Source organism: Camelus ferus, chromosome 9, assembly GCF_009834535.1.
Source record: "Camelus ferus isolate YT-003-E chromosome 9, BCGSAC_Cfer_1.0, whole genome shotgun sequence".
In the NCBI taxonomy this organism is placed as follows: Eukaryota; Metazoa; Chordata; class Mammalia; order Artiodactyla; family Camelidae; genus Camelus; species Camelus ferus.
The window spans coordinates 61359047-61418613 of record NC_045704.1 but is presented as its reverse complement, the minus strand read 5'-3'; the positions used below and the strand labels follow the sequence as shown (position 1 = coordinate 61418613).

General features: G+C 42.7%; 1 long non-coding RNA gene and 1 other non-coding gene across 2 annotated transcripts; both read right to left on the bottom strand.

Annotated features, from left to right (window-relative positions):
- Positions 1 to 8196: 8196 nt before the first annotated feature.
- Positions 8197 to 8303, bottom strand: LOC116666174. Its single transcript, XR_004323018.1, has one exon. It is a non-coding gene; the product is annotated as a U6 spliceosomal RNA (small nuclear RNA).
- An 18779-nt stretch (positions 8304 to 27082) lies between these two features.
- On the bottom strand, positions 27083 to 46446 carry LOC116665861. The gene is made up of 3 exons (XR_004322608.1): positions 46437 to 46446; positions 40662 to 40665; positions 27083 to 27382 (listed from the first exon to the last, which is right to left on the bottom strand). It is a non-coding gene; the product is annotated as an uncharacterized LOC116665861 (long non-coding RNA).
- Between the last annotated feature and the right edge of the window lie 13121 nt (positions 46447 to 59567).

Below are 59567 nucleotides of genomic sequence, written 5' to 3'. Positions count from 1 at the left end.
TATTAAGAAATTTTCTTGCAGTCTGTGTTTTGCTTTTCATTTTCTTAATAGTATCTTTTGATGAGTAAAAGTTTAAAATCTTGCTAAAATTCATTTACTGATTTTTTACTTTTATGGTTACTGCTTTCTGGGCACTAAGAAACTTTTATCTACCCAAAGATTGTAAAATTTTTCTCCTATGTTATCCTCCAAAAGCTTCATAGTTTTAGCTTTATACTTAGGTAAATGATCCATCTATAAATGATTTTTATGCATGAATTGAGGTTTCTTTCAGACATGGATTGGCAGCTTTTCCAGAATCAAAAAAAAAAAAAAAAAAAAAAAAAAAAAAAAAAGAAAGAAAGAAAGAAAGAAAGAAAAAGATTTTCCTTTCCCCATTCATTTGCTTTGACACCTTGGTAAAATATTAATTAATCATATAATATGGGTCTGTTTTGGGACTCTTTATTCCATTGATCTGTTTGTCTATCTTTATGCCACTACCACATTGTTTTGATTAAAGTAGCTTTATAATAAGTCTTGAAAACAGTTACAGTCAGTTGTTCTTTTTAAAGAATGTTTTTGCTATTTATGTTTCCATATAAATTTTAGAACCAGCTTGTCAATTTCTACAAAAAGGTCTTCAAGAATTTTGATTGGATTGTGTTGAATATATAGATCAACTTGAGAAAAACTGACAATTTGAAAATATCGAGTCTTCACAACCACGAACATGGTATATCTCTCTGCTTATTTAGATATTTATTACTTTCTTTCAGCAATGTATAATCATGTTTCATGTGGAACTCTTCCACATATGTCTTCAGATTTATCCCGGAGTATATGTTTTTTGATGCTATTGTAAATAGTATTTTAAAATTTCATTTTCCATTTGTTTTCGTGCAATATAGAAGTAAAACGTATTTTTATATATTGACTTTATTTATTAGTTTTTCATCATTATGTAACAAACTACCACCAAACTTAGCAACTTAAAAGAACAAGCATTTTATAATCTCACTGTTTCTGAGGGTTCAGAGTGATTTAGCTGGGTGATTCTGGCTGAGTCTCTCATGAGTTGTGTTCAACTATTGGTCAAGGCTGTAGTCATCCAAAGGTTCAAGCGGGGATAGATGATCTTCTTCCAAGGTCACTCATGTGGCTGTTGGCAGAAGGCTTCAGTTTCTTACTATGCAGACCTCTCTATAAGGTTGTGCAAGATGTGGCAGCTGGGTTTCCCCTGAGTAAATGATCAGAGAGACAGAGAGAGAGAGAGACAGCAAGAGAGAGTACCCAATGCAGAAGTTACAGTATAACCTAATCTCAGAAGTGATTTACTATCCCACCTGCAATATGCTGTCGATAAAACAGACAAATCTTTGCACAGTGTGGAAGCCACAGGATGTGAACACCAGGAAGTGCGAATCATTCAGGACCATCTTGGAGTATGGCTACCACAGTCTGTCTTCTAACGCTCAGTAATTCATAGGCCCTGCATATATAAAATAAACTCATACCCTTCTAAGGTCCACAAAAGTTTCATCCCATTACAGCATCAGATCCAATTTCAGAATCTCATCTTCTAAAGCAAATCTAGGTTCTCAAAGTGTAGTTCTTTAAATACAGCTCCATGAGTACAGTTCCTCTTAATTTGTAGACCTATGAACTAAGAACAAGTTGTCTGTCCCCTGCCCATCCAACATACAATGGTGGCACACCAGAGGATAACTAATATAGACATTCTTCCGCAAAAGGGGGAAAACTGAGGCATCAAGGAGTCACTGGTTCATAACAAGTATGAAATCCAACCAGCAAAATGTTGTAAGTTCCTTGATTTGGATTCAGTCCTACTCTGCCTGGAAGTGACTTTCCATAGTTCTTGGCTCTGTTCTCCAGGTTCTTGGTCCACCTTTTGAGTCATCCTTCCTTATTCATGAAAGGCATCTTGTATTTGCAGCTGAGTTGTTTTACTCCGCCTGTTTCCTGCTTGTAGAAGTTTGGGAGTTCAAAAGACTCTTTTCATTTGATACTGTGTCTGTCACTCTCAGTCCAAGCTAGCAGTATTTCTTGTCTCAAAACCTCTGTGGTCCTCTTGTGAAACTCACTAGGGTTTGCTCCATTAGACACCTGTAAATCTCTTTGAGATAAATCCCCTTTACACGGGCTTCTACTGAGGTGGCTGAGTGACGATGCCCTTAGGCTTCTTAGGACCTTGATGACTTTATTTACATTTAGATGTGAGGCAAACCTTTAAACTCTAGAGGGCCTTTTGTCTGACTAAATGTACTCTGAGGAACTACCTTTTAACTTTTTGAGATCTTAACAAAGGATTTTACAGTTATACTCTTGGCTTCAACTTTAGAACATTGTTTTCTGAGAGTGTTCTGGATTTGGTCTTTACTTGGGTGCAGTTTCTTATTTTCAGTACTGTTTGCCATCTGAGGAGCCCCAGAATCTTCAGAACCAACAACCAGTAGTCTTTTGATTTGACAGTGCTTCCTTTGGCTTGTCTCTCTCCTCTAACATTTTATTATAAACAGCAACAGGAAACCAGGGAGCACCTTCAATACTTGGGCTAGAAGACTTCTTAGCTGAATTATCCAGTACACTAGGTACCTTCACTACCTTTCCCATTACTGCAGGAGAGAGTGTTAATAAACTTTCTGCCAGAACAATACAAGGATCCTTTCTCTTCAAGTTTCCAACAAGATACCCCTTACTTTCTTTTAAGACCTTACCAGTGACCTCCTCAAAGTCTGATTCTGACAGTCTGTTCTAGGCAATTTAGGCTTTAACTAATGGTCTTATTAAAGTCCAGGGAGAGAGGAGCTAATAATTAACACATATGAAAGGATCTAAGTCTAGGTCAGTGCTAAATGTTTAAGAAAATAAACACAAACACAGAGGGAGAAAATCTAAACTGATCTCATTTTACAGATGAGGAAGCTGTGATACAGAAGGGTACAGTGACTTGCCCAAGGTCACATGTCCACTTAGTGGTGAAGAAGGAACTAAGACCAGTTCTTCTAACTCTTTATCCAGTGAAGTTTCCAGGTACCATATGGCCTCAGGTTCCCATCATGTTCCATGAGTCTAAGAAAACAATGCCTACCTGAGCATTCTCAGTGGCCTTGTGTCAGAAAACAAAGGGGAAAATGTTAGGATTTTCTGCCAGAATATTCATTGTTTAAATGCTTTGCAGTAAGTCAGCAAACTAATGCTTAGATAGCTAATGCTGCTCATAGGAACCTTTCCACTGGGATTCTGAAGATATGAGAACTTGACAGCGAGATTTTCAGAAATCAAAGAGTGAAGGATTACTCTGGCTCTTCCTCTTATCTTTGATTTTTTAAAAAATTAGTTAATGTTTTTCCCCCAGCTTTATTGAGATATAATTGACCAATAAAATTGTCTTTGCTTTTGTTTTAAGAGTGATGAGGCAGGGAATCTTTGAAGACAGTTTTCATTTTCTTGGTTACTTTTTCTTTGGAAATAAAGTTTACAGCACATGTTCAAAAAACTAGATTTTTAAATAATTTGGTTCACCTGCCTTTATGAGTGATTATGAGTAAAGATCAGCCAGTAAACTCTTCTGAGGTCCTAATGCGTATTTCCAGTTGTCTACTGGACTTCAGGATGGTGGCCCACAGATACTTGCAACTCAGCATGTTCCCATCTCAACTCATTACCTTTCTCCACCTGCTCAACCTCTTGTATTTTTTAAAAAGTTAGAGACTTTGTAAGTCACTCAATATAGAAACCTTAGATTTTTCAATTTTATTCAGTTGAAATTCTTTAGAATCTAGTTCAGAATTATTTTTTGAATATGCCTTTTTCTCTACATCCCCACTGCTACTATCCTACTGTAAGTCCCCATTCATTCATTCACCTATGAAGGGCGTTTGCTGTGTGCTTGCACTGTGTCAGCCATTCTGTTCTGTGCTGGAATACAAAGGTGAACAAGACATGGTACTTGTCCACAAGGAACTTACCTGTGGGGTGGGGGGTGTCGGGAAGGAAACAAAAACAAAGAATGACAATAACATGTGATGTATTTTACATGTATCATTCCTCTCCTAGCCGTTACAAAAGATCTTGACCTCTCTCTGCCTTTCTTCTCTCCCTCCTGGATCCACTCTCTTCACTGCTGTCCGCATTACCTTTCTAAAGTACAGATTTTGATCACGATCTTGATCACAATCATTTGTCTCCCTGTTGCCATAGTCCTCAGTATGCTATTTGTTCACAAGCTTTCAAAAGCTGGCCCCATAACTACTTCCCCACTTCTCTGTCCCTTTGTTCTTGAGCTTTGAACCCTATACTTTAGCCACATTACCTCCACATTAGGCCCCTAGTAGATCTCTAAATATGCCACATGTAATCTCACATTTCTGTGTCTTTGTTTTCTCCTGTTTCTTTTGCCTTGAGTATCTTTCAAACATCATTCATCACCTGGCTAGCTCTTACTCATCTTCACTCTCTTAGTCATCATTTACTTCCCTCAACTTCCCTACCCTTGGGAATTATATTGTCCTTTTAATATACCTCTCTTGTTATACAATTGATTTTTTTGCATTACAGTTAATTCATAACTTAGATGTTGAGTTTCCTCCCAGCACCTAGCATAGTGCTCAATACGTATTTTTTGAGTGATTGGGAAAAATGTATAAAATATTTAAAATATACAGTGTGCCACTGTAAAGGGCATTTTTATTTTTACTGGTACTGTATTGTGAAAATGTAAGCAGAGTGTCTAAGTGCCCAGACAGGGTAATCAAAATTCCTGCATTTGGAAATCAAAAGACTCTCATGCCTATTTTTCATCCCCTCTCTTTCATGTAAAGTTTGGGGATATGAGTTGGGACATTTCTGGTAGGTTATCCTGAGTTTCCAAAATGTAAGATGGGATTAAATGACCTTAGGAGTTCCCATCAGAGAAGTGGTGGTGAGAGAGAGTATTCCTTGGGGATGTTGGAGGTCAGGAGAAAGTCCTACTTTCACTTCACTGATGTGACTGAAGCTCTTTCCCAATCTGTCTCATGGTTCTGGTAGTGAGGTATATGTGGATGTGAATGTGGCAATACTTGGAGATAGTTTAAAACCTTAGACATGAGATGACCTAGACATGATTCACCCGTGCTGTCAGCGCATCTTCCCTAAAAACTTTGTGAGTAAGTGGCAAGATATCTGGGCCTAAGTGCTTTTTCCTACCAAGCCCTGCCTTGAGAATGCAAGCGTGATGCTTTAGAAAAGAATCTGCCCCACATCCAATTGGATAAAGATTTCTCATACATTTGGGGAAAATCACTCTGAAAATTTTCATCCTTTATTGCAGATTAATCCCCAGAATTTCATTTCATGGAATGTCCACTATTTCAAAACATTTCCCACAGGGAATTCTATCAATGGATAAGAAGTCTGCAGAAGGTTACAGATAAGGGCTGGAATTCTTTCCTTCCTTTTTTGAAGCTCAGTTTCCAAGAACTAAACCATATGATCCCTAGACCTGGTTTAGGGTTGCATGCCTTCAGGCCCTTAGAATGTTGGAGCTGGAAGGGACATGAGGGACCATCTGGCTCAGCTCCCTCACTTTACAGATGATGTCAGGGAGGTTAATGGCTTTTTAAGGCTGCATAGCTAGTTGAGGTGGAGCTGGGATGAGGACCCAGATCTCCTAACTCTCAGCTCAGGGATCCTTCCTCTACACCAAGTTAGACACAAACAAATTCCTGTATGAGATGAATGGAGCAGTTTCAAAGTTTAAATATAGGGCTTTAATCATTTCAGATATGGCCATGTTCCCCTGCTTTCCTGGGACCTGATCTTCACTGTGGGCCAGCTCTCAGAGGCAGCCCTGTAGGAGGCTTATGCTGTCAGTCCTTATCTTAGACCTGCTGTTAAAGGAGCCATAGATAATGGTGTTAATGGTGATCAATATTTAACTTAGATTTGAGGGGCTGGCTAATTCAATCAACTTATCTGGTATCTGCTTGTCCCCGCATTGCTGTCAGGAATCTCTAGTCCATCCTCAATCTTTGGCTTCCTTGGGAACTACTTCCTACCCCTATGACAGACCTGCCCCTTCTCTTCCTACCCAGTTCAGCCCCTCCAACACAGGATACCTTTGCTTCCCCTCAATGGGACTCTTCCACGGAGCCAAATAGAACTCTTGTTCTACTAAGAATAAACTCTTCCTTCACCTTTCCCCAAAGCCTCTCTTCTGCCTCCTTATCTGCCTTTGCCCTGAATCCTGTCCCTGCAACTTTCTCCAACAGAGGCTTCCCTTCTCCCTCTCCCAATGGCTCACAGATTGGGGAGGCTGAGGAGTGTGAGCGCCTTCATTTTTCTCCAAATTATGCTCATTAGTCATCCTCTGGCCCTCTCAATCTTTTTATAATTATTTAAAAAATTCTTAGTGACTCACCAAAGCGTCCTCAATTTCTTCCAAATCCTTTCTTCTCTTTAAACCTTGAATGATAGTTCCATGTCCTCAGGCTTCATAGATGGCTCCATGTTCTTCCTTCAGAGATGACTGAGGCTTTTCCTTCTTTTTAGCTCAAAATTTGTGTGTATCTTTCCCCATATTTTTGTTCTTCCCTGCTGTTTGAGAGAAAGGAGTCAAAACTTCAAGGCCCACTTCCTCATGATTCCTGGATTCTGGCCCATCTGCCTGCTCTGGGGCATCAGGACCCACATCTCTGAGTTGTGTTTCTTGGTATTTCCTTCTCACTGGATGAACCTTTCCTCCTCTTCTGCGTCAGAATTACCTGAGGTATTTCAAAAGTGTTGTTCTTGGGTCCTTTCCCAAAGAGTGCTATCCAGTTAGTGTTGTATCTCCAGTGCTTAAATGAAAATCTTCAGATCTGGTGCCTAGAATGTGCATTTTGTCTTAAGATTAAAAAAAAAATTGAAACTAGAATCATGTGTAGGCTTCCCTTATTAAAAAAATTACCATCCTGTGTTGGCTACCTGTTGCTGTGTAACAAATTATCCCCAAATTTGGTGGCTTAAAACAGCATTTCTTATCTCACTGTTTTCTGTGGGTCAGGCATGAGGACATGGCTTAGCCCAGTCCTCTGCTTCGGGGTCTCTCAGACTGCAGTGTTGGCTGGAGCTGCTGTCCTCAGTGAGGCTCAGCCAGGGAAGGATCTGCTTCCAGGTGCATTCATGTGATTGTTCGCAGCCCTTGGTTCCTCATGGGCTGTTGGTTTGAGGGCCTTAGTTCCTTGCTGGCTGTTGGCTGGAGGCCACCCTCAGTTCCTTGCCGAGTGGGCTTCTCTGTAGGGCAGCTCATAACATGGCAGCTTGCTTCAGCAGAGTAAGCAAACTGAGAAAACCCAGAGCAAGACAGAATGTAAGTAAGACAAAATCACAGTCTTTCATAACCTAATCTCAGACATGACATCCCATTGCCTTTGCAGTCTTCTGTTGTCAGAAGTAAATCTCCAGTCCAGCCTACACACAAGGGAAGGGGATTAAACTGTGGATATCGGGGGGGGGGGGCGTGGATTATCAGGAACCTTTTAGAAACTCACTCCCATACACCCCAACCCCAAAGCCCTTTTCTCAAACTTGCTGCTGCCCATTTAAGGTGTCAACTTATTTTTCTCCTTATATTTACCACTCAGCTTCTCAAGAGAGGAGCTAAATTGGTGGCCTTCATTTTCTGGCCACATCTTCACTCTTTAACCTATTCCACTGTGTTTTCCACTCTTGCCACTCCATACAGCTATCTTTGAGAACTGTGAGTGGATTGATTGCCAAGTCCTCTTCTCCTTCTCCTCTACCAGGGCCTCTCTGCAGCATCTGATTACCTTTCCTTCTTAAGATTCTCTCTGTTTTAGCTTCCATGATACTTTGCTTTCCTGGGTCCTCAAACTCTCCTGTTCACTTCTTCCCTGTTTATTCCTCTACTAACTCCTGCCCCCCCCATTTTTAAAAAAAATTATAGTTGATTTACAATGTTGTGTTAGTTTCTGGTGTACAGCACATTTGATTCAGTTATACATATATGTGTGTGTGTGTATGTGTTTGTATATATATATATGTATGTGTGTGTGTATATATATATATATATACACACTTTTTCATGTTCTTTTTCATTATAGGTTATTATAAGCTATTGAATATAGTTCCCTGTGCTACACAGTAAGACCTTATTGTTTATCTATTTTGTATATAATAATTTTTAACTGCTAGTCCCAAATTCCTAATTTAAAAAATGTGGAAAGCTTCACGAATTTGCATGTCATCCTTGCACAGGGACCATGCTAATCTACTCTGCATCATTTCGGTTTTAATATATGTGCTGCCAAAGTGAATACTGCCCCCCAATTTTGACCAACTGTTACACAATACTGGACATAATAATTTTGTATTTGAATAGGACATAATATCTGAGAAAGACTGAAAAAGTTTGGGACCAGCTCAAGATGTCATCTAGGGGCAGAGAAATGACCAGTCCACTAAACCTATTTGGAGGGACAGTATAAGAAAAAATAAAATTACATTAAAAATGAATGCTGTCACCTGTCACAATCACAAGGAACCTAAGGAGATCTGGTGACTAACTGCACTGTGGTGTCCTAGATGGGATCCTGGAACCAAAAAAGATATTAGGTAAAAAGTAAGGAAATCTTAATAAAGTAAGGACTTTTATTAATAATAATCAATATTGGTTCACTAATTGTGACAAATGTACCAGACTAATGCAAGATGTTAAAGACGGGAAACCTGAGTGTGGGGTCTGGTAACTCTGTGTTCTAGTCACAATTTTTCTGTAAATTAAAAAATACTATAAAGTAAAAAGTTTATTTTTAAAAATGCACCCTATCGAGCTGTACTCTTCCATGTAAAGGTCACACTAGTATTTGTATGTTTACATTAATGTCTCATGTCTCTGCAAGATCCTACCTTCAGGCTTGTGCTCACCTTTCTACCTCCTTAGAACTAAGCTCAGGGCCTCACATGTTCCATAAGTAATTGTTGGTCGAACGATTGTGAAATAGCAAAGTGAACTCTTGGACAGGCTGTTCTGTAAGGACATAATTAACCCAGTTGAAGCCAAGGGTGATGGGAACGTTTTACTGGCCTTTGTCTTCAGTTCATTCAGTTCATTCAGTTCAACCAAACCTCTAAAGTGGTGTGTTTCCACTTTCTTCTTCAAATTATATGTTCCTGCTCTGTTTTTATCTGTCACTTCCTCTTCTTTCTTTTGTCTTTTTCTATTATTGTTTCTTCTCCTGTGGTGTGCTTTCCACTCATTTTGACCCAAACAATGGTGGTTCTTCCTAATGTATTGTGGTCTAGTGGGAAATTTCTTGAGTGTCGGTGATGAACTGGGACTGAAGCAATAGGAAAACAAAGACGTTTGGTTCTGGATGTGTGCCACCCAGGTAACCACAGATCCTGGACAGGAAAGCTTTGTGCTACTTCCCATGGAATTAGTCAAAATGAACTTGTTTTTACTAGCATTATACAATTAGACGTAATCCCCATATTTCGTCATTTTAGAACAGTTGTTTTGGTTTCCATTAGCTTCAGTTTTAGTGTTTGCTCATGGATATGGTTATCAAATAAAAGAAGTCTCCTTTAATGTTACAGGCTCCCATCTCTACATCATAACAAACATTTGCATATTTAGAAATATTTACCTCCTCCTCCCCCTCCCTCTCCATCCTCCTCCTCCCCTTCCTCCTTCTTCCTCTTCCTTTTCCTCTTTTTCCTCTTCTTCCTCTTCTCTCTCCTCCTCCTTCTTCAGTTCTTGTCATGTGGCTTGCTTATCCATGGACGTGAGTTTTCCTGGGGCTTGCAGAGTGTCTTCTTTCTGTTCTTTCTTCATGTTTCAAAAATAACATGCTATTCTCTGTAAAGGCAACTAGTGCTATCGGCTGATCCTAAAAATGGCTGAATGGGAGTCAGCTGATTTCTGTTGGTTTTAATCAGTTGTTTGGGGTTAAGTCCAGGATGTAACATGAGAATAAATGCAGTTAATGAGATCACAAAGTTCTGACCTCAGGAGCACAATTTTCTGATCCTCTGATCTAACTGGCTATAGAGTACGATTAAAAATGCTGTGTATTTTTATAGCATTTCATGCTTTCAGAGAAGTTAATTTTATCCAGTTCTCATACACTTAAAACATAGTTCTTTCAAGAATTATAGTTCTCAGGTTTTCAGACCAGCATGGTGCTGGTTGGGAAGTATGACTAAGGGGGACTGGGTGTTGAGGGGACTAAGTTGGAGGTGGACTTCCTTGGACTGTGTTTCAGAGTTGTGAAGGCTTAGCAGGGCCTGGGACGGAGTTTATGGTCCTTCATGGAGACAAGGACTGTGTCTGTCCTGTTAATGCTCTATCCCCAGTGCCTAGAATAGCACATGGCACAGGGTAGATACCCAGGGAAAGTTGGCTCAGTGTCTCTCGGTGGAGATGAGAGAAGGAAGCTGAAACACGCAAAAGGTGTGATTCAGTCTCATCATCCATGTCCCAAAATAGAGATTTCAATCAACAGTCTTAGAGAGGTTGTGGTTCCCAAATTGTTCCTATTTGTAAGACAAGGATGAGCTTAGCTCTATTCCTACTTCCCTTTTTTGTGTCCAACAGAGAGGATGAGTTAATAATTAGATTAGTCACAGTCCAGGACATTGAGCCATATTTACTAGTGGGTGGGATTTGAAGGACAGTGGGCTGGTGTGTTTACCAACCCACCCAGGTTTGTGGGAACTCATCTCTTTGGTCTTCTACAATTGACCAGAAAGAGGTAAGACTCTTCAACCATTAGCTTGGGACACATGTGTCAGCCCAGCTTACCAGGAAGCTCTGTAGTGGACTTTTAGGCCCAAACCCAGTTAGATGGTTAGACAGACGTATGTTGGCTTTGTATTTGGTATTTTCCCTTGTGCTCCCATCTCTTAGGAATTCACAGGAAGGAGGGCTGTAAGTCAAAGCAGGTCTTGAGTACTCCTGGACCCACTGGCTGGACCTCACCTCACCTAGATTCCTTATGCTTCTGTTGGAGGCATTATTCTCCTGCTTTGCAGCAGCTCTTTAATCTGAAGGGACCCAAGAGACATGCAAACATCAGTCACCAATGAAACCTCCCATGTGTAGATCTTACAGTCTGTTAGTCCTACTTGTTCCTTCTTCTACCCCCATCTCTAGGCTTGTCTGCAGTGGCTTTTGTAAATAGCCATGTATTAGTTTCCTGGGATTCTGTACCAAATCCCCACAAAGCTGGCTTATTAAAACAATAGAAGTTTATCCTCTTACAGTTCTAGAAGCCAGAAGTCTAAAACCAAGTCATCTCTACTCCCTCCAAAGGCTATCTCTTTGCCTCTCCAGTTTCTGGTGGCTGCTGGCTTGTGTCTGCATTGTTCCAGTCTCTGCTTCTGTCTTCCCTTTCCTCTTCTGTGTGTGTCAAACCTCCTTCCACCTCCCTTTCAGAAGGGTGCACGTGATGGCACTGGGGCCCACCTGGATAATCCATATGACATCTCCATCTCAAGATCCTTAACTTACTCACATCTGCAAAGACACTTTTTCCAAAGACAGTAATGTTACAGGTTCCAGAGATAAGGACCTGGTATTTCTGGGGCCCCCATTCAGCCCAGTTTAAGCAGATTCTAGAATCTTGCTTTTATCTATCTTTCCCCTCTCCCTCTCCCTTTAAAAAAGAGAGTAGTATGTCCACAAATAAATTTCTTTGAGCAGATTAAACCCCCAGGTCTTATTCTTGGGCATGGTGCTGGAAAGGACAAACAACATCTCACTTCTTCTAGTTGCTGTGACTAATTCTGAATCCTAATAGAAAACACAACTTCTAACTGTGGCTGCAGGAATTCTAAGCAGGGTCTCCATGACACCAACATCTGGATGAAAAGTAAAAACAAACCCCAGACCCCCAGCCAATTAACCAGATGTTTGTTTCCAAGCATCTAGATGTTTGGTCCTTGTATTTGGGGTGCAGGAAGCACTGTGGAGGTGGTCCTGAGGAGAGGAGGAGCCAGTGTCCCTTCACCCCGACCTGCCTGAGGAAGGTCAGAGGTGACTAGGCTAGCCTGCTGACAGGGAGGCAGGGTGTTCAGGGTCTGAAGCCGAGGGCACGCTCTCAGGAGTGGGATGAGATGAGAAAGGGAGGGAGGAGGGACTTCTCAATGCAGAGTTGTAGAATTGTGTCCAAGAACTTGGAGTGGAGGCAGAACCAGTGGAGGATGAAGACAGAACTATCCTCAAATGCTGGGATCCTGACCCCTCAAAGCAGCCATATCAAAGATCAAAGGGACAAAGTCTGTGCATTCCAGACAGAATCAGCGCAAAGCGCAACTATGAAAGCATTCTTGGCTGTCGTACGCTCGAGTGCAGTGAGCGGCTCTTTGCACGGCACTCTGTGTTCTGCCGGCAGAGTCGAGAATGTTCCTTTTAGTCTTCTCGGGGTCTGGGCTATGACAGCGGATATTTTCAGTGCAATCGAAACAAGATGCTTCAGTGCGTTGGCTCCTTTCTGCTGGGGGCATTTTGGGGCCTCTAGGAATAGGAGTATGAGGGACCCTGTCTCTTTAGTTTCTGGCCGTTCAAGAGCAATTTAACCCATTCACTTCACGGCCAGGGCTTTTGGAACAGTCCCTTAGTTGACAGCTCCTTTTGCTTTCGGGACCTTCCTGAAAGGCTCGATTCCAGGGTCCGGGTCAGAGGAGGCTGCCAGGCTTGGTCCCTGACCAGAGTGTACTTGACAAAAGGATGGCAGGAAAGTTGCTTGGGTCTAAGCCCCTGGGCCTTTGGTCTAAGGTGGTGATGCGCTTTCTCTTTCCCAGATCATAGCGACTCATTACTTCTCCAGCCCCTGGCCAGGAGTTTCGATTGGCTAATGGATGAGGGCCATGTGACTTGTCAGCTGAGGACCAACAGCCAGATGGGCCAGAAGAGTCAGTGTAATTGGGGGTTAAGGGCCCAAGCCCTGAACTTAGTGACTCTGCCACTTACTAGGAGAGTGACCTTGGTCCTCAGCTTCCTCCTCTGTGGAGGGTGAGGATAGTGCCCACTCTTTAGGCTGTTTGTGAAGATTACGTGTGATAACGTCTGTAAAGCACCAGCTCAGTGACTATAGTGAATGCTCAATAAGTGCTAGCCTTTTTTATTGCACTTATAAAAGCGCTTCTCAGAGAATGTCTGTTCTTCCCTCCTTCCCTTCTCTGCCCACCCCCGCTTCCCTCTCCTTCTAGGATTGCACATGTGGGAACCGGAAACAGAGAGACAGAGAGAGAGAGAGAGAGAGGAACAGACAGACCATGGATTCTTTCATAGATCCTTTCTCACCTTGGCTGGGAGCCTATTTGTCTGTAGTAAAACAGTTTGGGTGTCACTCAAGCTCTGGGACAATTAATATTTTTTAAAAATATGTAAATTCCAATTAAAGAAAAAAATTATGAACCACCATTAAGGTTCCCAGGTGGAGTTACATCCAGTTAGTAGGTTAATATACTGATTCCTGCCTTTCCTACAAGCCGTCATGGTGAGAAGCTGTGTACTGTTCTCACTGCCCACTCTGTCTTACCCCAACTCCTGCCCAAGGCCCCAGTTTCCAGACTCTCTGACATTTCAAGCTTGTTCTTCACAGGTGGTCCATGTCTACTAGATTTTGGAAATCCTGATGATAAAATGAAGCAGACCCCTTGGCCCATAGTAGGTGCTCAGTAAAATTAGATTGAATGAATATGTTAAGTAGTTTGACTCATTTTAAAGGCAGCTCATCAGCTTTACTAGCAAGCTTCTTTCTTCTCCATGTGAGATGGATGTTCTCAGGACCAGTCATCAAGTTAGTGTGTGGTTGCCCAGGCGGCACGATGTAGATGTGCAAGAGAAGCCCGTGCAGCTGATGCAGAGCCCGTCCGCTTCAGCCAGAGTAGGAGTCGGAACACCCCGACTTCCAAAACTAGCTCTGCCATGTACTGTGTGGTCTCACTTATACCTTAGTCACCTTATCTGTAGAATAAAGTTAATAATATTTATTTCAAATGATGCTTGTAAAGTTTACATGAGATAAAGTAATGTATATGCCTGAGTCTAAGTGAGAATTTATCTGAATGATTTTGTGGGAGCAAACTTATATCTGAGGCTACACAAAGGCTCTCATATTACAGGGAACCCTCTCAATTACTTTGTTTTGAACAATAAGGTAAGGTGGTTCAGGCCCAGCCTGAAACAATCTTAATCAATGCTTTTTTGAGATGCTTTAGAGTTCTTTACATAGAAACTATGGGGCAGATAACTTTAATATTGATTAAATGATTCTTCCTGGAAATAGAGCTTCCCACTCGCAAGTGATAGATGCGATTGTGACTAAGCCCTTTGAAGAACATTTTTAGATCATAAATAATCGCCTATAAGAAGAATGAAAAGCGTAACATTTCTGATGCTATAAATTGCTTTCTTTTGTTTTTCCTTTCCTTTCCTCTTCTTTCTTCCTGTCTTTCTTCCTTCTTGTCTTCCTTCTTTGAGTGTGGAAAAAATTCTAAAATATTATTTTATATACAACGTGATTTTAAATATTTTTCTGATTAAATTTTCTGTTGTAAAAGGACATTTAGCTATTTCATCTACCACCTTCCATGCTTATATATTAAAACTGGAGAAGGAACTTTTTGGGTGGCATTGGACCCTGGGAACTGGGGACCATAAGGGACCTGGGCAATGTATTTTCCTCCCGCCTCTGCTTCTCTGTGCACTTCGGCTTCATCCAGCCTTCACTGTGGACCTGCTTTCTAAGCTTTCCTATTCACATTACGAGGAAAATGATCCCCTGTCACTCCTGCGTCTTTACTTGTTTAAGCTTTTAGCCCAGACTGAGACTGAAATTTTTGAGCCTCTATTCCGAATTTCCCAGGAAGAGATTAAGACTGGCCCCAGTTAGGTCAGGGGCTCACCCTGGACACTCTACTGTGACCAGGGCCACACAGTACAGACACGGCTGCCTGGAGCTCCTTCCTCTCACCCTGCCGGTGACTGGCAACAAACTATACAGTGTGAGGGAGAAGACATTTTTACTGAATTTGGTATGAGATGGGAGTTTCTGAGCAATGAGCTACATCTGAGGAAGATTAATCTGGCAATAATACCAGGCATGATTTTAGTGGCGAGAAGAATTATTTACTAGAAATTCTTTTAGCGGGGTTGGGGAGGGAAATTGGAAGGCTTTGGGGCCTTCAAGAGTTTTCTAATAATAAATTACAACAGCCCGGGAGGGAGCTGCCCTTTCTGTAAGCATCCCTGAGGAGCCAATGCAGAAGCAGGTGGTAGTGAAGACAGCAGGGGCAGATGAGGGAGGAGAAGGCAGGTTCCCCGTGGGCTTGGGGTGACGCACCACCCTCAGCCTTGGGCCAGGGCCTGATCTCATCAGGGTGCTCACAGGGAGCCTGGAAACATGTGGCTCCTGAAGACAGACAGAACCTGGCTAGTAAGCAGATCTCATGGCCCCGACACACCACGAGGTGTGCCAAGCTGCACCTCTGTTGGAAGGCATTTCTTCCGGGAGAGGGCAAGTAAGCAGTGAGTCAGCCCAGTGACACAGCTTAAATAAAACGTGAGAGAAACTCTTGACTCATCTTGGCTGGTGGTGTCTGCTGAGCGTGTGGGTATAGATATAAACACAGGGCCACACATGCCAAGGCCCCTCACACCAAGGGCCGGCCCCCGGTGGGGCGGGGCGGTGACTCAGAAGGTAGCAGCACAGATAACCCGCTGACTCACGGTCTTACATTCCTCTGCTCCCTCCTCAGACAGGTCCTGCATTTGAAGGACAGGTGACTCACAGACTGACCCTCTCTCTGGTCTGGTTTTTCCAAGTGCTATTCTTGGTTCTCCAGGTCACCCCAACCTCTGGGACATCCCTTGTCTGGAGGCCAGTCCAGCCATATTAGGTCCTCAGCCCCTACATAGTTTGTTCACTGGGATTTCTGTTCCATCAGCCTCTCCATTTCTAATCATTCATCAGTCAGCAAATATTTAATTAGTGTCCATGACATGCTGGCTCCACGCTGGGTGCTGGGGATCCAGCAGTGCATAAGAAATGACCCCTGTCCCAGGCAGCTGCAGCCTCTTCTTGGGGACTGGCCCTCCTCCCTTCCTGTGGAAGTTGGTTCAGTAAAGAAAGAGACAACTCTTCAGATTCCACCTCCCGCCACCGCCTCAGGGGCTCATGCTTCTGGGTGGTGACTGGTGGGTTCCCTAGTCTGGTCCAAATGGCTGGACCCTCTCCCATGTTCCTACTTTATATTTCCTGCCATTCCAAGAGTGATTCCTCTTCCTTCCACCAAATGTGTAGGCAATTTGGGACCATTTTGTAGGCAAAGGGTTGACTGAGTGTGTATTGAACTTCACACATGCAATAGCCCCAGCCCTAACTCCTTGTTGCCCGTGGATGTGCCCTAGGAACAGCACCTGCTTATCTAGGGAGCCTTTGAGTTTTATGTGTAATTTGATAATCACAATGACTTTCTGAGATAGGCTGTTTGTCATCAGGTCATATCATCATCATCATCATGATTTTACATTGTCAAGAAACTTAGGTTTAGAGTGGTGAAATCCCTTAGATCACACAGCTGGTTCACCTGGATCCCACTGCTCTCCATGGTTACACGTATTGTCTGAGCCCTACAGCAAGATCTCTGCCTTCCTCCAGCATCTTCATCTTGAGATTGTGGGCTGTTCATTTTTTGACTTCTCCAAGTGTGTGACCTTCATCACAGGCAGGCAGTAGTGTAGGTGAAAGCGTGTGGGTGCAGAAACCAGAGTGGGGATTTCAGTGTTGTGTGAGTCTGGTGGCCAGGGCTTGCGACTGGACTGCAGGCAGGTCTCGAGCAAGGCTGTGGTGTGGACAGAATTTATCTTTAAGCTCCAACCCCTTTAGTAACACCTTTGCATTTTCCTGGTTCTGTGGCTCACTCTGTCAGGTGGGTTGTATCTCTGTGGCCCCATCAAGGATGTGAAGAGAAGGACACTAGAGTCATGATCACATATTTTTGAGCTGTAAGAGGTTCGGAGGTCATCTAGTCTAATTTCTTCTATTATGGACAAAGAAGATGAGAGCAGAGGAGCTTCTGTGACTTTCCTGAAATGGTGGCTGGACAGAGGCTTGAACCCAGGTCTCCTTTCTGTCTAGTGCTCTTTCTCTGACATCACCTTTTAGCACTCTGAAGCAGATCACAGGCAGCTTCAGAGTCTATACATTTGGGCATGAAATACAATGAAGCTTTCATCAGTACAAATCCACACAGCTGGGCTCTTCCTTCTGCAGACCTCCCTTCCTCAAGGGACTTGTCTTACGCGTCTACCCCAGGTCCCTGGGGGCCGGTCCTCCCCCACACTTTATGTATGTTGTCTTATAAAGAATCCTCTGCCTCATGTAAGAGTTACTCTCTGACAATGGCATCTGACAGTGGAAAGTGTAACCATAAGTTTGGCTGCAGGAGCAGGCATAGTATCCATCCGCAAATGTTCCTTTTCTCTCTTTTTTGGCACTGATAACTGTCTTTGTATTTTTCTTTTTTTTTCTTTTGGGGAAGAACCTGTGTTTGGCAGGATAGACATGTCAGCATCCTTATAAAATACACTTTCTCTTTGTGAGAGACCTTAGGTAGCGGGTCTTTAGCTTTCTTTCCCTGGCTATGATGAAGTGTCTCCTGGGAACATTGCAGTTCCCTTCTGCTCTGCTGTGATGTGGTGGGTGACATGGAAGACTTTGTTCCTGAAATAAAATAGAACCTGGTTTGAGTCCTAGCTCGAACGCTTTAGTAGCAGTGAGTCCTTGGAAAAGGTACTCAGTGGCTCTGAATCTTGACTTCCCACCTGTAAAATGGGCACATTGGGGATCATTCAAGAAAAGGTGAGTGAAAGGGTCTCATATATGAGACAGTCCTGCTGCCTCGTGGAAGAGGTGATTTATCTTTAGTAAGTTGAGGAGAGTTGGCTGCCAGTCATGGCCTGAGAAGGTAAAAAGGCTTATCTTCAGCTAAACCTCACAGCAGTGTCTTTGGTACACACACATTAAGTGAAATAATCTTTCTCTTGCTGGTCTCCATGTTATTTCCTCTGGGGGCATTGTCGGGAGATGGTTTAGTGAGGCTGTGACCTGTCCATGGGGAGCAGCTGGCGAGAGCGATGTGAAGTGTGGCCTAGGGGGTCCTAGTCCTGCCACCAGCTGCCATTTACCAACAGGCAGGATGTTTAACTTCAATCTTCTCATCTGTAAAGTTGTAGGAATACTTACATTGCATTGGGCTGATTAGAGGATTAAACACGATGGTGCCTGTGGGACTTCAGCACAGTGCCTGGCACATAGTAAGCGTTGCCTATTAGATCGGCATCATTTCTGAGGATCCTTGTTTTGAGGGTGTTTTTATATTATTAATAGGTCAACAACTTATAGGAACCTCCCCAAAGAGGTGATCATTTCCCTGGCTCCCCCTGAAGTTTTTCCAGTTGGCTGGGCTGTGTTTCTGATTTTGGACATGTAGGTTCTCTTCATCAGGAGGGTCCCTGTGCTCAAGGACCCTGACCTACAGAAGCTACTATTACTGACAGTTCCCTCCACTTTTTCTGGAGCTTGAGGCTTCATAATCTTGCCCTTGATGTGAACCTACAAGACAGAACCAGGTATGTGGTATGCTGTTCATCTTGGACCCCACCTGGGATTGGGAGAGAGAATAGGGTTAATTTTCAAAGTGCCAAAAGGCTCTTGCAGCATGGCTTCCTCTGCCTGGAGCAGTCTGCTCATTTCTTCTGGTAAATGCCTAGTCATTCTTTAAGAGGCTTTTTTGTTTTTTGGCAAAGCCTTCTCCAGCCATTCTCAGTGAACTCCACGGCGCCCTGCTTTGTGCACCGCAGCCCTCTTGCATGCCTCTATTAAGCTCCTGTTGTGTGCTGTACACAGAGGCCTGCCTGCTGCTTGGCTTTCTCTCTCCCATTCCCCCTGCATTTTATACTTAGTCTGACTGTGTTCCTCTTAGTTTGACAAGTGTGCTGTGCCTCCTCTCATCTGAGCTGTCCACATCCCAGTCCCCCTGCAACAGTATTGCATGTCCCTCCTCTGTGCCCCTTCCTTGCCCCCCAACCCTGTGTGTTGATCCCCTGCTCATCCTGGGTCTTGGCTGAACACCCTCCACTCTGGAAAGATGTTTCTGAGCACCCACATCTGGGTGGTCCTCCCAGGGGCCCTCTCATAGTCCTTATCACACTGGGTGGGTACTTTCTGCTTTTTTATCTGTCTCTTCTACTAGTCTGTGAGCATCTAGGGGGCAGGGCTGTGTATCGTATTCCTGATTATATCCTTAGCACAGGCTTATGGTGGTGGTTCCTCTTATTAAACCATCAGATCTCTTTTCACGTTGGTCTCCCACAGCAGAAGGCGAGCTCCTTGAAGAGGGAGCCTGTCTTCATTATCTTCACATCTGCCCTGTTCAGCCCAGTGCCTTGCCCACAAGAGCTTCTCACCAAGGCTGACTGAGAGCAGCAGCTCCTAAGCCTTGTCCCAGTGAGCTGCAAAGCTGCTTTCCCCAGCAATCAAATTTCTCTTTTTAGCATCAGAGAACCAAGAAGCTGGAAGGAGTCCCAGAGGCGCAGCTCCTTACAGAAAGCTTCATCTCTTTCCTGTCTCTCTGGCAGGTGGTCCTGCATGCCTTCCCTCCCTCCTCTCTTCACGGCCATTTACCCTCACCCCCTACCCGGCCGAACTATTAATGGCAATTAATGTAATATTTCTGGGCTTTTCTTTAGGCTGAGACTATCTGTTTGTACTTAAGAACATGAGTCGGTATTGTCCAGGCTCGACCTGCCAGGGTTAGTACATGTTGCCTCAAACCTGGTCATTGCAAACCTGTCACTCTCTTCTTTATTTGATCAGTATGCTGAGCACCCAGGTCAATAGGAGTCGCCTCATGGGTTCCTGGCCCATTTATTAAAAATGTGGAACAATTTAAGTTCTTGCTTCTTTGACTGGAAGTCGTTGAGCACATGTTGTTTCCAGCAGGCTCTGAGGCTGGGAGGTCAAGTTTCAGATGCGATTACTTCAGGGTGAAGGTAAGCCCGCCAGACCTGGAATACAGAAGAACTGACAGCTGATTTATGATGTGGCTTTTAAACAAGTCACCCCTAAAGCCCAGCTTGCTTCATTATGGAGGGGGCTCAGTTTGTATTAAAGTGTCATCCTTGGACACTGAACGCTGCCCCTGTAGTCAGCAGCTGTTGGAATAAAATGGGATTTCAGTGATTCCAAAAACTGTCTCCACCATGTTTGGCGAAAGGAATGCTGGTTTTCATGTCTATTTAATGACAAAATATACCATTGGCACCTGGGGGTGTGTGTGACTATAACAAAATTGCTCTGTGAGGCCCATACTTGGGGCAGAGGGTGACCCAGAATGTGGGAACAACCCCATACAAACTGTCCTTGGCATCTGCAACCTAGTGTGGTTTTTGTCCCCAGAAGTGACTGGGATCAGGTATAGTGACAGGTCCCGAGAGGAAGCTGCTCTGCGCGTTTGGGAAGGGGTGCCTGTCTGGAGGTGTTTACAAGGATCCTTTTCTTAATTAACGTGTTTCAGTGTACTGTACCCTATGCAGGAAATAGAAAGCTTGCATTAGTGTCGAGTAAATAGGGAATGTTACTAAAAGCTTCTCGTAGGTCTCGGGCCAGGGGGAGGGAGGCAGACTCCCAGGTGTTTCGGTATTTTGGTGTTTAATGACAGACTGTCTCAGTTCTCTTTGTCCTTTCTGTTCCAAATATGAAATGGAACATTTTGCCACCATCCAGGAACACTGGGCTCAGGTGGAGCCCTGAGTGTGGCAGTGCAGGGAGTGGCCCTCACCACTGAGACAGTGAGCTTTCATAGGTTTCGGTCTTCCCGTCCGGACCTAATAACAATGACTCAGCGGTAGAGAAAGTGGAGTCATTTCTGAGTCCCAGACACGCTGCCGCGGGGGCTCCTCGTTAGTGGTCAATCCAGGCAGGAGCTGGCGGGAGCTGGGAGGGAGCCATCTGTGTGCGTAAGTGGGAGGGCAAAACTTAGAGCCAGGGGCCTTGAAAAGTGGTGTTGACTATGGAAGAAAACCTCTCTGTGACGGGGTGCAGATTTAGCCAAATAACAACGGGTAATAAGCATGCTCACATCCTGAGTTTCCAGGCTGAGCTCTGCTCTCTGTTCAGACTGAGGAAGACGTGTAATAGAAGGAGATTGCTTCTGGAATAGGTAGCCCTCATTCTGAGGGTTTGCAGACAAATGTCTGCTAGCATCTGGAGCTGTGAGTTGCCAGCCTCTTTTGTTTGGGCAAGTAGCTTCCTCAACTTTGGAACTGCAGTCCATAAAAGGAGAATTTATGAACAAAGAAACTCGTCTCTTTTCTGCAGTGTTAAAAAATACATTTTCAACATGAAGTAAGTCCTCACTGCTGCTGTTTCCTGGTAAAACAGTCACATTTAGTAAATATGCTATAGTTTCATGCTTCTGTCACCACCCACCTGCTGAACTCCTCTGGCAAGTGTTTATATTTCTTGTCTTGTATGCATCACATAGTTCCCAGTATTTGGGGTCTTTATACATTGATCTATGATCTCAGTATGGCTTGATGGAAAGAATTTGAACTTTGGGACCAGACAGATCCAAATTTGGGTCAAAATCCAACCTTTCAATGGCTGTGTCAGCTTGAAAAATCAACTCAACTTTTCCTAGCTTACTTTTCCTTCTTTGTAAGATACCATTCTTCTTTCAGGGTGCAGTGAGGATTAAGTGGGGCAATGCGTTATAATTCCAATGTGTTAGTACCCATCTCTCCACCCAACCAGGTTGTAACTTCCATAAAGGTAACATTGTATGGCATTTATTCTTGTATCTCTCTCAACCCTCAACCTATTGTCTTGTATATACTAGGTGCTCTAATAAATAGTGAATGATCTCATTTTACTTTAAATTCAAAGTGGGGTGAGAAATGGACCGAAGAGTTATTGGGCTTGAGACTCTTTGCTCAAGGTGTCCTTCAAGGACCAGCAGCATCACTGGAGAACTAATAAAAAATGTAGAGTCTGAGGCCCTACCCTAGACTTACTGAACCAGAATCTGCATTTAACCTGATGCCCAGGTGATTGATGAGCACATTAGAGTTTGAGAAGCCCTTGTCTAGAATACTGTGTCAATAACCATGTACTAAATAAATGAAGAAGTAAGAATGGGAAGCTAGTAAAATTCTTTACTGGGACACAACTGGTTTTGCTTAAAAGGAAACGTTTATTAAAAATGATATATAGTACTAAAAATTCATAGTCCACCAGCGGCTTTACTCCATTTCCAGCAGATCCCCTTCCCTGGCTATTAGTCCATGGTCGAGGACACTGAGATGCCCCCTGGACTCCCCTGACTCACAGTCCCTTCCCCTTCTAAGCCCCCACATACTCATGCCCTGTGCTTCTGCTCTCAGGCAGCTAATGTTGTTTGGCCATCTCCTCTCTCCACCTCTGCCAGTCTGTTTGCCACTCGGCATGACACATGTCCCAGGACACCCTCCATCACCGTGCCTGTCTGACTCTGAGCACCAAGCATGGGGATCGTGCTGGGCTCCCCACAGAACATCTATTGTTCCTGCTTGGATTACTGCCCTAAGTTCCAGTTCATTCAAAACTGCTTGAGAGACTCTGGCTCTTGCATTCACCTTTCTGTACCTGAAGAGCAGCACAGGAACTGGTGCTTCTAAGACAGAGCATCTCTTTATGTCTGTCTTTCCCACTGGTACGTGCTGTGAAAGTGTGTGGTCCTTCTTGCCCTCTTCCTTTGGATTTATACTTGGCAAATAAGGCATCCAGTTGAGGTCTAAATCCTGCTGCTGTCTCTGCAACTGGTTCTTTGATGGTGGTGGGAACAAAGTTATGAGCACCTGTTGATTCTGCCTCTGAAATTCATTTCAGATCCTATTCCTTCTCTCCACCTCCATGGCACCACCAGTCTGACCACCACCCATTCCTACCTGGATGACAACAGTGCCCTCCTACTTGGGTCACTGCAAGCCATTCTCCTCATAGTCAGCCAGAGGTTTTGCCCTAAAACAAAAATTGCACATCTGTTTCCTGCTTAGATTCCTGCAGTGTCTTCCCAACTGCACTGCACCCCTGTCTCCTTCTGGTGGCCTTGAGGGCCATCTTCCGCCCTCACCTCTATCACCTCTTCCTCATCCAGTGCCCTCTGATGACACTGGTCTGCCACTTTCTTGCACCCGTCTGGCTCTTTCAGGACTCAGCTGAGATGACTCCTCCTCAGACCGGCCTTCCTATCCCCCTGGCTAAAATAGCCACCCATTTGTTACTCTCCAGATCTTTCCTTCATACAGCTCATCACTTTTCTAATCATTTTATTCATCTATTGGCTTTCTTTTTTATCCATTTTGCCTCCTAGACCCTAAGCTTCATGAAGGCAGGGAGGGTGTCTGTTTACTCAGCAGTGTGTCTCCCGTGTCTGTAACGGGGCCTGGCATATACCAGGCTCTCACTAAACATCCACAGAATTGGATAAAGGAACCCACTGGGTGCTAAGTGTTTTCCCCCCAAATTCCCTTTCTCCCGGTCTCCAGTCTACATCTGTATGGGTCTTCTTCAGTCCACTGGGCTTTCTCCATCAGGTGGGTGGGATCAGTCCTGCTTCGTGAAGACTTCTAACTTCTAGCCCAGAATCATCTTCTGTCTTAGAATCTGTTGTCGTGCTGTTCACCAACAAATCTCTCATCTCACTGAAGTCGATGACCTCCTCTCAACACGGGACATATTCACACACACACCTGTTCTTTTTGTACCAACTAGACATTGTTTTCCTTGGAGAGGAGGTAAGGGATAGTAGGTTAAGGGCTCAGCCCCTGGAGCCAGGCTGCCTGGGTTTGAATCTTGCCTCTGTCAGTTACTTGTTTGGGCAAGTCATTTAACCTCTGTGCTTTGGTTTTCTCACCTGTAAATCTGAGACAATTCTGTTATTACAGAATCCTCCTTACATGGTTGTTGTGGGAATTAAATGTGTTAAAACATAAAAATATATAGGACAATGCTGGGCACCTAGTGAGTGCTATGTAAGTGTTAGGTGTTATTATCATTTAACTGAGGAAGAAACCAAGGACCACAGATGTGATTTTGCACTGTGAGGTTCTTGTGGAACTGGGCTTTGAACACAGATTTCCCCTAGACCAAGAACTTTTCCACCATCACTGTGGCTGCTAGAGGTTTCCTTTGGGACAAAATTCCCCTGGTGTCTCCTAGGGCTTGGTCATAGATGCAGGAATTCTGGCACTGAGCAAAGACGAAGGTTCATTTAGCAATTTAAGCCATTTTGCTGCCCCACCCAACCCTCTGCTGAAAACTAGAGGACAGGATGGGCCACGGTTCCCAGGACGGGCTTGGAGGCAGAAGTGAGCACTGCCTCAGCACGTGATGCCCCTGCAGTGAGGCCCCCCAGCTGCCCACTCGCTGTGTGCATCCCTCTCATGGCAGGAGCCTGAGGGAGCCAGGATTCCTTTTCTCTTGGAGCCCTCCTCCGGTCTGTCCTGCAGCCTGCTGACTTCGTGCTGTCCCTGCCCTTATTTGGGAGTTAAATCTTCTCTTGGTATTTGTCTGACTTTTAGGGCTCACTTCTCTCAGTCTCTTTTACCACATTGCCTGCCCTTTCTCTTCCCTCTCAGCGCACAGAAATTCTCTGCAGCTGAACCTCTCACCCTCTGGCGCTGACTCAGGCTTCCCATGGCTCCCAGCCTTCCCGATGATAGGGATCACCTGGGGCACAGGTTAAATACGTAGTTTACCAGGCTTTTCTCCTGGAAATCCCTGTTCAGGATTAATGTCCAGGAATCTGTATTGTTAAAAAGTGCCCCTGGTGACTTGTCTTTAGGGAAGTTGAGAACCCTGCACCCAGGCTGGGTTGTGATCCTTCTCCACAAAATCTCCGTGGTTCTGTCCTGGCCCAGGATGCATCTCACGCCTCGACAAGGGTGACAGCTCTGGTTTTGGTACCTCCTGTTGCTGTCTAATCCCCAGTAGTCTACAGCTCCTCTGCTCAAACATAATACATTTCTTGAGAGTAAGCCTCAAGGTTTTCCTTACATAGTAGACCCTCAATAAATATTTGGTAAAATTTTACTCTTTTCCTGTCATTGTATTTTGGATGAACACTGGAATTGTTTTACCTGAGAACCGCCAAAAGGCAATGAAGGAAGAGATTCAGAAATATGCCAGATATAAAAAGGCATGCTCATTTGCAATTAAATGTCTTATATACTCGAGGTTTGACTGAGTGAGGCTACACGGAAAACATCTGTGCTGTCTGGGGTAATTTGCTGATGTCTATAGGAAGTGATACGTGGACAGAGTGATGCAGGAAAAAAAACGGATGTGGAGTGTGAGGAGGGCTGTGTCCCAGATCTCAGGAGAGTCCCTGGGACATGCCCCGCCAATTGTGGGTCCTTGGCTTAATGCAGGAAAAGATTTTAAGAGCGATCCACAGCTGAGTAAAGATAGATTTATTTAGAGAGAAATATACTATATCGAATGTACGCTGTTTCAGAAGGCGAGAGAAAGGTCACGAGGTGTGGGGATTGGGTGCTCAGGTCATAGTAAAAGTAGATACATACTCCATAGACAGAGTGCGGGCTGTCTCTAAGATGAGAGAGCGAGAGAGGCAGCCGCGAGGCACAGGTGTTGCCAGTTTTTATGGGCTAGGTAGCTTCACATGCCAACAAGTGGAAGGACCATTCCAACTACCCTGGGGAAGGGGCTGGGATTCCCAGGAACTGGGCCACCGCCCACTCTTTGACCTTTTATGGTCAGCCTTAGAACTGTCATGGCACCTGTGGGCATGTTATTTATCATGCTAATACATTACAGTGAGCTGATAATGAAGCTCAGGGTCTACTGAAAGTCAGATCTACCACCATCTTGAGTTTCAAGGCCTACTGGGAGTTCTGATGTTAACTGCTGCGTCATTCCTTGAATGGCTGTGCCCTGCCCCCTTCCCTCCTGTCTCAAGAGCAGAGCTGGGTTTCTAACCTGAAGAGCGACTCCAGTTCCTAGCTCCACTGTGGGCTACTTGGATGACCTTAGGTGAGATGCGTCAGCAAACCTAGCCTCAGTTTCCTCTTTATAAAAAGAAGGCCAAATCCCTCTCTCATGGGGAGATGGTGAAGGTAAATGAGATATCATGCGCAGAATCATTCTGTAAGGTGCAAAGTGCTCTGCTGACGGCAACAATTACTATTAGTCATCCTTACACTTAGTCCTTCAGCTCATCTGTTTTGCTTCATTGCTTCACAGCTTTCCTACCTGAGGCAGGTAACTGGCATTGAAATGTCGTGCTGAGGAGCCCAGAAAATCTACTTCCCGGCAAGAGTTATAAAACATCCCATTCTAATTGAGAGAGACAATGGGGAACAGTGACTCAGAAGCAGCTCCAGGGAGCGGCCAGCTCAGACAAGTGGCTTTGAAGAGACTCTTAAAAATGTCTTCTTGCATGGGTGTGCCAGGGAATGGGAGCAGACCCACTGTAAGCTTTGGTTGTCCTGGGAGAAATGTGGAAACCAGACTGTGATTGGATGGATGTTTAACATCTCTGAAAATCGACAGCTTTTCAGATGGTAACACTTAAAATCCCAACAATAACAATAAAAAAAAATAATACAGTCATTTCAGCAAAATGAGACTGCTGTCCTGTAAATGAACTCTTAGAAAATCAGATTTTTCTGAATTTGATAAGAATATATTACAGGAGGCAGTTTTCAGAGTTCCGTAAGCTTTGGCAGGGATGGGCTAGTACATGTGAGAAGAAAGCAACAGATTTAAAAAATCTGTACAAACACCGATAGAAATAAACTTTTGTAACTTGTTGCGATGTACCCACATCGTTAGAGATTTTGCCCTCAGCAACGCTCTTTTAAATTTGACTCCAGGAAATAGATTTGGAACCTGATCAATCCCATCCTTGACTCTGCCATCCTTCTCTCGAATTATAAACATAAGATTATTACAGCACATTTCCTGCATGTGCCTTCCATGTGGCTCCAGTCTCAACCTCACAAATGCAGCAAGTAAACACTCCCCAAGAGTAGTGTCGCCCAGATGGTTCGCTCCTGAGGGGGGAGGGGTGGGGAGGCCCAGGGACTGTCTGCACTGTCGGGGAGGGAACCGCCTTCTCCGGGTGGCAGAAGAGTCACCCTTCCTTTGCTGCTTGCGTGTTTGGTTGGGGGAGCTGCAAAGGAGGGATGGAAATCCTTTTCTTTTCTTTTCTTTCTCTTTTTAAAAAATCCATTTCAATCGATCCCATTCCTGGAAAAACCACAGTCCCCCCAGCAGTCATCTCCAAGTCCTTCAGTTTTAAAATACACACATCTTCCTTGCTACCCCTTGCTTCTGTGGATCTGTTTCAAGCAGCAGTTAATTTCAGTGTAAATGAGTCCTAATGTGTTAGGACTCTAGGCTCCTGTGGTTTGGCACCACTTAACTACACAAATTGTTAACTTCATAAATTTTCTGCAATTTCCACCCTCTCCCAAATCTCATATGAAACTCATTTCCCAGGGAAATGACCAAGGAACTCTGACCTCTTGCCTCAGTTGCTTTAAGGCCTCCAGTATTTTTTCTTGGCCTGCTACTCTTGTTATTAGAAGGTGAACTGAACTTCAAAGGGCAGCGAGCCAGATGGCTTCTTTCCCCCACGAACAGCTGACTTCCTCTCATTCGCCTGCATTCTTTGTGTATGGATTCAGGTTGGTGTCCATCTCCCCTGGGCCTCTGCCTATTTCCCATGCTGCACCTCGTTGCCTGGGTGCAGGGCTCACTTGTTATTTGCTGGTCCTGATGATGCAGGGACTTGATAAAGTTTTTTGTTATTTGTGCTGCTCTGGGATGAGAGTCATGTGTTTGTGTGTTCTCCGTCAGCACCAGCAGATGCTAACTCTGCACTGTCCAATTCAGCTGCCATGATTCACCTGTGAGCACTTGATACATGCTGATTCCTACTGAGCACCAGATTTCAAAGACTTAGTATGAAAAATAGGATGTAAAATATCTCAATGAATTTTTATATTGATTCCACGTTGAAATAATATTTTAGGTATACTGGGTTAAATGAAACATACTATCAATATTAATTTTACCTGTTTCTTTTTACTTTTTTAAGTGTGCATACTAGAAAGTGTAAAATTACACATGTGGCTCATGCTGTATTTCTATCATACACTGGTGATCTGGATCAATGCAGAAGACCTAAGCTGCATTTGCTGAGTCACAGGCTTTGACTGCACTTGTCCTTGTGCCCTCCAACCTGCAGGCTCTGCAGTGAGTGAGTGAGTAGTTTGGCTTCCATAATGCACATTTCATAGCTTAGAACACTCTGTATGTATCCTCATGGTCCCACATTAAGTTTCCTCAGGTGATAGCTCTACCTTAGCCAGGCGGATCTCCTGTGCATGTCCTCATGGACAGTACAGAGAGATGTGCCCACCAGTAGGGGGCCTGGAAGGGGGCTGCTGCTGACACAGACCTGGTTGGTGGCCCACAGTACCCTGTAGGTATATTTGTCCTGGAGAATATCCAAACACTTCCCACAAGTCTGGGCTGGATCACTTCTCTTTGACCTTGACATGTTTAGGATACAGCTTAATGGGAAAGGACTTTAAAGATTACATAGTCTAATCTTTTCATTTTACAAAGAGGGCACCAAGGCCCAGCTGTACAGTGCTAGAGGCGGGTGATTGTGAGCTTAGACTTTGGCAGAGGAAGTTTCAAATTCAAATCCTTGCTCTGCCACTGCTTAGCCAGGAGAAGTTTCATTAACTGTTTCTGGATTGAGTTTAGATTTCTGTCTATTAGATAAGAGTCATCATATTTCTCTCATTGAATTGTTGTAAGAAGGAAATAAGAAAATGTATGTGAATGCTGTGTACTAAATATTTGTGTACCCCCACATTTATATGTTAAATCCTGGCCCTCAAGGTGGTAGTGTTAGGAGGTGGGGCCTTAGGAGATGATTTGGGCCCCACCCTCACGAATGGGATTAATGCAGTTATAAAAGAGACCGCAGGCTGCTCCCTCATCCCTTCTGCCTTGTGAGGGCGCAGTGAAAAGCTGTCCATGAAGCAGACACTGACTGCTGACACTTTGGCCTTGGGCTTCCCAGCCTCCAGGACTGTGAGAGTAACTTCATCTGTTGTTTATAGGCCAGCCGGGCTGTGGTGCTCTGTTACAGCAGCCTGAGCAGATGAAGACCGTAAATCACTCAGCCTGTGAATGGCAGAAAGTGACAACTTGATAAATAGTAATTACTGTTATTTAGATAACTCTTGAAAGATCCTACCAGTTAGTGGCTGAGGTTGGGTTTAGAGCCCAACGCTCAGTGTCCTACACCAGTGTCCTTGTTTTATCAGAGGCATTAGGACTCAATGATCAGCTGCCCATGGCTCTGCCAAGTGCTCCTGCTGCCAGTCCAGCCCTCCCGTCTGTACTGCAATGATCTGTTTGCTTGTCTGTGTCCTCCTGGGTGCTGAGAGCTCACTGAGGGCAAGATCTGTATCTCATTCACTGTCATCACCTTTTTATTCTTTCAGTAGTGGGCTGGGCACCTATCATGTACCAGGCTTCTTTTTACTAGACTTTAAGGTGCATCAGGGAACACAAACAGACAAAGAGCTTGCCTTGGGGGAGTTTCTGTTCTAGCTGGAGGAGGTACATACCGTGTTGGAAGGTCATACAGGGTTCAGTTCATGCACAGTCCAGATCCATACTTGGACCTTGCCTGGCTGGAGCAGTCCTGGCAACAGCTCAGACTGTGCCTGCCGTCCTGGAGCCACTGGCGCCTCTGCCCCCCCCCGCCGCCACTCCTACAGGCAAAGCAGCCGGCTGTGAGCGCTGCCCCTCCTGCTGCTCCCTGCCTGGTGCCTGTGCTGCACCTCTCAGCTCCCATCCTCCACGCTGGGGCTTCCGTGCTGCCATTTAGGTGAGGGACCTCCTGGGTGCTAACCTGCTTTTTCATCACCTGGAAATATGAGGGAGTTAACACCCACGTGTCAGACTTTTACCCATGGAAGACAGATGCTGAAGGACACGTACTTTCCTCCTCCTCTGGGCAGATTGTTGGGAGTTGCCTTGGCTTCATTCAGCCTCTCTGAAGATGTCCAGTGGGACTGAGCCGTCTCTTGTTACAACACTGTGGTCATTTGGAAACATGCTCTTAGGTCTGCTCTCACTGCTTCTGTGCTTCACTCCCCTTTCACCTCATTGCTGCTTCCCTGGAATTGCGGTCCTGCAAGCTGTTTTCTAGGAAACTGGGCCATGGAAGTAGGTGATAAGTGCTGAAGAAAAAGAAAATTTATTCGGCAGGAAGAGGGATCAGGCGTGCTGTTGAAGGGTTGTGATTTTCAACAGAACTGTCCATTTAAGCCTTGTTGAAAAGGTGATATTTGAGCAAAGACTTGAAGAAGATGAGGAAGTGAGGAAGTCTGGGGAAATGACATTCAGGGAGGAGAGGAAGGAGCAGCCAGTACAAGGGCACTGGGGCAGAGGCGGCATTGTGGTCACACAAGAGCAGCGAGGACTGGTGGCTTTGGGGAGTGAGTAAGAGGGAGAGTTGCAGGGGATGTGATCAAAGGGTAGGGTGGGAAGGGGGTCTTTTTAGGCCTTAGAGGGTCGTTGTAATGACTTGAGCTTTATTCCAAGTGAAATGGGAGCCTGTGCTGAGTTTTGAGAAGTGGCATGACATGGCATCTGGCAAGTGCCTGTTGGACAGCACAATGCTTGGCACATAAGAGGCACTCACTCAGTGTTTGTAGGTTTGAAATAAGACATTCAGTTGATTGTCCACAGACCGTGCTCTAGAACCGTATCATGTGGAGGACCCCCAGCCCTGGAGGGCTGGACTTGGACATTTCTAACCGAGACCTGAAAACAGATGGAAACGAAATGCCAGCATTAATCCAAAAGGCATGTGGAAGAAAGATCAAATGAGGGAAGAGGATGAATGTGTCCTTAGCAGAGCTCTGTCCTTCCTTCAGAACCGGATTTGTGAGAAGCCGGCCGAACCAACCTGGTGCCTCGTGACAGAAAGTGGACTTTGACTGGAGTCCCAGAGTTGGGAAAATGCATCCACCTTCCTCAGAACATAGTCACGAGGGGCCAGCTCACCACTAAGGGCCAGGCGAGTCCTGCGAGCTTTGACTTGTTGGAAATGTACACAGCAAAGTTTGCCATTACTGATTCTGTGAAATCCCTTTGGCAGTGTCCTTTCAGATTTGAGTTCTGTGGATTACACACTTTTTAGGTCCTGGGTGGATCTAGTGGCTGGCTCCTTTCCTGGTCATCAGGGCCAGCTGAGGGCAGGAGGAATGTCAGAAACAAGAGCCCTTGGCATGCGTCCTTATTTTCTCTAGGCTTCTCTTCTTTTCCTTGATCCCTTCCTTTCATTCCCACCTCTAAGAGACTGAGTGTCAGAGAAGGAGAAAGAGTCTGGGGTGTTAGCCGGGAAGTTAGAACTCTTGGAGCACAGATAAGGCAAGAGGTCAGTGAAAGCATCCCAAACATTCTCTCTAAGAAGGAGGAATAACTGCTTCCAAGGAGCAGAAAATAAGGGACATGTAACAACATGAATCCTTTTATTCCGGGAACAGTGGGTTGAGGGGAGGAGGGGCTTAGTGGTTTTAGAGTCTGAATTTGACATGATATTGATGATTTATTTTAAGGAAATCTGAAGACTTGTGCCCAGCCCAAGGAAAATGGTTGGGCTCTTTGTCAAGAATCTTTTCAGTCAATCTTCCTAATCATCTTATTTTGATGCACAAGCTACCCCTCAGCTATGCCTCTGGGAGAAAAGACAAAGCTTGAGGAGTCTCAGGTTTTTCCAAGCAAGACCACATAAATCTTTGGAAACTATAAAAGATCATATAGTACCCAATGAGAGATGAGACCGAGACTTGGGAGGGTAAATAAAACACTATGTGTCTGCGGAAGATTGGAGGACCTTCCAAGCTGGAGCAGCCAGTTGAGCAAGAGCAAGTCTCATAGCTGCTTAGGAGGTTCTGCCCATTTCCCAGATGGGCAACTGAGGCCATAGGGAGGTCCAGCTGCTCATAGGCATGGTCCCAGCTATTACCTTTTTTTTTTTTTAGTAGCCAGAGGAGTATGTTATAGCCAAATATGTGTGCCTTTTGTTTATTGTTGTTTTTTTTGAATATCATGATACAGTTTATAGATATGTGAAGCAGTATTTCAAAATTTAATTAATATAAAAGCAATGCAAAACGCCATCACTACAGCCTTAATTATGAGAAAAGGGAAGTTACAGGTCCATTACTAAACAGTTTATTGTCGGCCCAGGAAGCACTCATGAAATCAGAAAAGTATAGAAAACAGGTCTTTTCCTCAATTTCAGCCCTATATCCCATCCCATCCAGAACCCACAGGAGTGTAGATTTGGGAGAAGCTTCTCTGAGCTAGTTGACCCATCCCAGGTCTTTGTCTATCGTGAGACCCTTATTCTGAACTAGGGAAGGCAAACCCCACTCCCCAAACCAAACCCCGACCACCGGCTGTTTTTGTGTATGAGCTAAGAATGATTTTTAACTGGTTGAAAAAAATCGAGAGTATTCATGACATGTGAACATTTTATGAAATTCAAATCTCAGTGTCCATGAACAAAGTATTATTGATGCATCACTCTGTTCATTTAGTTGCCTGTCTGTGTGCTAAATGGCAGAGATGAATAGTTGAGACAGAGTGGATGTTCCACAAAGCCTAAATGTTTCCTCTCTGACCCTTTATAGAGCAAGTTTGCCAGCTCCTTTTCTAACCCCGAGCACCCCTGTGACATTCAGGTTGGCTAGGGAACCTCTCACCTCGGGCACTGTCTTTCTCCCCTTCTCCCTTGTCCTCTAGGTCACTGTAACACTTTTCTCCCCACTCTCCCTTATCTTGTTCTTCTCTTCTCCCTGACACAGCTGGTCAGTCAGTCACTTCTGCCAGCCACTGGATGGCAAAGAGTGGGCCTGCAGTGGGGAATGAGAAAGCAGGAGCAGGGGACAGAGGCTCTCCCCTTATCTGGTCACAGCCTGGAGTCACCACAAGACCACCAGACCTTTGGTGCCATCAGGAGGGACTCTGTCTTTTCTTCTCTGTTATGATCTAAGATAGTTTCTGAATCTTTTTCCATCTTGAGCACCTTATAGCCTCTTTTTATACCTCATCTCAGAAAAGCAGGGCTTTGTGGGAGAAAACAGCCTGTCCTGCACAAATGCTTTCCCCACGACAGGGATGAGAATGTAGAGGGCACGCCAATGATCATACATTCTTGCTGTCGACTGACCTACTTCTGTGAACCCTACTTGCGTATTTTTGCTTCTTTGGCTTTGTTAATTTCATTTCCTCGCCCTCGTCTTCTTTTTCCTGCCTCCTCCATGAAGTTTCCCAGACTGTGCCTGTAACAAAATTTTTCTCAAAGTTTTCTACTTCACACTGGGCCCTTGGGATTGTTAGGACTGTCTTGCCATCTGGTTTCCCTCACCCTGATCTCTGTGCCCACGATCACTGTCCCGGTGCAGACTCATCTTTCTCCGGAACCCCACGAGGTGACTCCTAACTGTGAACAGGGTGTCCTGTTCACATCCTTCCCCTGCAGGGCTCTAGAGCATTCATCTGAAATGTAAAGCTGACTGCCCTGACTCGCATCTCCCTGGCTTCCAATCCTTCCCTGCTCTCTGGATAATGTGTACAAAACCTCCTCTGAGTTGGTTTCCACCTTCCTCTCCAGTCTCATCCCCTGCCTCAAATTCTATGCTCTGGCAAAACCGAACTGCTCATGGTTTTCTAACACATGGTTCCTTATGTTTTCCTCTCTGCCTGTGATGTTTTACTACCACCCGACCCGGGCCTTTTCCCTAACTAACTTCGCTTATACTTAAAGGCTCAGCTCCAGGCCGACACTTTCAGAAATCTTTCCTAGACTTCCTTATCTTCTCTTACCAGGTTGGATTAGGTGTTCATCTATTCATGCCCCAAAATGCCTTACTTTGTGATTATGCTTTCCACACTCTATCGTATTTATCTGTTTCCATGGTTGTTCCTCCCTCAATGAACTATGGCAAGAACTAAGCCCTATTTAATACCACTAGCTCTTCTTTTGGTCTATGAATTATAGGAGGTATGTAATAAATGTTTATTGAGTAGGGAAAGAGATTGATGGTAAATCCCTTTAGGACAGGTGATGTTTTACACATTTGTTTCCTAAGAACCTGGCTCAATACGTGTTTTTGCTGCTGATAGAGATGATTCCACATTGCTGTTCTTTGGGTTAAAGATGCTACTGCAGACTCTTGGCCAACCCTGTGCCTCCCAGCAGGCCCTGCAGTGCCTGCCTATTCCCCAACACATTTCTTGGTTTACATCATATAATAAAAATAATAAAAATAATTATAGGTTGAGTGGTTGCTCTGTGTGTATTAGGTGTTCTAACACATAATCTCTAATCCTCAGCGTGACACTGTGAGGTTTCCAGAGAAACCGAGGCACAGGGAAGTTAAATAACTTTCCCTAGATCATACAGCTAGGCATTGGCAAAACTGGGATTTGAATCCAGGTCTGTCTGGCTGCAAAAGCTTTAATATTTCCATGTTATCTCTTTTTTCCTACTTATAGTTTATATTGTAGCAACATTAACAAAACTATAAATAATAGGAAAAAAGAAGGAAAGAAAGAAAAAAAGGAAATTTCAGCCACAACCCTGCCACATGAAAAAAAAATGTTTTTTCAATGTCGGGTCATAGTCTTCATAATTGTAATTTTAATGACTTGTACTTCATTTCTGATCTCAGTGTTAATGACAAGACTCTTTCAATTCCATTGGCACCTCTGTCCCTTCTCCTCTCTACTCACTGCTCTATAAATGCATCTGGCTTTTATCGGAGGCAGCTGTGAAGACCACACTGAACTTAATGCTAGAAATGCTGGGCAGAGCCCCGGGTCTGACAGTAAATAGTTGTGTGACCTTGGGCAAGTCCAGTTTATTCAACTCCGAGTTCCTCCCTTGGTTTGTGGCACTGTTAGAGCAGAGACCGTTTTATTTCTCCTTTGCAGGCCTTGTGTCTGGCGCAGATTATGAGATCAATACATGTTTGATAAAGACTCTCAACTTCCTCATCTGTAAAACTGGGCAATTAAGCCATTCCATAAGGATATGGTAATTAAATGAGTTTTTATACACACACACACACACACACACACACACGTACCCTGCACTTATGAATCATTACAGAAGAATAAGTTGGCATAACTATTTTAATTGCTAGGTTTATACAATTCACATAAAACTCTATTCAGTTATCTGGAAGAACAGTGAGCTTCCTGACTGAATGCTGCATCTTCCATCCAGATGTTTGGCAGCCACAGTAGATAAGTAGATAACAGATTTAAAGGAATCATCATCAGAATGTTGTTTATGTCAAATTGTCTGTATTCCTTCTTCATGGTGTTCTCTGCTTTGACAGCAGAGGCTGCACGTGCTTAACTTGCTGGGTACAGCACCATGCTCAGCCAACCCTTAGTAAGTACACTCTGGTATGATTAAAATGAAGGACATGGGATGTTAAATGTTTAGTTCTAAGGGACATTATAGTTTGCAAGAACTCATTCTAGTTGGTACAGTTGTTTGCCAGGAGGCAGAAGCTGCTAAGATGGGTCAGTTTTATCCTTGAGGAAATAGAACAAGAGTGTGGGAGCAGTTTTCCATTCTTCCCCAGGTGTGAGGACAGTGACTTTACAGAAAAAAAGAAAATAGTGCAGAGACTTGTGAAATAATTCCCATCTCATCTATTCTTTCAATAATCTCTTTTCTCCACAAAGTCTTGAGTCATATTTTCTCATCATTTACATAATATCAGCATTGTTGACTCAAAAACCTGAAGCATGTTGGCTATACATAACACTGGGAAAAAATTAAGTGAAAATTCAAAATGGCTCTGTTCCTCGCTAAATTTAATTTAAAGACCAAAGAATAAACAGAAGTAAAGCATAACTATTTTGTAAGGTATTTCTTCTGCTTCAGTGGTAAAATGGGCTTAAATTGTACAGTAAAAGTATTTTGTAGTGTGTTAGAAAATAAAACCAAATATAAAATCACCAAGCATATTACTTTTTATAGAAAGTTGTTCAGGGGTGCTGTATAATGATATTGTTTAATCTGATTAATGTAGTTTAAAAGAAGTTATAAAGGAATGTGCTTCTAGTAATGGTAAAGTAGCTTGCATTGTATTAACCCTCCTACAGGTAACAATGATACACTCTGAATTAAAATGTTAAAATCAACCACTTAAAGGCACTGGAGAGTGACCAAAAGATAGTGCAAACTGGAGGGACATCAACCCACAAAAGAGGGCAACTGAATGAGGTTTTCATACCCTAGCATTCTACTTGGTCTGTGTGGTGCAGGATGGCTGGACCTCATGCAGAAAGCTCCAGTGTCCCTGCCGTAAGGTGTTCGAGGACAGAGTTTGGGCTACCGGAATGGTTGCAAAGGTAGGGAAAACATCCTGGAAAGGAGAGAGCTGCAGAAGTGGGAGCCCAGATTCTGCACATAAGCCTTACCCAATTTTTGGCTAATTACTAATTTATGCAACTGGAGGGGAAATGCCAGAGAACCAGGTAGAAAGCAACAGTTGTAAGAGTGAGGGAACTAAGTGGACATTTCAGCTGCTGCCCTAGTTATCTGTCTACTGGAAGAAAAATTAAGCCCTTTTCAAAAATAACTGTCTCCAGAAATTCTGAAATGTATCATACATAATAATTATACAGTAAAAAAATCACCAGATGCCAAGACGTGGGGAGTGTGGCTCACAGGTAAGATAAAAATCAGCCAATGGGAACCAGTTTTGAGATTACTCGGATGTTAAAATTATAAAATAAGAACTTTAAAACAAAAGTCATAAATATATACAATGACTTAGAGGGAATTATGTTTGTAAGGAATGAGAAGATGGGAAATCTCAGCCAAAAAGTTTAAATTATATAAAAGAACCAAATGGAAATCCTAGAACTGGAAAATACCATATTTGGAATGAAAAATTCAATGAATAAGCCTAACAGCAGATTGAAAAGGGCAGAAGAAAGGATCATTTCATGGAACTGAGATTAACATAAACTATCCAAAATGGAGAACAGAAAGAAAAAAGATGAAAGAAAAATGAGTAGAGCCTCAGTTGACCTTTGGGGAAATACCAAGTGGTCTAATATACATGTAAATGGAGACTGGAAAGAGAAGTGAGAAAGATTGAGACAGAAAAAAATTAAAGAAATAATCCCAAATTTGGTAAAAAAAAAAAAAATATATATATATGTATGTATATATATATATAAATTTACAGATCTGAGAAGCATAGTGATCACTAAGTAAGATAAAACACATCAGGAATAATGGAAACAAAAGATAATGAAATAACATTTTTAAAGTACTAAAATAATAATTAAAAAAAATCCTGTCAGGCCAGAATTCTATACTTAGCAAAAATATACTTCAAAAATGAAAGCAAAATGAAGACACTTTTTCACATAAACAAAAGCTGAGAGAAACCAATGTCAGCAAATATGACTACAAGAAATTCTAAAAGAAATTCTTCATACTAAAGAGAAGGGATCCCAGATGGAAATTTAGATCTACAGTAAAGAGTGAAGAGACCTCAAAATGGTAAATATGTCAGAAATATAAAACATGCTGTATTTTCCTTCTTTCAGTTTCTTTAACAGATATGTAAGTTCCAGCTATGATGGAGTAACAAGGATGAGGCTTGCCTTCCCAAGAGAAATGATCAGAAAATGGAACAAGCATCTGAAACAGTATGTTCAACAATAGACAACAGTCAGGATGGACCTTTTATCCCTAAGAGAAGAGAAACATACAAGACGAACTCTGTGATAGCCCTGGCTTTCTACTCGGAGGCACACTCTAAATCAAAGCATAGAGAGGAGTATCTCAAGCAAAATACAGCCGTCTTGCTAGAGGATAATTTAGAGTTCTAAGTTTAAGTAGGCTGAGGTGATTGGACCTTGTGGGCTAAAGTTTTGTAATGGAGAAAGATAAACAGAAAAGGAGATCCAAAAATCTGCATAGGTGTCTGATTGAGTCTTTGCTGAATACTAAAATGCACTTGTGTAGTGTGAAGTTCCACAAGGTGGGCAAAGAAAGGCTATGAAGCTATAAGCTAAACAATTACTAGATCTCACATGGGGCTGGGAGACAGCTGTGTTACAGTCAGTCAGAATAGTGTGCTTATTAATCACCCAGGGCACAAAGAAGAGACTCCTGCAGTGTCACACTTTATCAGTAAGGTGAAGATCTTTATATATATATTAAAAAAAGTACTACTTTAGAGTCACACTAACAAAAAACTGAAAAGTTCTGAAAGGATTAAGCTCCTTTTCAATTTAACGTCCTTCAAAAATAAAGCACAATCCTATTTTTATAAAAGGCAACAAATTGAGATACTCAGCAACATAAAATTCTCAATATCCAACAAACAAATATTTTTCAGCTTTATTGAGGTATAATTGACTAATTAAATTATAATTTGGTATATTGTACAACATGATGTTTTGATGTATGTTTACATTTTGAAAGAATTCCCACCATCAAGTTAATTAACACATTCATCACCTCACATATTGGCCTTTAAAAAATAAGAACACTTAAGTTTTACTCTCAGCAAATTTCAGGACTTTTGAATGATGGCCATTCTGACTGGTGTGAAGTGATATCTCGCTGTAGTTTTGATTTGCATTTCTCTGATAATTAGTGATATTGAGCATCTTTTCATGTGCCTATTGGCCATTTGTATGTCTTGGGTCTTGTTTTTTATCCACTGAACCACTCTGTATCTTTTTGATTGGAGAACTTAGTCCATTAACATTTAAAGTAATTATTCATACATATGGACTTAGTATGGCCATTTTCTTCATTGTATTCTATTTCCTTTGTTCCTTTCTTCCTCTCATGCTATCTTCCTTTGTATTTTGGTGATTTTTCTGTGGTGGTATGCTTGAGTTCCTTTCTCTTTCTCTTTAGTTTATCTACTGTAAGCTTTTGCATTGTGGTTACCATGAAGCTTACATAAAGCATCTTTTAACTGTTTTAAGGTGATAAGTTAGCTTCAAATGCATGAAAAGCTCTACATTTTTACATCCTCCCCAAATTTACATTTTTGATGTTACACTTTACATCTGTTTATATTGTATATACATTTACAAATTATTGTAGTTACAGTTATTTTAATACTTTTGTGTTTTAACAATTATGATAGAGTTGTAAATGATTTACCCTTAATTATCATAATATTAGTGTATTCTGAATTTAACTGTATGTTTACCTTTTCCAGTAAATTTTGTAGTTTCATATGTTTCATGTTACTAACTAGCATCTTTTTGTTTCAGCTTGGAGAACTCCCTGTCATGTTTCTTTAGAAAAATTTTTTATGGGAGTGTAGTTGATTTACAATGTTACTTTCAGGTGTACAGCAGAGTGATTCAGTTACACATACACATACATCTATATTTTTTCTATTATATGTTATTACAAGAAATTTGGGAACTATATTCAATTCCTTTAATGTTTCTTGTAAGGCTGGTCAAATGGTGATGAACTACTTCAGCTTTTGTTTGTCTGGGAAACTCTTTATCTCTCCTTCATTTCCAAAGTATTAATTTGCCAGGTAGAGTATTCTTGGGTGACATGTTTTTTTCTTTTACCACTTTAAATATATCATTCACTCTCTTCTGTCTTGCAAGGTTTATGCTGAGAAATCTGTTCTTAATCTTATGGGGGTTCCATTGTATGTAACAAGTTGCTTTTCTCTTTCTGCTCTAAGATTCTTTCTTTGTCTTTAATTTTGACAGTTCAATTAAATTATAATATGTCTTGGTGTGGATTTCCTTTAGCTTTTCTTATTTTGCATTTGGGATTCCTAGACCTGGGTATCTATTTCTTAAGGTTAGAGAAATTTTCAGCTATTATTTTGAATAAGCTTCAGACCATTTCTGTATCTCTCCTTTTCCTTCCAGGGCCCCTATAATGCATATATGGGTCCTTTTGATGGTGTCCCATAAATCCCTTAACTGTCTTTACTTTTTCATTGTTTTTTCTTTTTGTTCCTCAAAAAGGATTGAATGATTCCACTTCGCTGACTGAGTTTGTGAATCTTTTGTTCTGCATGATCTAATCTGTTGTCTAACCCCTCTGTTGAGTTTTCAGGTCAGTTAATTTATTCTTCAACTCTGTAATTTCTGTTTGGTATTTAAAACATTTTTTCTGTCTCTTTCTCGAAATTCTCACTTTACTTATTCATTTCTCTCTTGACCTTAGTGAGTGTTTTCATGAATGCTATTCTGAACTCTGTTAGGTAAATCACTTATCTCCATTTTGTTGAGATTGTTTTCTAGAGATTTCTTATTCTTTCATTTGGGACGTATTCCCTATTTCTTCATTTTCCTTGGCTTTCTGTGTTGGTTTCTGTGCATTAGATAAAACAGCCACCTCTTCCAGTTTTGACTGACAGTCTCATGTAGGAGATAAATTGGAAAGTAAAGTTAAAGAACAATACCCTTACAGTAATATCTAAAAACTTGAAATACTTTGGGATAAATTTAACAACTAAATACCAGACTTGTACAATGAAAGCTACAGAACATACTTGAGTGAAATTAAAGAAGACTTGAATAAATTGGGAGTATCCATGTTCCTGGATCAGAAGACCCAATATTGCTAAAGTTGCAGTTCTCTCTAAATTGATCCATAGGTGCAATGGAATCCTAACAAAAATTCTAGCATGTTTTTCACTAAGAATTATACAAGCTAATTCTAATATTTTATGTAATTACAAAGACTTAGACCAGAATACTTTTTTAAAGAGTAAAAAGTTTAGAGGATTAAACTATTTGATTTGAAGACTTAACCATGAAGCTATAATAAGCAAGACAGTGTAATACTGATGTAAGGATAGGCATGTAGATCAATGGGACAAAATAGAGACCTCAGAAACAGACCTACACAAACACAGACAGTTGACTTTCACCAAAGGTGCCTGTGTCCTTCAGTGGGAATCATATAGCCCCTTTAACAGTGATGTTGGAGGAACTGGCTGTCCCTTTGGAAAAAATTAACCTCAGTGCTTAAGTTATTCCTTATACAGTATTATCTTGAAATGAATCACAGATCTAAAGGTAAAGGCTAAAACTATAAAACTTACAGAAGAGAGTATAGGAGAATATCTTTGCAAACTTGTGGTAAGAAAAAAAATCTGTGGATAGGATAAAAAAAAAACCTGATAAAAATTGTTAAAAATTGTTTAATCTTAGTAGACACTAAAACTTTTGCTCTTTGTCGCCATTAATAAAATGAAAAAGGCAGGCCATAGATTGGGAGATAATGTTTGTCTTACATGTATCTGATGAAGAACTTCTACCTGACATACATAAAGGATTCTTATAATTCTACAGTAAAAAGATAAGCAACCCAATAAATATTTTAACAAAGAAAGATATACAAATACACATTGAGGCAAGTTCTATGGATAGAGAAAAGAGAGCCATTTCACAATGGTAAAATGTGGGGGATTTCATAATGAATTTATCAGGAAAACATAACAATCACAAATGAGTATTCATTGAATAGTGGAGCTTTTATATTTATGATGCAAAAACTGACAGAACTAAAGAAAGACACAATTACACATCACTGATGGAGTTTTTTAAAGTCTTCTTTCAGAATTCCTCAGCTTACCGCATTTCTATACTGTGTGTAACCCTGGATGAGCCTCCCTGGCTTCAGGGAATGTCTGTTAGGCACCAAGGTAAAATGGAAAGGGGGATCTGCATTCTGGGACTGGATCTGACATCATGTTTCTCTGAGCAAACTTCATTCAGTTATTCAACAAATATAGACTGAGCTTAATGCAAGTGCCAGAAAGTTCCTAGAGGCAGCAATCTAAAGGCAGTCTGCCCTCTAGGTTTATGGATTAATGAAGCACACCCCTCTAAGCCTCAGATTTCCTGTTTATGAAATGTAGGTAATGACAACAATATGGAAACATTATAAATGACCAACAACATGAGTATATCACTAGACTGTGGCATAAATGTGAGAATTCTATAGAGCAGTGAAAGGGGATGAACTAGATCTTCATTTATCAATATAGATCAATAAGTTAAGTGAAAAAAGCAAATTGAAGAAGGATACATTTGTAGGATTATTCATACAAAGTTTTAAAATATGCAAAGCAGTAATAAATTATGGATATGTATCTTGTAATAAAGGCAAGAAATTATGTATGGGAATAATATGCCAAATTTGGAATAGAGTCTGGACTTTAATGTTCAGAGAACATAAAAGAGCTCTTGAAAGTTTAGAACATAATGGCAGAGATTAAATATTCAATAAAAATGTTGGAATAAAGTTGAAGAAATCTTTCAGAAATTATAGCAAAACTCCAGAGATGAAAAATAGAAGTGAAAAGATATAAAATTGGAAGACCCATCCAGGAAGTTCAGTAACTGAATAACAGGAGTTCAAGAAAAAAGCCAGAGAAAACTAAGGTGAGGAAATTATCAACGAAATAGAATTTCCCAGAACTGAAGGCTGTGAGTCTTCAGGACCCAGTCACTAACTAGTATAATGGTTAAAAATAGAACCACATCAAGGCACATTCCTGTGAAATTTCAGAATATTGGTATGTTTGTCAAGGTAATTAATGCTGGCTCCTGTGGCAGAAAACCCTCAAAAGTCTTAATGGTTTAACAAGACCAAAGTTTGTCACTTTGCAAAGCCTGATGTACTTCAGGTGGTCCTGCTCTACCTTGTAAATATGTCTCCTGGATCATGGGTCTCCTGGGATAGTTGTGGGAAGGGGAAATAGAGTTGGAGGAGGCATACTGGCTTGTAGCCTGGAGATGACATGTGTCACTTCTGCTCTCAAACCATTGGCCAGAACTAGTCTCATGACCCTAACCTAATTATAGGTAAGGCTGGGAAGCCTAGGGGAGCACATAGAATACTTGGTATTTTGCACACCAATAACTAGAAACAAAAAGAAGATCCCTCACAACTGGACATATACACAGGGTCAGAAAGCAAAATGGTTTTGCACTTCTTAATAGTATTACTGGAAACCAGAATACAGTGAAGTAATGCAAGAATTTCAAATTTAGTGATTTATAGCTTGAAATTCTGTACCCAGCGGAACTATCAATCAAGGGTATTATAAAGCCATTTCAGACAACAACGTCTCAAGCAATTTCCCTTCCATGTACCCCTTCTCTGGAAGCTGCCAGATAATGTGCTCCATTAAATTGAGAGAGAAACTAAGCAAGAAGAAGACAAAGGATACAGGACCCAGCAGGTCCAACACATGAAAGAGGTGAATGGAATTTTTGCTGTGGAGGGAGATCCCATGATGAGAGCTGGGCACCTGGCACACAAGGAAAACAGAAGCAGGTACGAAGATTCCAGGAGAGCCTTCTTCAAGAAGATACAATCGACAGACTACCTGAACTATCTGAATATGTTGGGAAAAAATTTAAACAAGTGGAAATGAATGTGTTGAATTTAATCATAGTTACTTAGGGAATAAAGAAGCTGAGAAAAAAAGACATAATTATTAAGTACAGAGAAAACAAATAGTTGTATGGGGACAAAATTTAATTATAGCCTACTACACAACTCAGCTGCGAATTGCAGAATAGTCATCATCATGTTTCCCAAATGTTGACCTAGTCAAAATTGTGCTTAAGTATCCTGGAAGAGTGAACTGGTGGGAAGAATGCGTGTGGCAGAATGAGATGGGAAAGAGGAAAGAGAGCCAAACTGTACCTTTTATTGTGGGAGATTAATTGACAATTACTGAAGCCAAAACAAAGAAAGAAATAAACAAAAGTAGCAAGCAAGTGATTAAGAGGTAGGAAGTCAATTCCAAAAGAACAGGTCAGAGGAATTGCAAGTGATTGCCTACGGGAAGAAAGAGATGGAGGGGGGAGGCTGGGGACCACTGTTTTGACTTAAACTCTATTGGTCTAGTTGACTCTTTAAATTATATACCTGTATAACTTTGATAAAAATAAAAGGTTGAAAAAAAACTGTGCTCTGGACTGATGGATAGCATGGAATCATTTTTATAAATGCTCCCACACTGTATTGTATAGGCTCACACAGATGTGTGGGAATGACTAGAGAAAGACTGGGGTAGCCACCAACCTGGAAACTCTTACCCTTGGGAGGTGAGCCTGGCATTTGAAACTTATGTATAGTATTTGATATAGAATTTTGCTTTACTGTCGTAAAAATGTTTTCATATGTTATCCATGAATTTAAGTGTAAGTAAAAGACATACAAATAATAAAAGGCAAAAAAGTATTTTTTATCTATAGTTAACTTTTTATTGAAATATAGTCAGTTTACAAAGTTGTGCCAATTTCTGGTGTACAGCATAATGTTTCAGTCATACATATATGTACAATATTCATTTTCATATTCTTTTTCATTATAGGTTACTACAAGATATTGAATATAGTTCTCTGTGTCTATACCATATGAAGTTGTTGTTTATCTATTTTATATATAATAGTTATCTGCGAATCTTGAACTCTCAATTTATCTCTTCCCACCTGCATTCCCCCTGTTAGCCATAAGTTTGTTTTCTAAGTCTGTGAGTCTTTTTCTGGCAAAAAAGTATTTTAGATCTGGAATGTAATGGCCTAATTAAAAAGCCATTTTTGAACTTACCTCACTTTTGCAGACCTGATAGTAGAAATGTCAACAGGGGCAGTCAGGCTGAGAAAAGGGGCAACCATGAGAGAGAGTAACAGGAGTGACACCAAGGTGAGGACAATGCAGGAGACTTTGATTTAATTTCACTATATGCAACTGTGTGGGACTTATCCAGTCCAAGGCCCACAGAGAGATATGCACATTTTCTAATCCCATCCCATTCATTATTCACTGTCCTTTCAATATCCATCTGCATTCAGTATCTGTTCACCACCCATTTGCCATCAATCCATCTTCTTCTGTAACACATTAAATCATCCACTTACTATACACTGCTCACCACCTACCATCCATTCACTCTCTCTCCACTATATACCCATCCACCATTCATTTGTCATGCATCCATTTTGTAAGATACATCTATGTGTCATTTAACCATCATCCATCCATTCATCACCTAATCATCATCTGTCCATCCAGAATCCGTCCATTCATTACGTATCCACTATCCACCTTCCATCTACACTTCCACACTATACAACCATTATCCATCCATTTTTTTTTGCCATCTAGTCCTCATTTATGCACCATCCGGCCACTATTTACTTGTCCACCTTTTTCAGTTTCAGAGTCTGTTCAAGGTGGAGGCTGATTGTTACTATTCCCATATTTTAGCCAGTGAGAGAAAGCTGAGAGACATGGGGTAGGTGAGGGACCTGCCTGGTGTTAGGCACTGAATCAGGAAGAGTGCTAGGTTGCCCAGGAGTTTACTTCCTAGTTAGAGCTTCTCCCTGCTGAATACTCAGGCAAAGGGACCTGGGTTTGAATTCTGAATTCCCTACTTATGGTCATGTGAGGTTGACAAGTTACTTAACTTCTCTGAGCTTCAGCGACCTCACTTAAAATGGTAATAACGCATGTAAAATCCTTAGTGACTATGTATTATATGCCTGGCACATAGTAAGCACCCAGTAAATGCTGATAATAATAATTATCAATAACAGTCAGGCAGTCAACCTTTTACCTACCTTTCCTCAGAAATCAAATGGCATGTTCCAGACCCCAGTAGATAAGCTTAGGGCTGTCTGTTGTTTGGGTTATCTGTACTATTGTAGAATTGACTGCTTATAAGGAGTAAAAAATTATCTTTGCAAGTTCAATGTAGTATTAATTAAACTCTTTTATTTTGATATATCTCAGGCATACCAAAAGTAGAAAATAATATAAGAAGACACCCATACCCACTGGCTCCCTGAAAAGCTCAGACATTTCAGGTTAAATGAAAACTCCAGAGCATATCTTCTGGCCAATTCCTGAGTGCATCTTCCAGGCCCTCTCCGCCCGTCCCCAAAGATACTTGTTCTTCTAAATGTGGTGTATCATTCCATGTGTAATTTCTTGCCTTTATTGCAAAGTTTTGTATCCATACTCTTTTATTGTTTTGCATATTTTAAAACTTTATACAAATAATCCTACTAATGAATCCTTTTCTGGTATGCTTTTTTTACTTTATTGATTTGTCCTTAGTGATAAATGCAGCTCTAATTCATCCCTTCTCACTGCTGTATGGAATGCTCATGTTTATATACTGCAATCTAGCGAGGCACTCATATGTTGATGGCCATTTACGATGTTTGCATATTGTGCCTCGTTGTGTGCTTCATCAACCCATAAACTCGGAGAGCAGACTGCCTTTGAATCGTTGCCTCCTGGAACTCTCTGACCCTTGCACAAAGCTCAATCTTTATCTGTTCAATAACTGAATGAAGTTTGCTTAGAGAAACAGGTGTCAGATCCAGTCCCGGAAAGCAGACCTCCCCCTTTCCATTTTACATTCCCTGAGGCCAGGTAGCCTTATCCAGGGCAACACACAATGCAGAAACATGGTGAAGGAAGGAATTCCCGAGTGAGACATTCCTTTCCTTCCTGGTATGTTTGGCTCAGGACGTCTGTCATTCACAGGGCTGCCCAGATGGTGCAGCAGTACAGCTGCCTTCTTGATGGGCAGTTGGTAAAGCAGGGTGGCTGTGAGAGGGCCCTGCTTTACCAGGATGCAGTCACACGACCCTTGGCTCTTGTTTAGTTCCTACATTCCTGCTGATTCCTCATTACCTCACTTGCTGCCACCGGGAGCACCTTCTGGCCTAACCTGACCTTTTCCTAAAGAGTGCAGGGAATACTCTCTCCATTCAGGGAGGAAACTCCAGGGAGATTATGGGTCCCAGCAAATTCAGAGTGGAGGCTGGTACCAGTGCTCCTAGGTGAAGCCATATCTGTGACATGTCAAGGCTTAATTTATTCACCCAGAATTAAGACCCACTTGAACTGGCCAATTAACAGCCTCTACTTGTCCAGCCCTGCTGTGCCCCTGGCCTTGGCACAGCAGCCCTGCCTCCCTCCCGTGCGGAGGGCCTGGGTGGTTCATAGGAGGCCCTTGCCCTGTGGCCTTTTCGTGACACACCATGCTGGGCTGGTGTCCTCTGTGGAAACCTCTTGAGTGCGAATGGCCCCTTTATGACAGAAACACCACAAGAACATTCCCCAAGGGTGCTGTTTGCTGTGGTAGTCGTCTACAGATTTTCCCACCAGGACCCTGGAGCAAGTCCAGGGGGGAATTGCTACTGTCATGAGAAGGGAACAGCTGACCGTGGAATTAGGTAACAGCCCTCCCTGCTTCCCTCTTCAACCCTTTGACTTCAGAGGATCTGCACTCGTCCTTAGTGGTCAGGAGCCCTGCACCTCTGTGAACTAGGAAGACGTGGGAATGAGAGGTCTGATGGGCACTTAAAAGCAGCTACCAAGAGCCCACAAAACCACTATCTGCAGCTTGAGCAACCCTTGCCATGAACCTCCCTGGAGGACAGCCAGAAAACGACTTGAGTCACCCTCCAAAATAGGCTCCTTGCAGGCACTTTCTTAAGAAAAAAAGAGAAAGAGCAAGAGAGAGGGAGGGAGAGAGAAAGCTAAAATGTTATTCCACTCAGAGTAGTAATAATATTTGTAGAATGCATTTTTTTTTTTTTTTTACTGTTGCTCACTTGGCTTAAATCTAATTTTCTGTGAAAAAAAAAAATGTGTTATCACCTGACAAATAGCATGGCTGTCAAAAAAAGCCATCACCATTTTTTACCCAGAAGCAGCTGATTTTAGGTTCAAGTGAGGGCTCTGTACAGTGTAGATTTTGCCTTTACCAACACTGTCAACAAGAGGGTCTGTGAGGAATGGGGAAGACATCCTCTGAGGGTGGTCCCCACATTAATCTTTGTCTTTTTCTAGAAGGCCTGACAGATTGAATAGAGCAGACAGCCATTTACTGAAAGAGGCCTGCCTACATTGTGCTCAATACCCTTCTAGGCACTTTTGCAAATATTGGCTCCTTCCATCCTCAGAACAGCCCCTCTTTATAGGTGTCACCACTAGCTCTATTTCACAGTCAAGCAAGATGAAGATTGGAGGTGGGGAAGGCCTCGCTCAGTGAGTGCCAGATGAATCTGGTCTTATGGGGCTGAGTTAGTGTTCTGTACTCTCCTTAAAACTACTTGATCATTTCATCATTTGACAACTTAGTGAAAGGAAAAGATTATATCGAATCACATTCACGTCCTGCCAACTTAGAATTGTGCTGCAAACCTGAACTCTTACCTGAAATTCTGGACTCATTTCCAGCTGTCTACTCAACACTTCCATTGGATATCTGGTAGCCTTCTCCAACCTGACAAAGTCAAAACAGGTCTTTTGAGTTTTCCTGAAAAATCTGCTACTCCTATAATCTTTCCCATTTCTGTAAATTGTCTCAGCGTTCATCCACTAGCCAAAGCCAAGATCTCATCCATTGGAAATCCTATTGAAAACTAAAACAAAATCAGTCCACTTCTTTCTTCTCCTCTGCTACCACCCTAGTCCTTCTCTCACCAAAATTACAGCAGCGGTCTCTTTGCTGCTCTTTTATTTTTACCCCTGCCCTCAATCCCCTTCTCCATTTTCCATACACAAATGAGATATGCAACTTGTTACCCAAAGCTCTTTGATGGCTTTTAGATTAAAATTCAAATCCTACAAGGCTTCCTTACCTGACCCTCAACTCACACCGATCTCCCATTACCTATGAAGCTCCAGCTACTCTGGTATCCTCTCTGTTTCTTAAACACACCTTGGGGTATCTGCAGCTCCCTTTTGCTCCTGATTTTTACATTATCTAGCTCCTGCTTTTCATTCAGATCTCAACTTAAATGTCACTTTCTCAGAGAGGTCTTACCTGACCACCCAACTTAAAGAGAACACTCAGTCATTTTCTATTATATCATCCTTTCTGAATTTCTCTTTATATATTTGCTTCCCTCTATAGAATGTAGATCTGGACTGGTCTTTCTTGTATATCTCTGACACCCAGAATAGTTGTTTTCAACTCTAGAATAATCCTGGCCCATAATAGGCACGTTATGAACATTTGTTGATTGAATGAATGAATGCATGTGAGTAGCAGCAAAGGCTAGTTTCCGTCAGAAGATCTTTTGTGGTGTTCTCTATGACCCAGTCTTTAAGGGTAGAGATGTATACTGTTTTGTGTTATCCATATCCAGATAAAAAGAAGACAATTCTAGAGATTAATACTGCATCCAAGGATATAAGTCTAGTCAGTGGTAGAATTACAACTAGACCAAAATTCTTTTTTCATGAGACTGCTATCATCTTTCTCATCTTACTTTGCCTCTACAATGTCACTGGCTTGCTTTGTGAATAGTGAAGCCCTCTTTACCCTCATCAAATAGAGATATTTCCTTCTTTGTTTACTCTTAACTCTATTTAATTTGCCATGCAGTCATCAAAAATATATACGCAGTGTTCACTATTTGCAAGCACTCTGCTATGATGGTGGAAGAGGGTCTGAGAAAAAAAAGTCACTGATTGTAGCTTCTTGGAGGTTTCTGGCCAATCAGAACAAACACTTGACCAAAGAGTTGAGTCAGCCCCCATGAGACTGAGAGTTGGCCTTTGGGGAGAATGCTCAAAGACCCCACTGCCGTACAACATCTCCCTCCCTCTAATTATCCCCAGTGTTATGTGGCTCCCACTGTGTGTGTGTATCCCCATGGGACTCATAGTCTGGGACTCCTTCCCTCCACGAGTCCCCAGCTTGGCAACCAGGGGTCTAGTTGTAACTCTACAGTTGTTTATAGGTGAAGGCAAATGGAATAGCCAGGGCAGACCTACAGTGGAGTTGAACTGGACTCTGACCTTTTTAGTTACCTATTTAGTACTTTTTCCCAGTGTCCTGCCCTCCTCCCATCTTATATACCCTGAAGAAAGAAATTGAACAATATACTTTGAGCAAATGACACATAAGGGAGGCCTTTGCTGACTATCTTAATTACATTTGTAGCCCGGCTCCCCACCCCAGCACTCCCCATCCCCTATCCCCAACCTGCTTTACTCCATAGGGCTTATTACTCTCTAACATAATAGATAATAACTTCTTCCTTATTAAAGCCTCCCACTAGTGCAATGTAAGCTCCTCCATGAGAATAGAGGCTTTTTGTCTGTTTTGCTCACTGCTTTATCCCCGGCACCTTTAAGAGTGTCTGAACCTTATAGGTGATTAGTAATATTTGTTGACTGAATGAATCAGTCAAGTAATCAGATACTTTGAAATGTTCAGTATTTCTGATCCAGAAATTTTATTTCTAGGAATCCATTTTTTTCACATATGATCTTGAATAGGGTGGAAAATATGTGAACTAAGATGGTTCATTTCCTCATTATTTATAAGCATGAAAAATGAGAAACAGCCTTTTAGCAATAAGGGATTATTTAAATAAATTGTGGTATATCCATACAATAGAATGCTATGAAACCATTAAAATTCACATCTTAGAAGAATATTTACTAACATGGGAATATGTTAAGGTTGTTTCATTAAATGAAAATAGTATTACAGAATTTGATTGTAGCTATAACATGACTATGTATATATGTATTGAAGAACTAGTGGATAGGTAACAGTATCTGTGGGAGATAGAATTATCTAGTTATTTGTGGGAGGGAGGAGTACGGATAATTTTAATTTTCGTTTTTTGTGTTTTCCTCTGTGTTGAAATATTCTGTGAGAAGAGGAGGCTGGTGGTGGTGATGGTGGGATGTCTCCCTGGAGTCTGGGGGTTTGGAAGAAGCGGCTGCCTCCTAGTTGCCTCCTGGTAACCAGGCCCTCAGGTAGATCCCTCCCACATTGACTCTGGGTTAGGTCTCATGACTTGCCTAGGACAATGGGAGTTTAGCAAAATCCAGGGGCAGTTTACACTTATAACACGTCTCAACTCATACTGGCCACATTTCAAGTGCTCAGTGGCCACTGTATAGGACAGTGTAGGTCTAGAATGACCTCACTCACAAATGTCTGAGGTCTCACACGGGGTGGTTGGAATGGCTGGAATGGCTGGAGCTCCCTCCAGCCCAGATTTGTTTGTGTGATAGAGGAAGAGTTTCTATCAGTGCTAGAACCTCAGTACACAGGTGAGGTCATTCTAGACCCGCACTATCCTATACGGTAGCTGTTGAACCCTTGAAATGTGGCCATATGAATTCAGATGTGCTGTAAGTGTAAAATGCACACTGGATTTTGAATACTTGTATAAGAGAATGTAAAATATTTCATTAATATTTTTATATTAATTACATATTGAAATAATAATATTTTGGTTATATTGGGCTAACTTATATTATTAAAATTAACTTCACCTGTTTAAGTTTCTAAAATGTGGCTACTAGAAAATTTCAAATTACAGACATGGTTTGTATTATATTTCGATTGGGCAGCTCTATTCTAGACCATCTAGCCACAGACAAGCCATCCCAGACCAGAAGAACTAGCCAGCTGACCCACAGAATTGGAGCAAATAAAATGGTTGTTGCTTTAAATCACTAAATTTTGCCATGTTTTGCTATGTAGCAAAAACCATTTGTTGCCGGAAGCATACTGTGATTTACAGATCGTACCAGCTCAGCTCCTTGACCTTTATAGGAATGAGCCAGAGTCCCACAGAAGTTTGTTAAGAAAGCAGGATATGATGGAGACAGATGACCAGTGACCTGGTGCGGGAACCGGGAACGTCGGTGAGAAGGTTGCAGGGCTTGGAGGGGGTGGGGGAGGCTGAGAGATCTTCACCTTCTTAGAGTCCCAGTCTGGAAGGCACACCTCCTCAGCCTGCTGCCCTGGAGAGCAGGGGCTTGGGAAATCCTAGAGAAACTCTTTCTCCTCTTTCCCACTACCACACTCCTTTTGTATCTGCTCTCTGTGTGCTCTGCCGTCGTATCCCACAGAGCTTTGTGGGAAAAACACTACATCAACAACAACAAGATAATAAAGGGCATGTCAATGAGAGAACAGGAGGTGGGGGGAGAGGGTGATTTTGGCAGCAATACCCCATCATCTAGGGCCTCTGTGCTTCCCTCTATTCCCTCCTCCCTGAACCAGATGGGATTGGCCGTCAGAGCTAGAGGAAGCCTTAGAGATCATCCAACCTAGCCCCTCTCTGTTACATACGAGGAAACTAAGGCCCAAAGATGTTAAATGACCTGCCTAGGGTCACACCAGAAATTAGTGGTGGTCAGATCCAGAATTCAGTTTTCAGACTCTCAGTCCAGTGCTCTCTGCTGCTTCCCATGATACTGACTCATTGGGTATCAGTCATGCTACACTCAGCCTGGGCTTTTGGAGGCACATTCTTGCCTAAGAGCAGTGTGAGTGCAAGGGTTTCTCTTTGCCTGAGCACCATGTCTCTCTCTGAACTCATCCCTCCCCTACCTCTCAGGCTGTCTGCTACTTAACTTTTGCTCTAAGACCTGAGAGGTTCAGAGGCATTTACTTGAGAGCATTCTTTCCTCCCTGTGGTCCTCTTTTGGATGGAGTCATACTCATGTCCCCCTTCACCTTCTGCTGAGTGCTGATGGAACAGAGCTAGGAGCTTTTGAATATTGAATGTTCTGATCTTTCTGTAGCCAGAACACAGAGGCATATCCTGAAGCATAGGGGCAAGGACTAAGAGCTTTCCCGGAATCTCTCTGGTGGTAGGATACAGGAGTGGGATGGGTTGCAAGTGGTGGGGAGTAGGGTGAGAAAATCCTAAGGCACCACTTCTCTCTCTCTGGGTGCCTGAATGATGAGCTTGGCCGGCGTAATCCTTGCATCTCCTCTGCTTCTAGACCATTATTCCACCATCTTCTGAGTATAGCATCTCTTAGGAAGGCCAACCCTCTCATACTGCCCCATTTATTGCTTTGTTGTTTTCATCATTTGGCTTCTTGTGGACAACCTTTGGCTGTTCTCCATGATTTGAGCACAGGTTTATATGTGCTAATTATCCCTCAGACTTTGGCATCCATACAGAGACATCTTTGCTCTCTCAGCTCTGTTCCTTGATGGAGTCAGTACCAACGACCATTATCTCTGTTCTCTTTAGTTACTTGTCAGCCATATCTTGGGACTGACTGCTACCCCGTGGCTGAACTCAGAATTGCTTATCTTCAAGATTTCAAACTCTCTAACATCCTGTCCATTGTCTTCTCACCCTCTGCTTCTGGGAAGTGTTCTCCTATGTCTCCTCTGTTCTGGCTTGATCCCCTTCTAAGGTGAAGGCACTCAGTTCTTCTAGGGGCTTGCCATCCTTTCTTGGAACAGAAGAACACTCACCTGGAAGGCTGCTTGTTTTTGACAAAGCAGCATGCAAAGAGATGTTGAAACCAATAAGCCCCCAAAAATATGAATTAAAAAAAAAGTCTGTTATTTGTCTGGAACCTTGTTACCATGATGCTAAGCATCATGATTTTCTGAAAAGATTTTCTTCTTTTCACTCAGATGTTTAAAATCAGGAAGATGCATCCAATATTGTGTTACTACAAAGGTGCTCACTCTCTCAGTATCAGGAGGCAAATGATGAGAATGTGGCCCAATCCAGGGAAATCAGACAATGGCAGATGATGGCCATCAGTGATCTAACAGGCTGAACTTTGAGTTACTTCTGATCTACATGACAAGCGTTCAGCTGAGTGTCTTAGTCTGTTCTGGCTGCTTTAACAAAATACCACAAACTAGGAAGCTTATACACAATGGAAATTTACTTCTCACAGTTCTGGAGGATGGAAGTCCAAGATCAAGTTACCAGCAATGTCAGGTTCTGGTGAGGGCCCTCTTCTGAAAGTGCAGCCTGCTGACTTCTTGCTGTAGCTTCATATGGTGGAAGTTGCAAGGGGTGTCTCTGGGGTCTCTTGACCTAATCCTCTCCCAATCACCTTGTGGGTCAGGATTTCAGTGTGTGAATCTTGAGGATGGGCACAGACATCCAGACCATTGCAGTGAGGAGGAGCAGAAAAGCTGCATGAGGTAATGAAAAAGTTGAAAAAAGTATGTGATACTATCCAGGAACCATCTAAGGAAAAAACTCTTGTGAAGCAGATTGAGAATTTTAAAACAACACTCTCCCACCCAACTGCCCCATGACATCTGTTAACACAAGAGGCAGAGCTATTTCCTGGAAAGGCTCCTTGTGTTTACAAGGGTGAGACCCTCTTGATGTTTTTGCAACTTTAATTAAAGAGCTGAGGGATGGATTTACATCCCCAGCGGTTCCCATGGGGGAACACACGGGCTGGTTGTACACAATGCTGCACAGTCAAATGAAAAGAGAAAAAGTCAATCAATTATCCAGATGTTTTAGAATTTTACATAAATGTAGCCACAGGGGACTTGATCCTTGATAATAACGAATTATTCTTGCATAATGGTGGAGACAAAATGTTCTCGAAAGGAAGAAGAGGATGTTTTCCTAACAGTCTTTTATTCTTTCTTCTCATTTTTGAGTTTATATTTAACAACGTCAAGCACAACAGAACATGGAGACCGAGGACAGAAATCAGAAAGTAACATAGAACATGCCCCCTTGCCCAAGAAGGCAGTGGGTGCTCCTGGTTGGGGCAGAATAGTCCTGGGGTGGAGGGTAAGGTGGGGAACGATACTTTGTCAGAGTCTGGCTGCTCCCGGCTGTGCAGACCGTGGTAGTGCTCAGAAAGCATTAATGGCATTCAACATAAGCATTTCTCAAATAGTCCTTTAATCTTTCTTTTTCTGAAGTTTCGCCATTAGAAATCTAGTTCCTTGACTTAAGGAAAAGGTTCTCAGACATTAGTGCGCGTAAGAATCATCCTAGAAGCCATTGCAGGTTTCTTGGCCCCTCACTCAGATTCAGATCCACTAGGCTTGGAGGTGGTACCCAGGAATCTGCACTACGAACAAGTACCCCCAGTGGTTCTAGCATCTGGTCTCTGCCTTGTGAAACAGTGAAGGCACTGCCTGCTCCAGCTGTTCTCTTTCAAAAGGAGACACAGAGGCTGAAAAAGCAACTGTCCAGCCCCAGTATGGGAACCACATTCCGGAACATTGGGATCTAGTCCCAATTCCCATCCTTCTAGCTCTGTGACTTTGGGCCAGACATTTAAACTCTGAGGTCCTCAATTTCCTCATCCATCAAACGAAGAAGAAAATTTCAGCCTTTCTAACAAATGGGCCAATATATGAAACACTGTCAAGTGAAATGGTTAATGTAACAGCCTTGAACACTGTTCAGTGCTTTGATAAGTATGTTAGTCTATACATATGTAAAGTGTTGTTATTGTTATTTTCCATTAGCATCCATTAACACATCCTTTTGAATTAGCTTGAGAGATTAAGTGATGGGATGAGGGGTGAACTTGGAGCTCAGGCGATTGCAGGGGAGCGGAGGTTAGTGCCACTGTCTCCTGCCCAAGGCTGCCAGGAAGGCTCAGGAGGGTACCAGGGTGATGAGAGAAGCAAGCCAAGTGTGTGTGCCTGTTGAGGGCAGGAGAAGTGCTGAGTGTGGGAGAAAAACTTCACTTTCTTCACAGTTTTGTTTCGAGTTTCAGATTATTGGGCACTAATAACATGCCTGGAGGGACTTCTGTGTTTTTTATCCTCAACATTTTTTAATAAGCCTTGAGAGTCACAAACAGGAGAGTATGAGAGGATACTTTTTCATGGAAAAATAAATAAAGAAAAGGAACATTATGGAAATCATATGGGAAAAGAATCAACTTCAGCATAAAACTTAAAGAATGTATTCAAACCAGCCACAGATGGCCTCTCACCTTCTGGATATTCTCTCTCTCTTTTTGGACAACAAGAAGGGTCAACTATCTTCATATCCCCCAGGCTGGTTTCAAAATAGCCACTTCCCTTGGGAATGCAAACCAGAAAGAACCCTGCTTTCCAGGGACTAGAACGGAGCTGTGTGTGCACATGCATCTCCTGCAAATGTGGAGGGCGCCGTCTGCATCTCCTCTGCTGTTTGTGATTAGCAGATTTGGGAACAAGGGATTATGCCTGTTCCTTTCTCAGCACAGAACATCAGAGACTGGAAGATGTGATTCTTAAGGGAGGGGGAGAAGGTACAAAGGTGGAGGAGGGGACAGACAGTCACATGAGGAGCCCCTCACCCCAGAGGTCAGGATGTATCAATTCTGGATCCAGTGGGTTCCATCTTGACTGGTTAGACTGCACTCTGAATGGAGACAGTGCTGGCAGCTCAGCACCCTGACTGGAGTTTGTGTGGTCACTTAGCACGGCTCCGTGTGTCCCTGGAGGTCATCCATCTGAGGGTGGGAAGTGGCAAACTGTTTAAGAGTCAGTTTGGAGAGTGAGACAGGAAATTTTGTGGAGCAGGGAAACAGACAGAGATTGGATTATTGGCTCATATTGGGTCTGGAAGGCCGAAGGGGTATGGTCCCACCTGTCTGCAGGACAAAAGGTCAGGGAGGCCTCCTGTGGTCAGTGGGAGTTGGCCCAGAGGCTTGGGCTGATGGGCTGGATGGGGACACTGCTTTGCTAGTGAGGCCCCAGTGAAAAGTCTCTGGTGCATCCTGAGCTCAGAGAACTAACGAAAGGCACCACACAGGGCAGGAGCTGTTTTCTCATACATAATGCATAACACTTCCCAGATGGGCGCTGCCGAGAGTCAGGTCTAGTTGGGTGAGATTCCCACCATTTGCCCTTTTCTAAAAGAGCCACGGAGTGAGCTGTCAGACCTGCTTCTTGAAGCAGGGTGGTAAAATGTGCCTCAGTGCAAGTGACCCTAGGGGAACAGTAAGGTGGATAATCTCTAGCTCCGGGGTATGTATGTGTGTGTGTGTGTGTGTGGTGTGTGGTGTGTGGTGTGTGTGTGAACAATCACATATAATTAGCTTTGAAATGTGTGTGTGTGTTTGTGTGTTTGTGTGTGGAGAGTGAGCGGGGGTCGGGGAGAGAAGGAGACTAGCGGTTGAACTGTATTATGCTTGCTTTAGCTGATAGTAAAATGCAGAAGCATTCCCTGAATCCTCACTGACTCATGGCAGGTGCTAGGAGGCCCTGTGGATTTTGGGGCACAAGGAGATGTCACCCTATGATGGCAGATGAGGTGGAAAATTTGTAAAATCACAAAGTTATACATGTGTAATGAAGTGTTTACTGCACTTGAGGTTTTCTTAAAAAAAAAAAAACAAAAAACTGATAATGGTGGTTACCCTTCTGTTCCTCTTAGTTCTCTCGGTGATCTGGGGTCGGGGGGCTTTCTTCTATATGTAAAGTGGGTTCTAAAGCTCCTGAAGATGAGCCCTGTCCTGGGGGCGATTACAGTGATTCGTTTATGGATATATTCCTGGGAAGGGAACCTTCCAGAAAGAAAGCACAGATGGACTTGTGAGAACTTTGGCAAAAGTCCCTGCAGGAGTGTGTGTATGTTGAGCCCTGACTTGAGAACAGCGCTTTCACACCCCCGGGACGGCACGCTTGTTACATGCTACCTGTAACAAGACACATTTTGCAGTGCTGCAATTTTGCTGGACTCCTGGAGGGGAAAAATCCTCTGGCTTTTCCATTGTTTACTTTTTACGTTGTTTTACATTGTGTTAACTTTATCCCTTCTGGGTTGAGTATGGGATGGAATTTTCTGATCTGTTAAAATGTTCTACACCTTGTTTCCTTGGGCAATTTTTAATGTAGTTCCCCAACCCCTATTTCTTATTTTACACAGTTTTTTTGGTGGGGGGAAATTTCTAGGGAGGTAAACTGAAGTCTCCCCTAAACTTTCATGCAGCCCAGTCAGTCAACCCACCCCGCCCACCCAGTGGGTTGGACGGATTCATGGAATATCTGCTTTAGAGTCTCTGTGGGCAAGGCGGACTCGAAGTATAACCTAAGGCCCCTACTCCCCCAAAGATTATAATCTTATAAAGAGGGTGATATATTTGGTAGACATGCAAATAATTGCTTTAAAAAAAATGGTCATAATATGCTGTAGTCTGAGGTGGAAGGTGAGTAAGTTCTGGCTGCTTCCCCTAGGACATAAGTGATCTTCCCACTCATGTAGGAGGTTTTCATAGACTGATGTGGTTACCATACCCTCTGGATGTTCCACAGCCATCAGGATGTAGATTTTGGGTAATTTTTTAACTTTTGGCCCTGATGATAGCACCCTGAGTTGAAGTCCCTGGGACCCTAGGGATACTGGGATAATCATTAGACTTTCCACAGAGCCGCCGATGGAATTCGTTCTCTCCTCAATCATGGAGTGGAAGGTGGCACTGCCGAGATCCGACTCCTTACTCCATCATTTTTATTTAAGTGAGCCTAGCCTTACTGATCTATTAAGTGAGAGCAATACCGTCTACTTCCAGGGTCGCTGTGAGGATTCGAGTCAATGAACGTTAACTGTCCAAACACACGGCTCATAGCAGAGCCTCAGTTGGTAGCAACTATTACCACTACTGTTCAGCCCTAAACTCTTGAGACAGGTACATCTCCTGCAGCCAGTCACGGAAATCAGCTAGAAAAGATGATGAGAAATTGCTGCCGTAGAAACAAATGAATCGTACCATTGTATCACCTAATAGCTCTGGGTCTGAGAATAATACACAGTCTAAGTCCCAATCTCTCATCTGTATTACCTGCTTCACAGGCTTGTTGGAAGGACTGGAACAGCAATCATGAACTTGTTTCCACTTTAAATGGAAAGCCTCCAGATATTATTTGACTCAAATTTGCTCCAATAAGTGTGTTCCTTTAGCAAAGCTGAAGAAGTCTCAGGTGTGTCTTCATCGTTCTGAAAGCAATTGTCGGGCTAGAAGGGAAATGGTTTTTGCAATTCTTTTCATAGAAGTAGAAATATTGAGACTTAGCAAAGTTGTGACATGCCCAAGACTGTGACAAAGCCAAATAGGAACTTGGTTCTCCTACCTGGCAGTTTCTGTCAGACAACTTTAAGAGCAGGGGACTGACGAGTGTCACTGTGAGAGTGCCTCCCACCCTCTCCACTCCCAGTATTCCTGAGTGAGGTTTGCCCTCGTGCTAGCCAAGCATGCAGCCCTACTCTAGCAAGAGTTTGTCAAATGGCTCTCTTGTCTCGGAAAGTTGACACTAGATAGTTTCAAGTAATCAACAGGGATTGATTTTAGTCTCACATACTGTAAAGAAAATACTTTTAAGGTTCTTCTAAAAATAAAATTCCTCTGAGATGTTTGGCCTGTGGCTAATGTGTTTGGAAACCTGTTTTCTATAAAACTCAACCTCATTAATCTACTTGCAAATCCAGAAAGACAGCTTTCATTGCACACATCAGGGCTTGTCCCAGTTTCCCCATTCACAGTGAGGGATGAAGAGAAATGAACCACAGGCTCAAGGTGCCTCTATCTTGGCTTCCCTCAAATAGTTCAGCAGTTGAGGATTTGGGTCTAGTGTCGAGCCCAGCCTCAGCTCTGGAAGCCAGCAC